Consider the following 72,089-nt stretch of genomic DNA (forward strand, 5'->3'; position numbering starts at 1 on the left):
AGCCCCGGCTGTAAATTAGAACCACGCAGTCTACTTCCCCTCCCACTCCCCAGAGGGATGGGGAGGAGAATCGAAAGAATGTAACTCCCACGGGTTGAGATGAAAACAGTCCAGTAACTCAGGTATAACACAAATCACTACTGCTGCCACCAATAATAATAATGATAAGGGAAAGAACAAGAGAAGAAAATATGATACCGCTCTCCGGAAAAGAGCCTGACCGAAAAAAGGACGTGCCCTTCCGGGTAGCTCCTAGTTACATCCCTGGGCATGACGTGCTGTGTTATGGAATACCTCTTTGGCTAGTTTGGGTCAGGCGTCCTGTCCCTGCTTCCTCCCTGGCAGAGCATGAGATTCAGAAAAGTCCTTGGTCAGTCTAAACATCAGTGTTATCAGCTGTTCCCAGGCCAAAAGTCAGAAACACAGTGCTGCAACAGCTACTAAGAAGGAGAAAAACTGACTGCTACTGCTGAACCCAGGACACACATCTAATTAAAAAGAGCTGCTGACAACAGGGAGGAACTGTAGTCAGCAATGAAGCTGAAAGCTCAGTGAAAGCAAACTATTCCTATAGCATATTCCTGAAGGCAAAAATTGATGTTGACTGCTTTTCTGATGCCCCAGATTAAAAGTGCTGTCAGGAATGTTTCTTCAAGACACCTGTGTGGAAACCCATAAATAAACAAGAAGTTATTTCCTCTCCATATGCCCTTAGTGAGCAACTCTAGGATATGCTTAGACATTTCCCTCTAGGATAGAGGGTGAGTCATTTCAGGTGCAGTGGACAATCTACATTTTTATACCTGTAGGTTGTCTGTTAGGATTGCCAAGTGTTCCAAATGTCAGCCAAGATGTAGCTAGTTTTGTGAATGCATTGTGGAGGGATGTGTATCAAGTCTGGATGTGGCAAGGTTTTTAAGGTCTGGAATAGTACTCTGGAAGTATAGAACGCATTAGCTTGGGAACAGTGGGAATAAAAGCTAAAGTTTAGAGAAATTATAATAATATTATGAATTAATGACTGAAGACCAAGATGAATTTGTCTAGATGCTGTGTTTAACACAGTCCATACTGGACAATACAATATCTAAAACATGACTTTTTTTTGGTAAGAAATAAAACTAGTTTCTGTCTTTCATTTTCCAGCAATAAAACATTATCTTTGAGCTTTAAGCCACTCTATTTCCCATGATATTGGAAATATATTAGATATTTCAATCACAGTCTTCACACTCTTAACGGTTGAATTATTAAAATGTAATTGCACTATATAACTGTTCCTACATATAAATATGAAAGAAAATTGACCAGTTATAGGCATCTGACTCTTACAGCCTTTTTCTCCTGTGGGTGTGATTTTCAAGCGACTGCAGTGTGAAAATCATGAAACAGCTGATAGTTTGCTTTAAAAACTTACCCAATTATATCTGGTTGGTTCTGCAAATACTTATATTTGACTAATGAAGTCCATCACTTGGTACAAAAGCAAAAGTAGTGTATATTGCATTGGTTCTGGCCTGCTGGATAATCCAGGTCATACAGAAATAAACACCAGTATCTTAAATATATGGAAAAAAAAATCATTAAAATGAAACTGCTAGTTCTCATCATGGTTCTAGTATCTGAGGGTGAAAATCTTGTATTTAGTTTGCTTTTAGGGTGATACAACTTAACTGATTTCACTGCAGATTTCTTTTTTTTACACTTCTGTAAACTTGTGTAAGAGAATACTTATGATTCTTCACTTTATTCCATGTATAAATTGCTTCCAATGCAAAAAAGCTGAAAATTGATCCTTAATGTTGATGTCAGTGTTTCACAATGAAAACACATCTTGTCACTTTAAAGCTTCCAGTGGTAGAATAGTGTGGGAAAGCACCTTTAAACTATGAAAACTGAAAGAATCAGAGTGCAATCTGACTGCATAAATTTCCTAATGCTTAAAAAAAAAACAACAAACAACCAAAAAAAACCATGAAAACAAACAAACAAAAAAAAACAACCACCAAAAAACCACCTGAAACACAATTAGTGGGGGGGAAAAAAAAAGAGCAGGCCAAATAAGAAAAAACAGCCTCCTAGTCACATTATTCACTTTTTAATGCATAACTTTTTATTAGTTTCACAGTGGATATTATGTCAATTATCTTGAATTCAACTGTGAGAAGACATATCTATATTTTCATTAATGGGGTTATTCGTATGCACTGGGATAATGTGGAAAAAACATTGAATTGTTGGGTTGATTGCAGAGTGTTTAACAGAAAAAGTCATTATCAGCCTACCTGAATAGGCTATTGCTACCAAACAAGAAGGTTAGACTTTACTTGCAAATGTTATAATCAGTAGTAGTGTTAGTAGTAGTAGTAGTGTCGAAGCAACACTGAAAACAACCAAAATGAAGTGCTTTAGCTAGTTTTAGTGAGGTCTTACATCACTGTCAAGAAGGACTTGAATCAATATGACTGAAATACTTTCATTTTATTTGCTAGTCAAAAATTCTGCATTTGGGAAATTTTCATGAAAAAAAAGGAGCCATAGAGTTTACTGATGTCTGATTATTTTTTTTTTTTTTCACCATCATAGCTATTCTTGTCAACAAATTTAGGAAGTTCTGCTGGAATGTTGCTACACACTTTTGAGTGTTGTTAAAACCTCAGCTTTATTATAAACACCTCACAAATTTGCAGATAAAAATGCAAAGAAGATACCCTTGAGGCTGACTAATTTTGAGGTGTCTTTGTATGTGCCTGTGTAAGCAGACCCAAAAATCTGATAGAAAAATATATGCAGAGTAACAGTAAGTACCTTATTCTAGAAAAGGTTGTACAAGTTGTTCAGCAGTGCTTGTGATTCCAGTAACCCTGCTGTGCTTCTTCATAGAATCATAGAATAGTTAGGGTTGGAAAGGACCTTAAGATCATCTAGTTCCAACCCCCCTGCCATGGGCAGGGACACCCCACACTAAACCATGCCACCCAAGGCCTCATCCAACCTGGCCTTAAACACCACCACAGATGGACCATTCTCAACCTCCCTGAGCAACCCATTCCAGTGCCTCACCACCCTCTCAGTAAAGAATTTCTTCCTTATATCCAATCTAAACTTCCGCTGTTTAAGTTTGAACCCGTTACCCCTTGTCCTATCACTACAGTCCCTAATGAATAGTCCCTCCCCAGCATCCTTGTAGGCCCCCTTCAGATACTGGAAGGCTGCTATGAGGTCTCCATGTAGCCTTCTCTTCTCCAGGCTGAACAGCTCCAACTTTCTCAGCCTATCTTTGTACGGGAGGTGCTCCAGTCCCCTGATCATCCTCGTGGCCCTCCTCTGGACTTGTTCCAACAGTTCCATGTCCTTTTTATGTTGAGGACACCAAAACTGCACACAATACTCCAAGTGAGGTCTCACAAGAGCAGAGTAGAGGGGCAGGATCACCTCCTTTGCCCTGCTGATCATGCTCCTTTTGATGCAGCCCAGGATACGGTTGGCTTTCTGGGCTGCGAGCGCACACTGAAGCTGTCTCATGTTCATTTTTAAATCGACCAGCACCCAAAAGTCCTTCTCTGCAGGGCTGCTCTGAATCTCTTCTCTGCCCAACCTGTAGCTGTGCCTGGGATTGCTCCAACCCAGGTGTAGGACCTTGCACTTGGCATGATTAAACTTCTTGTGCAATTGCTTTAGAGTTAGGTCTCTGTTCTCTGTTTATTTTAATCCAGTCTCAGGAACACTTGCTCAAATGTCCTTCTGGAAGGAGAAAGACTGCTTAGGACTAGGTCTCAGACTTTAGAGAAACACAAATAGAAAGAAATACTGAGTCCAATTATGCGGCAACAACATCCTCTGTGAAGTCAATAAGACACAGAGACAAGTAGGTTGAGGCATTTGAAAGGAAACTTTTATGAGTGTATGACGCCTTGCATTTCATCTCTCCATTGCAATTGAAACCACACTCCTTGTTCAATAACTCTTATTGCATTAGTGTCAAATGGGCTTCAAAGACAGTGTCCCACTCTTAATCAGGTTCCAAAAGTATCCTACATGCATGCAAAAGCTATGGTGTGCCACACTTCTGATGAAATAGACCTCACAGTAATTATAGTACTTACAGCATGAGGATTACAGTTATTGTGCTAGAGGAAATACAATCAAAGCCTGAAAAGCTAAGGAAAAAAAAAAAAAATGAATGGCCAGGTAGGATGGGGCTCAGTTTTTCTACTACTTTGTTCTGTGGAGTTTTACTTCATCTTCCTGGATTCCTATATTGCCAAATAAGGGAATTGCTATTTAAGATCCTCATCACCATGGTAAGGCCAAGCTAACCAGCTAGAATATTTATAGAGAACAAAAGGTCAAGTTTTCTGCTGATTTAACATGACTGACTACTGAGAGTTGGCCTTCAAAGTGCATACCCCTGTGCATTTTGTTGCAGTATTGATAGAGGATTGTGATGTAAAATTGAGGAGAGGCAATATAATGTGACCTAATTTGTCAATTATTTATTGCTGTGTGATATCCTTGACAGCAGACTGGGAATTTATGGGATTAATACAGGGAGCAGACACTCCCCTCCACAAGTTATTTTCCATGATACATTTTATTGGGATTCACATCAGAGCCATCACAATGGTAATCCATAACCCACAATGTGCTGCTCGTGAAGCCCATGCCTGAAGGCTGCATCAATAGTTTGTTATAAGAGCCTTCGTTGCTCACTTACCCTGCTAGTGTGAAAATGAGAACTGTGGGGTGAATCCTAATAGCTTCTGTCAGGCCTCTTAGGACAAGTGCTTATATGACTGCATTGGCTTCTCATTTGTCCTTGCTATCACTCCCTATTCATCTCTCTCTTGGTTTTGAAGGTGAAATGCCTTGTTCTCCTTCATCAGAGTTGGCAGCAGCACCAAAGCTTTCCATCCTGTGTTACACAGCTTTCCTTTCCAGAGCATGGAAACATTATTTCCTCAGGAAAAACATAAAACAAGAGTGACTTTTTGTCTAGTGTTTTTCAAGCTGCTAAGGTGTTTAATCCTTTGTCTTTTCTGCAGATTTGACATTGACATAAATGTTCACAATGTTTATCTAGAAAATTTATGGGAAAAGAGAAATTACTTCTGGTTGGTGGACTCTTATTTATTTAAAGTAAGAGCAAATTTTGACCATTGCATTTTTATATCTTTTTACCAAATTTGAACTTTACACATTTACAGGGACTGCTCTATTTCTAGGAAGAACTAAGTCATGTCTAACAGCCTATGGTATGCAGATGATCAGATTGCATGGAAAATGTGTTTCCCTTTTGCTCTTCAACCCTGCAACCATGTACTCCAGGAGGAACGGCTTACATCTCTGAGACACAATCTTCTTCTTGACATTCCTAGGAAAACTGGGAGTTTGAGCCATGGGACATATAGTGTAGACAATTCCCAAACTCCTCCACAGGCTGAATACTGCTTTTTGAGTTTCTCCATTGCTTTTAGTGGGGGCACAGCTAAGCAACAAATGACTTGACCTTCCTGTTCTGCATTATAATTTCTGTTAATGACAGAAAGTTATTGAAAATATGACTTAGTAACCTGGATAGTTTTATTTGTCCCACCAGAGATGCTTGCATCTAATGCAGTTGGTAAATGAGATTTATTTTAAGTGAAGGTAAAAACAAGGAAAACTGTTTTCATTTTAAGGTTTCTACAAAGTAATATCAATATATCCTCAATACTGTACAATGCAATACAATGTCAATAAAAACTTCCTAACATTTTTTTTTTTAGCACAATCAAGAAGGATGTGGAAAATCTTTATCCAAATTAAATCTTGTCATGGTTTAAACTCTGCCAGCCACGCAGTCTTGCTCGCTTACTCTCCCACCTCCTTCCCTCCCCCCCGCTTCCGGAGGTATGGGAAGGAAAATCGAAAGAATGTAACTCCCACGGGTTGAGATAAGAGCAGTCCAGTAACTAAGGTATAACACAAACCACTGCTGCTACCACCAATAATAATAATGATAGCGGAAATAACTTCTAACTATTCTATGATTCTATGATGACAAGGGAAGAGAATATGATACCATCCACCGACTGATAATACTCAGCCCCAACCGAGCAGTGGGCCAGCCCTTTTGGGTAACTACCAATTACATCCCGGGCATGACGTGCTGTGGTATGGAATACCTCTTTGGCTAGTTTGGGTCAGGTGTCCTGTCTCTGCTTCCTCCCAGCTTCCCCTCCTTCCTGGCAGAGCATGAGACTCACAAAGTCCTTGGTAAGAGTAAACATTACTGAGCAGCAACTAAAATCATTGGTGTTATCAGCGCTGTTCCCAGGCTGAAAGTCAAAAACACAGCACTGCACCAGCTACTAAGAAGGAGAAAAAATGACTGCTACTGCTGAATTCAGGACAATCTTCATAATGGTTCCACTGAAAAACTATAGGCTCATATATTTTGGATATAAACATAGCCAGCATATAATTTGTGTTAACAAATTATCAGTGGAACTGTACATGTTACTATGTTTACTATCACCAATGATGGTACACCTTACAGCAATCATGTATTCTCAGTTTACTGAGTCAGCAAAATGTTCTCATATAAAACAAGTTCATTTGGTGTAAAACCTCTAGAAGCTATTCCTAGAGAAAGAATACCCATACTGACATATATATACTATGTACTCAGAAGAATACAAAGTCAGCTATCTCTTGTATCCCTCAAAGCTCACAGTTCTTCAAAAGAAGTACCTAGATAAGCAGTCCAGTAAGAATTGACCTACAGAGTCTGAATTTCCCTACTCCAAGTCTGCAGAATTAACTGTGATGCTTTAAACAGTTGGTCCTTTACATATTCCTAACCAGGTGCACTTCATGGCTATTCATGAGACTGTGGTGATTCGAAATGTAGCAATGCTTAGAAACTAGAACTGAAAGCTTATTCCGTGGCCTTGATCATGTAAATGAGCAGAATACATGATGAAAGTTATAGCTTTTAACTTCAAAATTAGAAGAAACACAGACCATGAGTATCAGTAAGAAAATATATTTTTTAATTTTTGGATGAAAAATATTGGAATATGGACACATTTCAGTTAGCAATATTGTAACTTTAGTTGCAATCTGATGCTACTACATTTAAACAGTAAGAAATCTTTTTATCCACTACCATAACTACCATAGGAATACAAATAAAATGTTATTCAGAAAATAGTACTGAGTCACAGGATTGTAAGGTTAGAGGTAAGAAAGGCCTTATTACAGCATTTAAGACATTTTATTGCTACAGCAGGATTTTTTTTTTTCTACTTATTTTTGATGTTTAACAGAGTGCAGGACTAAAAGTCTTCTTTCTCTTTCACAAAATAGCAAGCACCATCTGGAAATAGCATTTGTTTTTCAGATTACACATTTCTTTCCTTAACTTTATCTTCTAGTAGTTCTTTATACTTGTGGATGTTAACCACTTTTTTTCTGTCCTGACTGTCAGATTATAACTATGTTTTTCTTTTGCCTTTACTTAAACACCCAAGACAGTTTAGTTTCTTAGAGGAGCTTTTGAAAGACAGATGTCCATATTCACTGATCCTCTAAAGGGATTTCAGCAGAGAGCATCCATTCTCTACGCTTAAGGCAATTCTTCCAGAACATCTAATCCATATTAAAATTTCTCACTGGACTAATTATCTTTCAGCAACATGTAATATGCAATTATAGTGATATTCCATGTTCATATAAATCATAATTATCTTCCTACCTATTATCTCCCTAGGACTACGTATTTTTACATATACTTTTCACCATTGTTATACATTTCAATATTATATATATTATATAATTAATAATACAATTAAACATTTTTTATATATTTCACATTGTTATATGTCTATTTTGATGTTGTGTCAGTGTGCACATTAGGAGTCATTTATAATTACTCCCACACAGAAGAAATTTCAGTAATAAATTTTTTAATATTTTCTCAGAAGAAAAATCACATCTGTTTTACCAGATGAACTTTTATATTAATTTACTCATTTTTTTCACCTCTCTAGACCATTGTTCTCAAACCACATTGACCTTTTCACTTTTTTGCTGTTTAGTATCAGTTGCATACTGCTAACCACCTTCTCTTCTATATATTCATATATCTATTAAACAAACTCAGATTACATTTCAGTCCTTCTGTCAGTTGCACAGTCCAGATTGGCAAACTCATTGAAGTTCTACTCCTCAATACGGCTCCTGAGATACTTGAAACTGTCCTCCAGGTAGAGTATGTACATTTAACCACTACCCGGTCAGTAGTGCCTGGATAGGCAATCTAGCCATTTTTTTCACATATCTGGTAGTCCAACCATCTAATTTATAACAGATTTGTATAAATTGCATATTAACATTCTTTACAGAGATATTGTTTGAGGTCCTGGTGAAAGTCTTGCTAAAGACAAGGGAGACAATATTCACTTCTTTCCCTTTTCCTACAGATCTAGTCATTTCGTGCTAGAAGACAATCAATATGTCAAGGAGGATTTACCCTTGATTAATCTATACTAGTTGCTCCCATTCACCTTTTTCTCCTTCAAATGATTGACTTAATGATTCTCTGCATCAGTTTCCCAAACATTACTGGCATGTTCACTAACATTTTCATAAACTAAATCCACCAGATGCTGTGGACAATCAAGTTAGCTTTTGCTACAAATAAACTTCACCTATTTCCTGAAACCTGAAATTGCTAGTTTCCAAAGTAGTTAAACTCCTGATGTTCAAACTTTCTGAGTCACAGAAACTGATCTGTAACTTTCACTTATCTGGACTTGTTATTTTTGTGTAACTAAAATTTCCCTAGGTCATATTTCACTTCTGTGTCTCATGGTAAATGTTAAGTAAATCTGAAATTACTTCTCTTTTCGTACCTCTAAAGGTTTCCTTCTTGCAAGTTGTTAAACATTTTGTTGTATGCTTGAAAAAGGAGCTGGAAATAGAACCATAATAATTAATAAATTGGAATTTTACCAGAAATTTGTTCTGCAGTATCTGAGATTTTTTGCTTTTGAGAATAGCTCTCTAATCCTCTGGCCTTTGTATTTCAATTGTTTTCTTCCTCACTCTTCTAAAAGAACCCCCTACTGCTGTGATGTGTTAATTTTTGTTCTTTGGACTTCTTCATTTTCAAAAAGTTTCTTTCCCAACCCTTCTTACAATGTAGATAAAAATGTCAGTACCTAGACTGAGGTTTGCTAAGGTACAAGTAATCCCCCACAAGGCAAGGTGGAGGTGTGGCACTGTGCATAAGGGAAACATTTGATTGCACAGCACTTACAGTTAGGGATGATGTGGTTGGCAGCCTCTAGGTGAGGATTAGGAGGATGAAAAACAGAGATGTTGCAGTGGGTGCCTACTACTGATTGCCCGGCTGGGATGCAAGTACTTGAGAGTTATTCTACAGGCAATTATGAGTAATCTCTGGATCAGTAGCCTGTGTCTTTATGGGATATTTTAACTTCCCAGACATCAGCTAGGAATATCATATTCCTGTGATGATCAGGTCTTGGAAATTCTTGAAGTTTGTAGGAGATTACTTCCTGTTACATCCAGCTAGGGAAGATGCCTTCTTGGACTTGCTATCTGTGAACAGAGAAAGGCTCATGGGGGTTATGAGGGTAGGTGGCTGTCTTGGACACAGTGGACCACCCAGGGAACTACAAAACTGTTAGTCTAAACTCAGTTCCTGGAAATAATACCAAGAAGATTATACTGTAATTATCAAGCATAGTCAACATGGGTTCATAAATAGAAAGTTCTGTTTAAGTGATTCACTATACCTCACTTTTGACTGCCTAGTGATTGTCTGTTCAATATACTTATCAACAACCTAATGAAGGAGTTGAATGCACCATGAGCATATTTGCTGATGATATCAAACTGGGAGGTGCTGTTGACATCTTCAAGGAACAACGTTGTCTTCCATGGGGATTCAGATAGGTTGGTCTAGACAGATTAGAGCACTGTTGTTAGTCCCTTCCAACTGAAATAGTCTATTCTCTTCTACAGGTAAAGTGTTTAGGGCTTAGTTTCATGATGTGATTTCCCACATTGAAACAACATTTTATGCATCATATTTCATAAGAAAATGAAAATTGTAAAATTTTCATATTCTTTATGTGGACATTAAGTTTATAGAATCATAGAATAGTTAGGGTTGGAAAGGACCTTAAGATCATCTAGTTCCAACCCCCCTGCCATGGGCAGGGACACCCCACACTAAACCATGTCACCCAAGGCCTCATCCAACCTGGCCTTCAACACCGCCAAGGATGGAGCACTCACAACCTCCCTGGGCAACCCATTCCAGTGCCTCACCACCCTCTCAGTAAAGAATTTCTTCCTTATATCCAATCTAAACTTCCGCTGTTTAAGTTTGAACCTGTTACCCCTTGTCCTATCACTACAGTCCCTGATGAATAGTCCCTCCCCAGCATCCTTGTAGGCCCCCTTCAGATACTGGAAGGCTGCTATGAGGTCTCCATGTAGCCTTCTCTTCTCCAGGCTGAACAGCTCCAACTTTCTCAGCCTATCTTTGTACGGGAGGTGCTCCAGTCCCCTGATCATCCTCGTGGCCCTCCTCTGGACTTGTTTCAACAGTTCCATGTCCTTCTTATGTTGAAGACACCAGAACTGCACACAATACTCCAAGTGAGGTCTCACGAGAGCAGAGTAGAGGGGCAGGATCACCTCCTTCAACCTGCTGGTCACGCTCCTTTTGATGCAGCCCAGGATACGGTTGGCTTTCTGGGCTGTGAGCGCACACTGAAGCTGTCTCACGTTCATTTTTAAATCGACCAGCACCCAAAAGTCCTTCTCTGCAGGGCTGCTCTGAATCTCTTCTCTGTCCAACCTGTAGCTGTGCCTGGGATTGCTCCGACCCAGGTGTAGGACCTTGCACTTGGCATGATTAAACTTCATAAGGTTGGCATCAGCCCACCTCACAAGCGTGTCGAGGTCCCTCTGGATGGCATCTCTTCCCTCCGGCGTATCAACCGAACCACACAGCTTGGTGTCATCAGCAAACTTGCTGAGGGCGCACTCAATCCCACTGTCCATGTCACTGACAAAGATGTTGAACAAGACCGGTCCCAACACCAATCCCTGTGGGACACCACTCGTTACTGGTCTCCAGCAGGACATCGAGCCATTGACCACAACTCTTTGCGTGCGGCCATTCCGCCAGTTCTTTATCCACCGAGTGGTCCACCCATCAAATTGATGTCTCTCCAACTTAGAGACAAGGATGTCATGTGGGACAGTGTCTAACGCTTTGCCCAAATCCAGGTAGATGACGTCAACTGCTCTGCCCCTGTTATATTCCTTATTCCACTGTTATCACTTCCTAGAGACTATTCATCACTCATACATGGTATATACAATAGACATACTATTAAAAAAAGCCCTCTTTCATTAATACCCATTATCTTTTGTCAGTTTTGAACGGAATATCTGCTCCATATCACCTACTTAAATGATTCTTTGAACTACTTGGTTGGATTGCACTATCCTCATTTCTAAAAAGAGCATATTCTGCCATTTAAGAATTGCCGATCTTATTATTTTGAAGCATAATATTCTTGGTGATGAGTGAATATGAATCATGAATAATTCCTTGAATTTCAAGGGTACATCTTTGACAAAACAATCTATACATCTCCAGAAGTCAACTCTTCATGTATTACAAATGATTACTATGCAGTCTTTGCCTTCTGGTTGGTTCATTTTCTTTCATAACCAGTCTATGCAGCTCTCTGCTATCCTCTGTCATATGTGGACCTTTTTAAAGTTTTTCACAATGGCTCATTTCAGAATAGGGATAGACAGTGCTTCACATGTGCTTAAAGAAAGTAATTCTGGAAAGGGATCTACCATTGTCACAGATTTTAGGTGTAGATAGAGCAGGAGCAGATGATGTAGACATTATTTATCTTATTTCTCTTCTGCCAAGCCAGAAAGATTTTCAGGCTTTTGCCTTCCAATTATAGTCCAACTGTGCCTGTATGTTTACAATTAATGGGAAAGGCCACAGTCTGCCAGAACCAGAAAACCCTCTTCTGTCACTTTGCTGATTTTTATGAAGTACACAAACAGAAGCAAATTAGTTTGTTTGACATGGCAATCCTCAGTTACCAGTGTTGACATCTTATTTCATGAATTCAAGTGTCAACTACCATATAACATCATTCAACATTCAGGATAAGCTAAGGAAGATCCAGCAGACTGACATTAGAACTTTCCTGAGAAAATAAAACAACCAAACAAAAATTTGTTTGAGTAAACCTCAAATAAATAAGCTTCCATAAAGAACTTCTCCAATGGTCAAGAGTAGACATCTTTTACTCTGAACACTTGTCGTGGTTTAAGCCCAGCTGGTAACTCAGTACCATGCAGCCAATCGCTCACTCCCCCCACTTCCTCCCTCTGCTCCTGAAGGGATGAGGAGGAGAATTGAAACAATGTAACTCTCATGGGTTGAGATAAGAACAGTCCAGTAACTAAGGTATAACACAAAACCACTACTGCCGCCACTGATAACAATAATGAGAAGGGAAGTAACAAGGGACGAGAATACAACCACTCACCACCCACAGACCAATACCCAACCCAACCCGAGCAGTGATATAACCCTTCTGGGTAACTGCCGCCAGTTTATATAGTGGGCATGACAAGCTGTGGTATGGAATACCTCTTTGGCTAGTTTGGGTCAGGTGTCCTGTCTCTGCTTCCTCCCAGCTTCCCCTCCTTCCTGACAGAGCATGAGACTCACAAAGTCCTTGGTAAGAGTAAACATTACTGAACAGCAACTAAAATCATTGGTGTTATCAGCGCTGTTCCCAGGCTGAAAGTCAAAAACACAGTGCTGCACCACCTACTAAGAAGGAGAAAAATGACTGCTACTGCTGAACCCAGGACAACATTAGTGCCAAAATTCCTCTCCATCCCCTGCCTTGTGGTGCTTTTATCAGACCATCAGGAAGAAGAATTGGAAAGTATGGCTCATCATTAGAAACCTCACTTTCTTTCTTATCATGGAAGTATCTTCCTAGATATCCTGAGACATTTTTGCAATTCCTAGAATAAGATCAATAGTATAAACATGAATAACGTTGGAGACATTTTTAAAGATGTCAGTACATCCCTGTAGTGTACAATTCTGGGCTTTTAACAAAAGTTCTAAAGACTCTATGTGAGACACCATCTTCAGCTTACTTTTAAATACGGTGCAAACACATAGGTGCAAAGTTTGTTTAGGTGGACATCAAAAGACAGCATTCCTACCTGTAAAAACAAGGTATATAGATTCATTTGATGTACACTATATATGAGAAGCCACTATACAGAGAAGATAAAACTTCCCATGGGTGGGCTATGCACAGCATGCAGTAGCTGTCAACCTGAGGTCCATCTGATGTTGCATAAAAGTGGGGTTCCCAGCATCTGAAGGGTTGGAAGATTTACTCACTATGTCTATTTCTTTTCCTATTTCTAGCTTGTTATTAAAGCAATTGTATTACCATATTTGTTGTGCTTTTGTCACTGGGATTTGAAAAGAAGTCTTCACCGCCATCCTCCCTCTACAGAATATGCTTGAAGATGTCAGGCAGAAAATTACTGGATAAAAAATATAAAATACAGTTTATGAAATCTTTCACTGTTCTTGCTGTGTACATACTGAGTGACTGCATCTGCTATGTTACTGAAGTCTGAAAAAATTTTTCATGAGGGAAAAGATGTTTTTGTTTTATGAAGTTTGTGAAAGAAAAATTATAAAAATGAAGATGAGACTGCCAATTCAAATTTAGGTGCCTAATCTTATTCTTCTACTGTCTAAATAAAAAGTAGACATATCTTCTCATTCAGGTCTTCAGGTCCCTTATAAATCGCATGAACTTCAGTAAGGTAATAGAATAGTGTTTAGCATCCTGGTCATGCTATAATAGTTAGAAATGATCAGTACTTCTGTATAGACAAAGCTGAAATAGTCTGCTTTACCAAATGAGTTATGATATCTTTTGCATAGTATGTGTACAGGGACCTTGCCTGAAATGAACTCCAATATTTCAGAATGGACTGTGATGTCTAATTCATAACATTAGGATAGTTCTCAAGTTACACAGACACAGGAGCAAAAAAGGCTAAAATCTGTTGAGTAAATAGTTCTTAAAAGGTTCATCTGACTGGAAACCTGGAAACATCTTGATTATTGAAACATTCCAAATGGGTGATTGAGGTGTCTACAGGAATAGACACCTAAAAAAATATATTGAAAATTAAATAAAAAATAAGTGAAGAATAGAATTTGCTTTTTCTGTTGGAATTTGGAGAGTATCTAATGAAGGGTACAGATATCTACCTTGATTTAGTGAAGCATTTAACAAAATACTAGATATATTGTTGGCATGAACATGGACATAAGTCCAGTTCTCATCAATGAACTTAAATTAGTGCAAGATACGGCTTACATATAAAGTTTGCAAATACTCATGAATCTATTTCTATATGAATGTTCCTAAGCAATGGAAAACCTTGCATATCAGTAATCATCAAAGTGTCAATCACTGGCAAGAGTATTAATACACACAGAAGTTTTTCTTAAAATTACTGAGAAATATAAAATTCAGGGTGAAGCATATGCTGGGTCTTTACATAAAGTCATAAACTCATTCAGAGTGTACATCCCAGCTGATCACTATTATGAAGTAAACATTGGCTTGTAAATGGTAGTGAATAAGAGCAGGAAATATTTTATTAAGAGAATATATAATGTTTACAGGGAATCAGAGAGGATAATGAATATTTAGATTAAGACAGAGCTTTACCTCCAATGTTTAACCAAGCGCATTCCTTAATCAGCAATAGAAATTAACCGCACAACTGATAGCAATAAGGTTGGGAGACTATGGCAGGTGGAAGGTTTTTTGGTGTGGTGACTGCAAACTGCCTGTGTTATTTGCTTTCACAGAGACAAATCAGTTAATATTCAACATGATTAAAGTCAGTTGTGAAACTGCAGAGTTAAGCATCCTAGAAGAAACAGGAACCATGCAGATCCAGTTAAAGTCTTCTCAGCAGCACTAGTGAAATTGAAATTTGCCTTCCCATGGTAGAGACTGTGCATTTCATACAAAAAAAAAGCAACGTCTGACAAGCACCTTGGCTGGGAAAGGGATGAGAAAGCCTTGAAGGCCTGTTCGAACTTCTGAGGTTACCTTCAATGGAATGGCATTAAAAAGCAATGGAGAATGAAGTTTCTGGGGTGCCATGTCTCCTAGCAGCACATGCAGCAGTAACAACATAGTCCCTAGCACAGATGAAGAAATCAGGACAGCCATGATGTGGAACATTGCCCTCAGGTAACTTTTGCTTGTGTCTACATTTACCATCAACTAAAGCTGTGTTAGCAGAGACCTTCTGTGGGCAGCATCCCTCACAAAATCACATTCAAAAAGTAAAAATTAATAAAAGTAAAATAAAGTCGAATAAAATAAAAAGGGTAATTATACCCCCCCATTTAAGATTTTATATTAAGCCTCAACATCTATTTAAGAGATTGTATGACAGATACAATTGAAGTACATTTCTGAATTTAAACCCAGAGGTTTGGTCTTCACAGCCCACTTTTCACTCATTTAAATAAACTGCTAGTAGAATGGGTTTTTCTAAAAGCAAATACTCTAATGCTTATTGTTGAACAAAGTCATAAATCATGGTATTTTTTAGGGTTGATAAGTAAATTTTTCTTTCTTCTCATTTTTGCCAATGAAAAGTTACTGTAAAATTATTTTGTGAATTTGTCAAATAAATATACACTCTGACATAATACCAACAGTTCCTAGTTTGTTTCACCTTTATTAAATAGCTCGCTTTCACATCACAAGGCAAAGGTGATGAGGAAGAATGTAATGGAGTTATGCTGTCATTCTGCCAAACAGAAAAGTAAGAAAGAAATTAGATTAAAAGCTATTCAAGCATTTAAGGTTCTAAAACTTTCATTGTCATTCATTTAGCTCATAACAAACAATTTAATGCAGTTTGACATGACCTGCACGTTTGTTCTTTGCTAACTCTGACCACACTAACACAGTGTGTTTGCAAGGCTGAGTAGCTCCCAGGAACATATTTCTTAAACTGAAGTAGAAATTATTTGTCTTATTTTTTTTTTTTTGTCGATTGTTTACTTATGCTCTGTTTTCTTATACTTACAGTCCAGTAATACACACCATGAATGTTGCAACATGTGAGAAAAGAGGACATATTATGTTTTTCCTTTTAACTGAAAAGATCAAAAAGCACAGTGATTCTTTCAAAACCCCAAATAAAATTTGCATAGAGTTTTGGCTTTCAGGGTTTTTTTTTTTTGTTTGTGTTTAGCTTTTTGTGTTTTGCTGTTTGCTCCTTCCCCAAACACATATAAAATAGTTGCATCCTCAGAAATTTCTTAGATACATCACCTTTGAAAGTTCATAGAATCATAGAATAGTTTTGGTTAGAAAGGATCTTTAAAGGTCCTCTAGTCCCCTTCAAGAAGCAGGGACGTCTTTAACTAGATCAGGTTGCTCAGAGACCTGTCCAGCCTAACCTTAAATGTTTCTGGGAGCGGGGCATCTACCACCTCTCTGGAAAACCTGTTACAATGTTTCATCACCCTCATTGTAAAAAATTTCTTCCTTATATCTAGTCTGAATCTGCCATTTTTTGTGTAAAACCATTACCCCTTGTCCTATCACAACAGACCCTACTAAAAAGCCTGTCCTCGTCTTCCTGGCCCCCATCAAGCCTGGCCTCGAACAATTCCAGGGATGAGGCATCCACAACTTCTCTGGGCAACTTATTCCAGTGTCTCACCACCCTCATCATGAAGAATTTTTCCTAATGTTTAATTTAAATCTACCCTCTTTCAGTTTAAAGCCATTCCCCCTTGTCCTATCCTTACATGCCCTTGTAAAAAGTCCCTCTCCAGATTTCTCATAAGTGCCCTTTAGGTACCTGAAGGCTGCTATAAGGTCTCCCCAGCTCCTTCAGCCTACCTTCGTAAGAGAGGTGCTCCAGCCTCTCTGATGGTGGCATTAACATCAGAAAGACTATTTGTAGACTGAAGTCTTATTCAGTGTCAGGAAATACATAAAAATCCAGTATCTGCAAATGGATAAGCCATAAAAATTTAATTAACAATCCTATGTTGAAGAAAATATCATAAAAATTTAAATATTAATTTTAATCACATTAGAATGAATTCTGAATAACCCGTTGAAATCAAGAGACTTAGTCTGATGACATCAATATCAGAGTAAAAATTATAGACCGTTACTTGGATTTTTCATCTTTGCCAAATGACTTTCAAATGAATTAAGCTGCTTAACATTTTAAATTGAATGATGGCTTGGTACCACAAAAAGGAATATTTGTGGAGAAATCTAGCAAGAGAATATCCCCTCATCTAGTTAAATGAAGAGAAAACAGATTAAAGTAGAAACATAGTCTTTATTTAATAATGGAGGACTAATGAAAGATCTGCCTTGGAATGTCATAGCCTGACATCCATTATGTGTGAAAAGTTAAAGAAATATAGCAGAATGACCATTTGATACTATTAGTCAGTATTAAAATAAAATTGTGCCAAAAGCAGATTAAACTAAATAATGTTTCTGTTCCAGACCAAGCAATGGCAGCTATTAAACAAAATTTAAAATTAAGCATATTGCAGTCTTTATTTGTGCTAAATTGAATATATGTAATCTTTGTGAAACTGATTTAAATTAATTTTCAGTCTCTTTCTCCTAGATGAGTGATCACTACCTTTGAGTCTAATTTTTGGGCAAAATGCTCTCATTTAACTGAGATAGATAGACTTATTTTTTCTTTAGCATAATAGGATGTTAATTTCCTCTGCATATTTAGCTTTCAATTCATGTTAGATTTTATTTTAAAATCAGAGATATCTAAAGGTGTGATATGCTTCCTATGTCTTTTATCAGAGTCTTTGATTGTAATTTAAATTAATTGAATTAATAAATGTCTATAAGCCATGTAAATTATTTAAAGTATAATTATACAATTTCTAAACATGCTTATTTCATTGAATTGAAATAGGTGATAAATTTTCTCAAATAGAAATTATTGCTGCCTTTCTTTACAAAAAAAAAAAAGAACAAGCACAGTGTATTTTAGTGGTTGGTTAAAAGCAGATTTTTCTTTATCTTTTTTTTTTTTTTCTTTTTATTTCTTTATTTCATTTTTGGCCAGTAAACAAAACAAACTTACAGAAAAATACTGGGAGGTTAATATAAACCGGAGGTTATTAACTTCCTACAGTGTGAGAAAGCTTTGTTCTTGTCATACAAGGCAGTAACTGTGACAATTATAAACAAAGGGTTAATGAAAACCACAATAGTTCAATAACTATGGAGAGAGAAAATGTGAAATTCCAGATATTGCTTGTACTCAAAGTTCCAGAAAGTCACTGCTCATTAAAATTAAACTTATGATTGAAATTACTTCAGAAACGTGAAAACTTTCACCAATTAGACCACCTAATTATCAAAAATAGTTTGTGTGAGAGGCAAATGACAGAATGCAAACTGAAGATGGAGTGCAATGCTTATCAAACAGACAATATGTTTGATTATACTGTATCACAGCATAAGAACAAAGCTATAGACATTTTTCTTTCCTGTTTCAGATATACACTTCCCCCCTTCCCACTCACCCACCCCATTTTAGAACTTTCCCAAAGAAAAGTGATACCAAAAATAGTGGGAAAATATACTACTTTTAGATATACAGTGCAATTCCCCATATGTCTTAAATTTCAGTCAGTGAGTTCACTGGAAGAAAGCATATCAACCCTAAAAGAGAAAGGCTGAGATGGTAAACTGCATAAAATTTATACCTGCAATTTGCATGTTTGTTGTGTTATAGTTGTTGCCAGCATAAAGTAGACATTCAGGTTCAATATATCATTAATTCAGATACACATGAAGTTCAAACTGGAATCTTAAACTCCATAGTTTCAGACGTATCTGACATCTACTCTTTTTTTTTTTTTTTTTTTTTTTCTTTAAGTCCAGGGTAAATGTTTACAGGAATATAAAAAGTGAGAAAAAAATACTGAACTCCAAATGTCTTCCTCTAAGATATAAATTTCACTGAAATGTCTTATAACAAAAAAAGAGAGAATAATTTAATTTGAAAAATCTTATTTAATGTATATTAAAATTTATTTCCATTACTGCTGTCCACATTTGTGTTAAAACTTCTATTTTTTATATTGTGTTTTGGTGTTGATTTTCAGAAATGCTGAGCATTAAAAACATAACATGCTGAAGCTGCAGCCTTACAATACTCAGAATAAGTGATGTCAGACATCTATAAAGCTAGCTATATAAGTAAACAAATAACGCTTCAGTGTTATACAAACTCAAGTACCATTTTCCTAATTTATTTGATGTTTGTTTTCTATTCCCCCATGACACATGTTCTCCAGGTAAGCTAAACAATGAAAACTTAATTCTGAAAACATTGCAAAAATTGAAAGCAATTACTTGTATGTCTCTCATTTAAAGCACATACAAATCTATGTAAACATATATCAGACTGGTACTGGTAAATTACCAATGTCAATATCATCAATGCCCTTGACTCACTTCATTACTCAAGAAGGATGGCCTAAATCTGATCCTAATCTCTGGTTTGAAAATCTGCGTTCCTTTTCGAGAGAGGATCTGATTTCTTTCCCTTTGTAGTCCTGTGTAACATATCATGGAACTGCAGAATAGTCTGGAAGTTGAGCAGAAAAGAAATGATGCCACCTAAGTCTCTTCTGAACATCTGAAAGGAGGATCTTATAACACCTGCAATATCACACAAGCAATTTGCAATCCATTGATCAACCAGTAATGACATTTTACAACTAACCTTTACATGCCTCCAAGAAAGTTGTGGAGAGCTGTTTAATTACCTCATAAAATATGGACTGAGCTGTAAAATTGAGAGAATACATAGGGGAAAATGAACATTAATAGTGTGAATCTCAGTCACTATATAGGAAGTTTGCAAAGTGAGCAATGTGATTTATCCCTGCTAATGCAGCAGAGATTTTGAGGAAGTAAGACTGCAACTGCTGCCGTATCTGCAGTCTCACATTAACCATTTAAATGTGGTGAATGATCCAATTCTCCAGGTATTCCTCTAAGACATGGCAACTCTTACATTTTTCATTACAGCACTCCATCTGGAAATATCCACAGGACGAAAGACTCATCAGTTTAAATATCATAATATTCCAGTCTAGAAAAAAAAGAACAGTAAGGTTTTAGTTAGTGAAAAAGATCATTATTCAGTTATTTTCAGTGCCAACATTTCAAACATACCTCTCCATCCCCTATAAGTGTTAATATTGAAGGAATCTGTGTTCCCTCCGAATTAGAGTCAATAGCTTAAAGACCATTGGAAACAAGGCTTACAAACAGAAATAATTATTAACCCTGAGATACATTTCTGCAACAAGTAACATACATGACAAATTAATGTCTGGCAGAGTTTTGGTCTCTCAGCCTCTGATTTTTATTAGAGCTAGTGCTCGCAAGTGCTCTGTCACTCAGATGTTATCCATTTTGATAGATTTATATATCTCAAAGAAAATGCTTCTTGAGTTTCTTTATTGAAAGAAAATGGAAGTCAGATAAAAGCCATTACTGTTATCAAATCTCAGGAGTTTGGCAGAAATTACATAGCTCCTCCTGAATACTAAGATCCCAGTATAAATAACACGTCAAGGTAATTCTATTTGGAGGTCTGATAGTGTCAGGAACTGAAAATTGTAATTACTCTAGCTAATGTGAATGATTAAATGAAGGTTTCTCTGGAGTCAGTTCTAAAATCTCTTAAGGCTCTGGAACAGTGGAGAAGATAATGGAGGCATATTATACATATATTTTACATATTTTTGGGTTTGCCTTCATACTTTTCCCAAGTAATACTAAGATACTTATGGGAATTTTTCCTTATGTTTTCAGAAGTCACTATAATTTATTTAATATCGATGGTCATATTGGCAACACTGGAGATACAGTTTGGAAGTTTTTACATTTGTGACATAAAGTAACATTCACTTCCATTTGCATAATGCTTGAAATGTCATTAACCTGAGGAATATTTCACTTAGTGCAGGCACAAGGCTATAGAACCTTTTTTTCTCTTTTCTTCTGGAAGAACTTCCCAAAAGTCTGATTTTATTAACTTTTGGTTGGTTGGTTGATTTTTTACAGTCCTATTCAAATCAGTAGAAATCTTTGATGAGGGAATTGGAGTCTAATTTTTTTTTTTTTTTTTTTTTTTTTTTTTTTTTTTGGTACATTAAAGACTACATTTTCTTCACCAGCCAACTCTGGAAAATTCCTGGAATTTGATAATGGTAGAAATTTAACTGTAAAATGTTAAGTAATGTAATGGATTTTTTTTTTTTCTGTCTTGGCTCAGTAAGTTTAGGCTGAGTGCTGTCATTTATTTTGAACTGGAGGTGCTCTATTTTGGGTGCCTAACTGTATTACGATTCATAGGCATCACACTCTATCCTGCTGGGCCAAGTAGTTCTCTTAGTAGACAGTAATGCTGCCTATGCATTCAATAAGGAAAATTAGGTACCTCCAGGGAGCAATTCAGAAAACATAGGCCAGTTATCAGTCTTTCTCTACTGACAGTATAGAAAAATGCAGTGATTCAATGATTCTACACTCAGAATGAAACCTCCCCAAAAGCAAAGATAGAGCCTGTAGTTCCTTACATTGTGATAGAAAAATGTATGGGGTATTCATAAGTGTTTCCAGTCTTTCAGTTTTGTTTTGCAATATATAAAGCTAAAATGATAAAATGAGGTGAAGATAGCATTTATCCTCTAGAACATACTTTTCCCAAGTGTGCTTCCTGGATAATACTCTCAAATAGTTTTAAAGAAATAAATATTTATTTAATGACCCATTGCAGATCAGTCCCTCAATTAAAACTGTTCCATATGGCATTCAGGCAAAATGTCTCTGATTCTTAGGTGACATAAAGATGATATGAAAACATGGTATTTGAGACATTCTTTACTGTCTCCACAAGCACAACGTAGGAGCTTGTGCATTTAAAATAGGCTTATAGCATAAACAGCATTTATCATGAAATCAGGTGTAACAAATAAGATTTCATATTCAGATGTTAGAGCTTTCATGAAGGTTATTGTTAGGTTAGTGATAAGAAGCTCCTCTCCACACATAAAGAGAGCAGAAAAGAAACAGTGATGGCTGAGCTGAGTCAATAGCCTGTCTTGACTACTAGGTTTATCACAGAAGCGCCACCAGGCCATCAAAGGTTCATCTCCATAAGCGCAAAGGAGCACAGAGTAGTACAACAGGCAAAGGAACACAACTGCAGACTCCTGAGAAGTGACATCTTGTCTAGGCTTCTTGCAGAGCTTTCCCAGGGCCATCAGATCCATTATTCAGGTGTGAAACTCACCCAGATGATGGGAAAAACTCTCTGAATCACTTTTTTTTTAACTGAGGGATGGTTATTGCCTATAATACAGCATGAGATGCAGGGGTGCAATTTTGGGATCACACAAGAGTTGTTATGGGATGTAATAGTGAATGAATAGTAAAAATGAGGTCAGAGAAGGGAGGGATCTAGATGATTCATGGGACGAGCAACGGTAGGAGAATTAAGGGATAACAGAATGAAAGGGTCCAGTCACATATAAACAGGGGCTAGTTGGTGCAATCTGTAAGTGCAGTTGTGTAATTTGTGTGGACACATGTATATATATGCGTATACTGCATACAGAGTAACCGCCTATCAGTAATATACTCTCAGCCTTGCTGCTGGGGAGACTGGCTATTGAAATGGGCTAGGAGGAGCTAGAGACTGACACAGATGACCCAGCAGATGTGGGCAAAGGCATCTCCTACATTCCCAAAACTTGCCAGATCAGATAGCCTTAATGGATGTTAATCAAAGTCAGAGCTGCTTCTGCATATTTTACTTTTGCAGTAGTAGCAGACTGAAAGATCCAAATTAGAGAATCCTTACCTACAAATTGACATGAAAATTTCTGAAGGAACGCTGAACTGGACTCTGGACTGTTATGCGGGCAATGCAGACTGAGCAGTCAGTCAGTTGATACTATTCCTCTGAACTTCACAAACTCTGGGAGGGAGATGCAGAACCGCTTTTTCCACTTATGGAGTATAACATCAAAAATCTCTATGGCACTATTAACACAATTTAGACTAAGAATTTTGCCTTCAGTGTTCCAGCTGCCTTTTCCCTTCTCTTGTCTAGTGCAGATCATGTGTGCATGACTGTCAATGACAAAAATGTAGGGAAGGAAATGCAGAAGTGGCAGTGCTGAGAAGGAAGAGCAAATATTAATGTAAAAGTCACTATTACAGTGGTCTGCACCTGCACAATAATTATATGGTATAGCTGATAACAGCATAATTAAAAAAATCCTAGATATATGTCATGATTTAACCTCAGCCACAAACTAAGCAGCACCCAGCTGCTAGTTCACTCCGTCCCCCCTTAGCAGGATGGGGAAGAGAAACAAAAGAGTAAAAGTAAGAAAACTTGTGGGTTGAGATAAAGACAGTTTAATAGATAAAACAAAGGCCAGACATATATGCAGAGCAAACCAAAGAATTCATTCAGTGCTTCCCATGAGCATCCCCAGGAAATCAGGGCTCCATCACATGTAACAGTTACTTGGGAAAACAAATGTCAAAACTCCAAACCTCCTTTCCTTCTTCCTGAACATATGATGTGGGATTCCTTGGTCATTTGGGGTCAGCTGTCCCAGATGGGTTCCCTCTCAACTCCTTGTGCACCCCCAGCCTACTCACTGTTTGGGCGGTGTGAGGAGCAGAAAATGCCTAGACTCAGTGTAAGCACTGCAATAACAAAAGCATCTCTGAGCTATCAACTCTGTTTTCAGCCAAAAAATCCAAGACATACCTACATACTAGCTACTGTGAAGAAAATTAACACTATTCTAGCCTAAATCAGCACAACACGAAAGCAGTCAGACTTCATTAAGCTAAGTAGACGCACTAAAGAATTAAATTTTAGGTGCAACTGCAGGAGTCCTTCATGTGCTATAGAAAGAAGAGACACAAGTCTGAGCAGCTAAATTTGGAATACTACCCAGTCACTAGATGTTTCATGCTCAGACACTGAGCTGTAGGAAGGATGGGGGGAGTCTCCAAGAGGATAAAATTGGGTCCTGGGCTGTAGACAGGGCAGGAGGAATCCTAGGGTCAGCTGGGGAGATGCCCTTTGGGCCCTTGCACTGAAGTAATATCATGACTGCTAACGTGAGTAACATGTTATGAAATGATTCATGGGTAATATAATTTATATGGATACAGAAGTGAGTGAAAATATTTTTTTCATCTAGAGGAATCTACATTTCTTCCTCATTAATTCTTTTATAATGAATAATACAACAGGAAAGATTCTAATTATAGAATGCTTTTAATTTGGATAGATTTCATACAGTTTTCCATCTTATTAACCCCAGTGCTCCTTTCTTGATGTGGGAGGATAATTTATACTCCTTCCTTTGTTTATTTTTGTCACTTACACAACAGGTGCTCTCTGTAGTAGCCCATATCATGTGCAGATCAACGTTGTATTTAAATTCTTAATCATATATACTCCTTTCTTACATTAAAATGTAGGAAATAGGAAGTCTGCCTGCAAAAAAAAAGATAGTATTTGATTATGCAATGTTTCCCTTCTTCTAGCTCATGAGTAATCTTTGATTATATAATATCTCAGGATATGCAAAAAGCTACGACTATGCCTCAAATAATAAACATGCGAACACTTTCAAAATGTCTAATCCAGAATGACAATAGCCCCTCAAAACCTTGCACCTTGCTTTCCTTGTCTTGAAAAAGTCAAGACAAACCAGACGGAAGTAACCTTTTTCTCACTATTTGGAGATGTATGATTATCTACGCTATCTCCTTTTTCTTTCTCCTGTAATGTCCAGTATATGGTATTTTAGTCAATATCTGACAGAACCTGAGTGTCTTTGTTACTGGAATATGTAACAAGCGCTCTTGTATCACTGTATTATATCAAGCAGTTGCTGAATATGCAAGTCCAGTATCAGTGCCAGAAGTTGCTACCAAGACTCAACAGAGTGGGGGTATAAGGTGGCTAGAAATGAACAGTAATCTCTTTGGTTTATGTTCACTGTAGTAATTGACAAGCATTTGGATTATCTTCATGGACTGTGGTTATAGAAGCAGACAGGGGCTGCCTCATGCTGCAAACGTTAATTTTATATTTCTATGCCGTCCTGGGTTCAGCAGTGGCAGTCAGTTTTTTTCTCCTTCTTAGTAGCTGTTGCAGCACTGTGTTTTTGACTTTTGGCCTGGGAACAAAAAAAACTGATAACACTGATGTTTAGACTGACCAAGGACTTTGTGAGTCTCATGCTCTGCAAGGGAGGAGGAGGGGCCGGGAGGAAGTGGGGACAGGACACCTGGCCCAGACTGGCCAAGGAGGTATTCCATACCACAGCACGTCATGCCAGGGGATGTAACTGGGAGCTACCCGGAAGGGCACGTCCTCTTTTCGGTCGGGCTGTCTTTTCCGGCGGGCGGTATCGTATTCTCTTCCCTTGTTATTTCTCTTGTCGTTGTTATTGTTGGTGGCGGCAGTGGTGATTTGTGTTATACCTTAGTTATTAAACTGTTCTTATCTCAACCCGTGGGAGTTGCATTCTTTTGATTCTCCTTCCCGTCCCTCCAGGAGCAGAGGGAAGAAAGGTGGGGGGGGGGGGAAGTGGACTTCGTGGTTCTGATTTACGGCCTGGGCTTAAACCACGACAGTTCTTTTTGGCGCCCAACGTGGGGCACGAAGGGTTGAGATAACGACAGATCTGACCGGAGTGTGTCTAATCGTATTTGTGATAAGCATTCAGTGTTTTGGATTGATAGTCACTTGTCACAATGCTGATTTATTGGCTCTCAAAGTTGTTGTTTTTGATCTCACAGTCTCAATATGCCGTAGGTTAGTTAGAGCCGGTATTTGCTGTGTTAGTGTTTTTCAAGTGTGGGGCTTGGGCTAAGGTTATTGTCTCACTGTATTTTATGGTAATGACTTGTAATACAATAGAAAAATTGATCATGAAACTGGTCTGGATTATGTTCCCAGTGTGGTCACCACCTTTATACTTTGGGAGGTATATAATACAAATGCTTAGCAACTATACATCTTTTTTCTCCTTCCTGGGTGGTCAACCTATGAAGGAGACATTCTTTTACCCTCCCAGTGCCCCTTCCAGACCGTTTACAGCATCGTTTGAGAGTTTTGAAGTTTTGAGTGGCCTTTTAATATTGTTGAGACCTGTTTGCTGATTGTCATGGGGGTCACCATGTTGTCACGCATACAGAGTGTGTTTTGTCCACGACCATTACGTCTGATCTCAAGAGTTAAGCAGAGTCGGGTTTGGGTCTTGTCTGGGGTTAGACGACAAAATAGGGGGACCGAGAGATTTTCCCCGAGGCTGGACAGCCATGAGTGGCAGGGTGTGTGGGATAGTATGGGCAAGTATCTAGGTCAGTGGGCCCCTCCAGTGTTTTGGAATTTCACCACCGAACAAGTGCAAAATCCAGAAGAATTAGTAAAACACTTAAATGAGGTGTGCTGTCATCCTGGTCATACCAGAGAGGGACAAATCATGTCAACGTGCTGGGGCTTGGCCTATGCTTACCGGGCCTTGTTCAACACTATCCAGCACCTTCAAAAGGAAAGAAATGTCCCTGGATCTGAGGGCGAAGCAACAGACAGCGCAGCTACTCCAGCTCCGAGCACAGCAGCTACACCACCGCCAGCGACAAGTACAGCCACTACTCAAACTTCGACTGCAACAAACAGTGCAGCTACCCCAGCGACAAGTACAGCCGCTACTCAAACTTCAACTGCAACAGACAGCGAAGCTACCCCAGCCCCAACCACAGCAGCTACACCACCCCAGCGACAAGTACTGTTGCTACTCAAACCACAGTGATGACTGCAGCTAAACCAGAGGACTAATTCGTACCAATATCGATTGCCCCTCTACGCAAGAGAAAAAGCAAAAAAGAGGCAAGAAGGGTGAAGCAAGATGAAGAAACAATGTATTCACCACCCGGGCCAGCATCTGATCAGGAGTCATCATCCCATGATGAAGAAGAAGAAGAGGTGACTTCTCGACCTCGGACCTCAACCGAGCTACGGAATATGCGAAAAGATTTTACCCGTCAACCAGGGGAGCACATCATCACCTGGTTGCTCTGATGCTGGGACAATGGGGCCGATGGTCACGAACTAGGAGGTATGGAAGCCAAGCAGCTGGGATCACTTGCTAGAGAAGGGGGAATTGACAAAGCAATTGCAAGAGAGAAAAAGTCCCTCAGTCTTTGGAGGCGGCTCTTGGCAGCTGTGAAAGAAAGGTTTCCATACAAGGATGATGTTACGAGTCGTTCGGCCAAGTGGACTACTTTAGACAAAGGCATCCAGTCTCTGAGGGAATCAGCCATCGTAGAGATGATCTATCACATCAAACCAAATAACGGAGATATACTCATAGACCCAGATGAAGTCGAATGTACACGACCCATGTGGCGAAAACTTACACGGAATGCACCATCATCATATGCCCATTCATTGGCAACAGTAACCTGGGGTGACATAGTAACACCAACAGTGGATGAAATGATTCACAAACTCCGAGAGTTCGAAGACAATCTCACCCCTTCCATCACCTCAGCTGTGGAAAAACTGTCCCAGGATGTCAAACAATTGAGGTACGATCTATCTGATTTATCCAGCTCCTCACGTGTATACGTCTCAACAACTCCTCACCAACATACGTCTCAGCTGTTAACAAAAGACGTCCTATTGTTCAAGACAGAAGATATAGAAGGCAAACACCACGGGCCACCCTATGGTTTTACCTGCGGGATCATGGAGAAGACATGACGAAGTGGGATGGAAAACCTACTTCAGCTTTGGAGGAACGGGTGCATGAATTGAAAATAGGAACAAGGGTCAAGACTAATCATCCCATGAGAGCTGCGGCTTCAGTCTCTGGTGAGCAGGTTCCCAGATGGAGCGGAAGAGCTGATTTTACTCCAGCTCCTGTGATAACGAAGAATAATCCCTTTCAACACGACTTAGGTGTCCAACGTTGTGATGACTGTTAGAGGGACCCTGCCTCCAGCCAGGTGGAGGTAGGGGACAATCGGATTTACTGGACTGTGTGGGTCAGATGGCCTGGCACATCAGTCCCGCAGAAGTATAAAGCTCTCGTAGATACCGGTGCACAGTGTACCCTGATGCCGTCAAGCTGTCAAGGGGTGGAACCCATCTATATCTCTGGAGTGACAGGAGGATCCCAAGAGTTGACTGTACTGGAGGCTGAGATCAGCCTGACTGGAAGGAAATGGCAAAAGCACCCCATTGTGACTGGTCCAGAGGCTCCATGCATCCTCGGCATAGATTACCTCAGGAGAGGGTACTTGAAAGACCCAAAAGGGTACCGATGGGCTTTTGGTATTGCTGCTTTGGAGACTGAGGAAAATGAGCAGCTGTCCACCTTGTCTGGTCTCTCAGAGGATCCCTCTGTTGTGGGGTTGCTGAAGGTCGAAGAACAACAAGTGCCAATCGCAACCACAACAGTGCACCGGCGGCAATATCGCACCAACTGAGACTCCCTGATTCCCATCCATAAACTGATCCATAGTCTGGAGAGTCAGGGAGTGATCAGCAGGACCCGCTCACCCTTTAATAGCCCCATATGGCCAGTGCGAAAGTCTAACGGAGAGTGGAGACTAACAGTAGACTATTGTGGCCTGAATGAAGTCACACCACCATTGAGTGCTGCCGTACCGGACATGCTAGAACTTCAGTATGAACTGGAGTCAAAGGCAGCCAAGTGGTATGCCACGACTGATATTGCCAATGCATTCTTCTCAATTCCTTTGGCAGCAGAGTGCAGGCCACAGTTTGCTTTTACTTGGAGGGGCGTCCAGTACACTTGGAACCGACTGCCCCAGGGGTGGAAACACAGCCCTACCATCTGCCATGGACTGATCCAGAATGCACTGGAACAGGGCAAGCTCCAGAACACCTGCAGTACATTGATGACATTATTGTGTGGGGTGATACAGCGGAAGAAGTCTTTGAGAAAGGGAGGAAAATAATCCAAATCCTGCTGAAAGCTGGTTTTGCCATAAAACGGAGTAAGGTCAAGGGACCTGCACAGGAGATTCAATTTTTGGGAATAAAATGGCAAGATGGACGTCGCCAGATCCTTACAGATGTGATCAACAAAATAACAGCAATGTCTCCACCAACTAATAAGAAAGAAACACAAGCTTTCTTGGGTGCTGTGGGGTTCTGGAGAATGCACATCCCGAATTACAGTTCGATTGTAAGCCCTCTCTATCATGTAACCCGGAAGAAGAATGATTTTAAATGGGGCCCTGAGCAACAACAAGCCTTTGAGCAAATTAAACGTGAGATAGTTCATGCAGTAGCCCTTGGACCAGTCCGGAATGGGCCAGATGTAAAAAATGTACTGTACACCGCAGCTGGGGAGAATGGTCCTACCTGGAGCCTCTGGCAGAAAGCTCCAGGGGAGACTCGAGGTCGACCCCTCGGCTTTTGGAGTCGGGGATACAAAGGATCTGAGGCCAGCTATACCCCAACTGAGAAAGAGATACTGGCAGCCTATGAAGGGGTTCGAGCTGCTTCGGAGGTGATTGGCACTGAAGCACAGCTCCTCCTGGCACCCAGGTTGCCCGTTCTGGGCTGGATGTTCAAAGGCAGGGTCTCCTCTACACATCATGCAACCGATGCGACATGGAGTAAATGGGCTGCACTAATTACACAACGAGCTCGAATAGGAAATCCCAGTCATCCAGGCATTCTAGAAGTCATCATGGACTGGCCAGAGGGCAAAGATTTTGGAATGTCACCAGAGGAGGAGGTGATGCGTGCTGAAGAGGCCCCACCATATAGTAAACTGTCAGAAAGTGAAAAGCAGTATGCCTTGTTTACTGATGGGTCCTGCCGTATTGTGGGAAAACATCGGAGATGGAAGGCAGCCGTATGGAGTCCTCAACGACAAGTTGCAGAAACTGCTGAAGGGGAGGGTGAATCGAGTCAGTTTGCCGAGGTGAAAGCCATCCAGCTGGCCCTGGACATTGCTGAACGAGAAAAGTGGCCAGTACTTTATCTCTATACTGACTCATGGATGGTGGCAAATGCCCTGTGGGGGTGGTTGCAGCAATGGAAGCAGAGCAACTGGCAACGCAGAGGTAAACCCATCTGGGCTGCTGCACTATGGCAAGATATCGCTGCCCGGGTGCAGAACCTGGTGGTGAAGGTACGCCATGTAGACGCCCATGTACCCAAGAGTCGGGCCACTGAGGAACACCAGAACAACCAACAAGTGGACAAAGCTGCTAAGATTGAAGTGGCTCAGATGGACTTAGATTGGCAACATAAAGGTGAATTATTTTTGGCCCGGTGGGCCCATGACACTTCAGGTCATCAGGGCAGAGATGCAACATAGAGATGGGCCCGAGATCGAGGGGTGGACTTAACAATGGACACTATTGCCCAGGTTATTCATGAGTGTGAAACATGTGCTGTAATTAAACAAGCCAAACGGTTAAAGCCTCTTTGGTATGGAGGACGATGGCTGGAGTATAAATATGGGGAGGCCTGGCAGATTGATTATATCACACTCCCACCAACCCGCCAAGGCAAGCGCCATGTGCTTACCATGGTGGAAGCAACCACCGGATGGCTGGAAACATACGCTGTGCCCCATGCCACTGCCCGGAACACTATCCTGGGCCTTGAGAAACAGATTTTGTGGCGACGTGGCACCCCAGAAAGAATTGAATCAGACAATGGGACTCATTTCCGGAATAACCTTATAGACACTTGGGCCAAAGAGCATGGCATTGAGTGGGTATATCACATCCCCTACCATGCACCAGCCTCTGGGAAAATCGAACGGTATAATGGGCTGTTAAAAACTACACTGAGAGCAATGGGTGGGGGAACTTTCAAGCATTGGGATACACACTTATCAAAGGCCACCTGGTTGGTCAGGACCAGAGGATCTACCAACAGGGCTGGCCCAGCCCAGTCAGAACTTTTACATATTGTAGAGGGGGACCAAGTTCCTATGGTGCACATGAATAATTTGCTGGAGAAGACAGTCTGGGTTATTCCTGCTTCTGGTAAAGGCAAACCCACTCGTGGGATTGCTTTTGCTCAGGGACCTGGATATACTTGTTGGGTAATGCGGGAAGATGGGGAAGTCCGATGCGTACCTCAAGGGGACTTGATTTTAGGGGAAAACAGCCAATGAACTCAATTGTACTCTGTTGCCTGCTATAGCCCATCAACTAGAAGTCTGCAGGGCACCAGCGACTGGCCCTGACTTCCCTCCGACCATCATCCCAACAGAGAATGAACTTTGATAGAACCAGACGAGTTCTACAGTAAAGGAATGATCAGCATCAGCAGGCAACGATCCAACACTGCACACAGCTTCTTCTGCCCTGAAAGACTGTTACAAGAGATGGAGCCCAACATCATGAACCGAATGGACTCAGTAGCTTTATAGGAATTGGTTCGTGCACTAAGATAACAGTGCACTGAGATGAGAGTGAGGGTATATGGAAAATGTGGGATCTGAGCATGACGTGAATGGTATGGAACAAGGGGTGGATACTGTCCTGGGTTCAGCAGTGGCAGTCAGTTTTTCTCCTTCTTAGTAGCTGTTGCAGCACTGTGTTTTTGACTTTTGGTCTGGGAGCAAAAAAAACTGATAACACTGATGTTTAGACTGACCAAGGACTTTGTGAGTCTCATGCTCTGCAAGGGAGGAGGAGGGGCGGGGAGGAAGCGGGAACAGGACACCTGGCCCAGACTGGCCAAGGAGGTGTTCCATACCACAGCACGTCATGCCAGGGGATGTAACTGGGAGCTACCCGGAAGGGCACGTCCTCTTTTCGGTCGGGCTGTCTTTTCTGGCGGGTGGTATCGTATTCTCTTCCCTTGTTATTTCTCTTGTCGTTGTTATTGTTGGTGGCGACAGTGGTGATTTGTGTTATACCTTAGTTATTAAACTGTTCTTATCTCAACCCGTGGGAGTTGCATTCTTTTGATTCTCCTCCCCGTCCCTCCAGGAGCAGAGGGAAGAAAGGTGGGGGAGGGGGGGGAAGTGGACTTCGTGGTTCTGATTTATGGCCTGGGCTTAAACCACGACATATGCAGAACAAAATTCGTGGAAGAAAGGTCTGCTATAAGAAGTTTCTATTCTTCTCCCTGTTCCCCTCTGTATATGGCATAGAATCATAGAATAGTCAGGATTGGAAAGTACCTTAAGATCATCTACTTTCAACCCCCCTGTCATGGGCAGGGACACCTCACACTAAACCATGCCACCCAAGGCTCTATCTAACCCAGCCTTGAACACCACCAGGGATGGAGCATTCACAGCTTCCTTGGGCAACCCATTCCAGTACCTCACCACCCTCACAGTAAAGAACTTCTTCCTTATATCTTCCAAGCTGAACAGTACCAGATCTCTTAGCCCTTCTTCATAGGACAGATGCTCCAGTCCCTTAATCATCTTCGTGGCCTATTGCTGGACTTTCCACTATGTCCTTGTCTGTCTTGTACAGATGGGCCCAGCACTGGACACAGCACTGCAGATATGGCCCCACCAGTGCTGAGAAAGGATCCTCTTGCTCAACCTGCTGAAAGTATGATGCAGCCCAGGACACCATTAGCCTTCTTTGCAAAAAGGGTCCATGGCTGCTTCATGTTCAAATTGGTGTCCACCAGGACCTCCAGGGCCTTTTTTACCAAGTTGCTTTCCAGCTGGGCTGTCTGCAGCATACATTTGGTGCATGGGGTTGCTCCTCCCCAGGTGCACGACTCTGCATTTCACTTTGTTGACCTTCATGAACTTCCTGTGAGCCCCTTTTTCCAGCCTGCCAAGGTCCCTATCATTGCATCACAACCCTCTAGCATGTCAACCACTCTTCCCATTGCCACATTGTCCAGATCATTAATGAAGATGTTAAACAGAATTGGAACTAGTATTGACTCCTGGGGTACACTGCTAGTCACTGGTCTCCAACAAGATATGGCCAACAATCAGGACCCTCTGGGCCCAGCCATTCAGACAATTTTCAACCCGCCTCACTATCTGCTCCTCCAGCCTGTGTGTCATCAGCTCCTCATACGGAAGTCGGTGTCAAAGGCCTACCAAAGTCCAAGTAGGCAATATCCACTGCTCTTCCCTCATCTACCAAGTCAGTCATTTATTCACAGAAGGTAAACAGGTGAATCCTCTTGGTGAATTCATGCTGTCTACTTCTCAACACTTTCTCATCCTTGTCCTTTTTTTTTATTTATTCTGCATAGTATTTATTCACATGTGTCTATTAGTTTTTTATTAGGACCAAGTTACACCGATTTTAAAAGATAGCACTGATTATATTACTAGGTGTAACTGAGTCTACATGATTATGCTGTCAGAAACCATGGGCTAGGTAATCCTATGTTATAACATATCCCTGCAGTACTCAGATGGGAATGTAGTGAACAAGGGGAAATGACACCTGAACAAATATTCCAGCTATGAACAAGGGGTAGAGCTTTCTCTAAAGAATCTTCCATACGATAACATAAAGGTTATCTTCATACTATCTTTGAGTGATTGTGTTTTCAACTAAAACTGAGCAGCACCATTTTTTGGAAAATAATCTTGGGTTTTGACCAGGCCTAAAAACAACCATAAAAAGTGAGTGAAACAGAAAACATTTGACTTGGAACATACAAGTGGCAATATTTGTTTTATCAACAAAATATTTTTAGGTGAAAATAAAATTTTATTAGTTTATATGCTTTTAGGTACTATCAAAAGGAGGCTTATAATTCTGGTGCATCTTATGGGAAAAATATTATTTTACTGTAGTCTTTAATTCAACACTAAATTTATTCTTATTCAAAGAAATGGTTACCAAGAGTTTTTATCAAAGTCAGTATGATAATGAAAGATAAAATAAAAGTTATTTGCAGGCAGATCTGATAGTGTTATTCTCTCTCCTTGAGTAGCCCACTGATTTCAATATCAGCATGTCCTAAAAGCACTTTAAGTTTTTAGTAGCCACAGGTCACATACTGTAAGTTAATCTAAGTTTTGTTTCAGAGTTTTGTCTATTTACTTATTGGTTCTGATGTTTCTTGTATTTTTTTTCTTCTCTTTTCCCTTATTTTAAATTTCTGCTTCATTTGCAGACTGATTTTTGAGAGGTGTACTCCAAAAGGAACATTAAATATTTCCAAGGATAAGATTAGAGAGCAAGAATGCGAAGTCAAATAGATCCTAAGAAACAAGAATTCAGCGAGGATTAGTAACACTGCCTACAGAAGAGCTTTCTGTAGTTGATTCAAGATGTAAATGGAATTTTGCCATATGATTTTACCAAATTCAGCCAAACATTCTTGAGCACAATCCTGTCTGTTAAGGCAGGTTCACAAGTTCAGATAGAATCACAGAATCATAGAATAGGGTTGGAAAGGACCTTAAGATCATCTAGTTCCAACCCCCCTGCCATGGGCAGGGACACCCCACACTAAACCATGCCACCCAAGGCCTCATCCAACCTGGCCTTAAACACCGCCAAGGATGGACCATTCTCAACCTCCCTGGGCAACCCATTCCAGTGCCTCGCCACCCTCTCAGTAAAGAATTTCTTTCTTATATCCAATCTAAACTTCACCTGTTTAAGTTTGAACCTGTTACCCCTTGTCCTGTCACTACAATCCCTCATGAATAGTCCCTCTCCAGCATCCTTGTAGGCCCCCTTCAGATACTGGAAGGCTGCTATGAGGTCTCCATGCAGCCTTCTCTTCTCCAGGCTGAACAGCTCCAACTTTCTCAGCCTATCTTTGTACGGGAGGTGCTCCAGTCCCCTGATCATCCTCGTGGCCCTCCTCTGGACTTGTTCCAACAGTTCCATGTCCTTCTTATGTTGAGGACACCAGAACTGCACACAATACTCCAAGTGAGGTCTCACGAGAGCAGTGTAGAGGGGCAGGATCACCTCCTTTGACCTGCTGGTCACGCTCCTCTTGATGCAGCCCAGCGGTCAGAGCCTTTGCCAGTGAAGACTGAGGCAAAGAAGTCACTAAGAGCCTCCGCCTTCTCCAAATCCCGTGTAGCTAGTTCTCCCAATATCTTCCGGAGAGGGCCTACATTGTCCCTAGTCTGTCTTTTATTCACTACGTACCTATAGAATCCCTATAGATTTGTTAATGGGGGCAACTGCTGAAAGCATACAACTCCAATAGTGAAAGTTACTTTTGAGGAAGAATACAAGGGGGGAAGCAAGAGAGGAAAAAGGGGGAAAAACTGGGCAAGAGCAATGCCAAGTGACTGGACTGGAAGTATAGTGACGGGGCCCAGGTGAGCATCCTCTTCTGAGGGGGGCTTTCTCCACCGCAAGAGGTGGTGAGCAGAAATGTAACAACAATAATTTCTTTGCCTTGCCTTTAGCCCTTAGCATTATATACTTTTTCTCATGACCCTTTCTAACTCCTTATTTGTTTGTGATGCTGTTCACACAGGTTGGCGCATATCAATCAGGTGCAGTCATTGCATATCAATTATATGTTAAGTTTCCATGCACGTTATTATTGGATAATGTTGGTCAAGCATTTAAAGGACTATTTTATAGGTCTATTTTGTTGTGTGCCATTTGGTTTCCTTTGTACTAGAGAAAACTGAATAGATACCCCCAAATATCTAAAAGCTGCAAAAGAAAAAGAAAGGCTAAGGGTTCAAAGAGGAGTGGTTATCATGCCAGTGGTAGCCACTTCCCATGAGAACCCACTGTCCCAACACTACTGGGGTTGGCAGGTGTAAGCACGTAAGACCAACAGCATGAGAACAACAACGTGGAAACTGAAGGAAAATAAAACCACAGAGTCTTCAGTAAAGTACTTCAACAGCAACATAGGTGTAAGGTTTGCAGGGCAAATAGCATGCCCTTAGTATTACTAAGGCTAAGTACTAGGGAAGCTCAGGCATTGTGCAGCAGTACCTGCTATTGTATAATCATATTCATGATTGCATTCTGTTGCAAAGAGATTTACTCTGTCTTGTTAGATTTTCTTTTTTAAGATAAAACCTCACACTTAGCTTTACCTATTAACACCATTACTTTGGAAGTTCTACATAATAATATGGAAGTACAGAGGAATAGCAACTATTTGTTTCAGTTAGGGAATTAATTATAATTCAATTTCAAATTTGTACAGTATGGGTATCATCTATATGTATCCAGAATACTAACTATTATTTAGGAGTAGGATTTGTAGTACTGACTTTAGCTTTTCTTTTAAATTGGCTGTGGATTAAATCAGTATATTAATCTAATGTGTTGAAATAAGTAATATAAACATGACAGCTGTTGCATTACAATGAATATTAATGCTAGAATAGTCAAAGTAACCAAACATCTTGTTCAAAGGCTTTGAAAAATGAGTTGCAAGGCAATAAATAAGGGCTAATCTGTTGCTAAGTCCAAAACAGAATACTTTGAAATGTAATGCTTGTGCAGGCAACTGTTCACTTTAAGAAATTGATTGGGATTTTTTCTTCAAGTGTGTAATGAAAAAACATCAACATTTGCAATTCAGCTGTTTGGGAAGTTAAACCACCAAACCAACAAGAGGCTACAATTCTGAAACTGTTTTGTTTGCTTGTCTTACCATACCCATTATTAAGAATTGCTCTTTAGGTTTTCATTACATCTCTGTTGATGTTTAATATGATAAGGAAAAACCTTAATTTCAATGGTCAATTCTAGGTTTTATTTTAAGTACCAATGCTAATATGCATTTTAAGCTGATCTAATGTTTCATTGAGTATGAATGTACATGAGACGAGTTGTTTTCTTAGCAGAACCATAATACTCTGAATTTTCATTCCTTATTATTCAGCCTCTCTCCATGCATCATGAGCTTTTAATTTGAAAAGTAAGATATGTATTTTTTGTTTGCAACAGACATCTGTTGCCTATTGGTCATGAGTGTTTTTATTCTGTTCAGGTATATCCTTTTTATCGGTAACAGTGGAAATATAGACCTCACCACCTTGACAGTTGTTTTCTGCAGCACATGATAATAAAATATTCTGTGAACTCTACAGAAACAGCTCTGGTCAATTTACTCCCACTTGGTGGAAGTTTCTTGGATGGCAGAGTGAGCTCAGCTATGTCAGATGTCTGTCTACCACATTGTGGTTATGGCTAAGGTCTGGGACAGGACTTAATAAGCAGTGTACTAGTCTCCCATTACATATGCATGACAAATTAGGTTTATGTGTGATTTTACTCATGCTATTTTAACTCATGTAACACATTACATGTATTCTTTTAGAGTACATAATGGGCAGGTAGACTTTATCAAAAGGTGTGTTTAAAGGCATTTTTTTGCTTTCTTTTCTTTTACCCTCAGCTTCCTATACTGACAGTCAGTATGGGGAATAATAGATGATCACTCTTATAAATCCTATTAACACATGATAAAATCCACTCCTGTACAAAAGATGTGACCAGCATAAGAGACTGCCAGAGTGAGATTTGAGTACATGATAAGCCTGATGGATGCCTTTGCCATCAGATCCAAGAATACATGATGAATTCATCATCTTATATTTTAATGGAGAGAAAAAAGATTTGTAGTCTTCAAAACAGTGAATAAAGTCTTGAAGACACCAAGCAGCAAAACTAATACAAATCGAAATTATAATTCTCAGACAGCTAACTAACTGCTCTGTTCATTGTACGATATTATTGTCATGACCTAACGGGTTACCCAGCCTGTGGGTGTTTCAAGATTGTGACCATGGGTTTGTCAGAATCTATAATACACAAGAACACAGAACCTATTGTTCTCTAAATTTCTCTATTTTAATGAAGGTTACTAAAAATGCTACACAAATCAACACTAGCAAATATATTACCACAGAAATCACCACTAGCAATATAACTATGATTACAAAAGTGAATATTTATGAAGCTATTACAAATTACTATCAGTAATCAACAATAGAAACAACCAGTTGTATAGCAACAATCAATGTAACAGCTACATAAGAGGAAATGGCCTCAAGCTACACCAGGTGAGGTTTAGACTGGATATTAGGAACAATTTCTTCCCCAGAAGGGTGGTCAGGCATTGGAATGGGCTGCCCAGGGCAGTGGTGGAGCCACCATCTTTGGAAGTGTTCCAAACTTGTGCAGATAAGTCCCTCAATGACATGGTTTAGTGGTGGCCTTGGCAGCGCTGGGGAATGGTTGGACTTGATGATCTTGAAGGTCTTTTCCAACCTAATTGGCTCTATGAGCAACTTGGATCCACGTATGTATATACTATTACAGGTTAGTAAAACTTATCACTAGTGAAGTAAGCTTATCAACAATTTAACAGTAGACATACTTCTGATATATTACTTATATGGATATATAATACCAGTAGTGAGAAAATCAGATAGATTTCAGAAAGCACCAAACCATCTGAAGGAGCAGGACAAACCAATCCTAGAGGGAGGGGACCCAACTGTCCCAGAAGTAGGAAAACAAACTGAACTAATCCCAGCAGTGTGAGCCCAGAGGGGGAGCAATAGAGTAACTGAGTCTCACTTCAAATATGATCCACATCACAGTCTTCAGAGTCAGCCACAGGTTCCTCAGCAATGTTCCAAGATGTCATAGAAAGTTTGTGCAGAGAGAGAGTTCAACACATTTGGGAATGGAAAAGTACACGCAGCATGAGAAGCACTCAGACAGAGAGGCTCCATTTTGGACAAAACTGAAGTAATTTTTACATTGTAGACATATAAGAGCATACAACACCATCACTTCAAGCAGCCAGTAGGTGCTGTTTATTTTACCTGGGGCAGCAAATAGATGATGTTTTCTCTTCTTTCAGACCAATTTTTGCTTTTGTGGACTGTTTTCATGTTCGTGCAATTAGAACAGCCCATAGAAGTTTCCAATTCTTATTTTCCCAGGATGTTTTCATCCTTTTCCAGGCTATTTTTCACCTTTTCAGATGTTAAGTTTCCATTACAGTTGTTTTTGAACTTATCGATGATATCTCAGTATATTACTGGTTTCTAAGTACAAAGCTGTACTTCAGAGATTCCAGCTGTGCTTCTAAGGGATGCTTTTGTTTCATAGGCACAATTCCCAGACTAATAGTTCCCATGCTGGCAGGCATTTTCTCTGTCAGTACTTGAGTAGATATCGTCTGCCCAGTAATCTTCCCCTTCTAACAAGGCCAGCTTCCTGGCTGCTAACATCAACTGCTAAATCCAAAGACCCTTCTTTCCTCACCGTTTTCTTTGAAAGCTCTCTGTTTAGTCTGTGATCCTTACTGCAGCCCTTGTGGTTTAGCTGGTGACAGCAGAATAGGCTTGTACCATCTCATATAGTATTCTTCAAGCTACTGTGCTTTATATAATGAAAGAGGCAATTTGACAACCAACCATTAATAGAAGTGTTTCATTCCTGCAAAGCACACCCTTTTTCTCAACCCTCCTAAACCTCGTCTCTTTCCCACAGAGGGAAGACAAGAATGGGAAAGATGGAGAAGAGACACCCTCTTCTTCCAGTTGATAAAAATGCTGAGCTAAAGGAACAGCCGTTGGCATCTTCTTTTCTGAAGACACATGATGGTGAACCTCAGAACACTCTAGGCAATGTAGCTGAATTGACCCAGTGCTGAGAAATACAACGAAGGGCACACAACAGTGTGAGAATAATCATGTCAATGTGTGTGGACAGATTTGAAAAAACAAGCTACTTTAAATCTGGAGTACAACACTGATTCAGTATCACATGGATATAACACTCTGATTGATAACAGGCTCAGAGATGAGTCTCATGGATGAGTCTGTGAACTGAAAAAACTTATTTTTCTTTCATTTTTTCCTTGCATAAAAGTAGGTCCATTACACATGTTCTCATGCGAATCAATCATCTCTCATGGTGCTTCCTTATGTGAATATAAATTTCCCATCCATATGCCTCAGCTGTCTTCAGTCTGATGCTGAAAATATGGTAAAAAATAAAATTCATGAAATATGCATGTTTTTTGCTTCTCTGTAGGCTTATAATGGCATGTACTGATTTCATTTTTGAAAATCCATTATAGAACCTTCACCTTCTACAAAGATGATTTTAAGGACTCAATGTTCTAGCATATTGTCTTTTTGGTAAGTAGCTGCTGGGCTAAAAGCCTTCCTAAAATGCTTTGAGATTTTCAAAAAAAGATGCTTTATAATGGGGAATCAGAAGTCACTGTTCCATGTGGTTTAAAGCACTTCAGTAAGGTTTTGATTGATGCCTGGAATCATGGTTGTTTTTTGATGGAATTCTGTGGCTTGTATTTCTCTATTTTGTTTCTTTGGTGGTTTTTTTTGGTTTGTTTTTTTTTTTTTACATACATTCACTTGTTTGTGCAGAAGGCTTTATTATTTATTATGTTTGCAGCTAATGTTGGTATGACGTGAAATAAAATTTTAACATTTGGCCTGTAAATTAACACTATTTATCTTACTTTAATGTTTTACAGCGTAAGCATGGACTTATGTCCTGAAAATCCATACTTTTCTGAGCACCATATCGTGAGTATCATCTTAAAGGCAATGAACATGTGAAAGTGTGAAAGACTAGAAAAATAAAGCCAGATCTTGTTCTTTTATTGAACTATTTAAAACAAGGGGAGAAAAACTCGGAGAAAATGAGAGTTTCATCTTATCAATTAGTCTGTTGAAACAGTCCACATATGCTTAGTAACATAGTTCAATTATGCTTTAACTTCTTAGTCCCAGAACTTTAATCTATTCACATTCTTTTGGCAATTTAATCCAAAACCCTCTTTTTTTATTTTAAAAATTTTAATACTGATATTTTGATCTTTTTCCATCTTTTGTCAGTGAGGAAATCAACCTGATAAACTTGGTTTTAAAAAATTTTGCATAAGAACAGTAATATTTCTTGTGAGAATCATGTATCTATCACTTAATGTTCTATTCTTTGCAGATTCTGCATCTTCCGTCAGGAAAAACAAAAGGAGCTAGTGGTAGGGAAAAACTTAAATGCATGTATTCTTCTTGGCAGGCATTACATATCAATAGCAAATAGAGAAAATGAACTAAAAAAGAAAAGCAAACAGAAGTACAAGTAACTACAAGACACAAAAAAGACCTGGTCATCCAGTCCAGCCTCCCTGCTCAAGCAGTGCCATCCAGAATCAGTTGCTCAGGACGATGTCCAGATGGCTTTTGAATATCTCCTATATAGAAATGCCACAATCTCTCTGGGCAACCTGTGCCAATTCACCCTCACAGGGAGAATGTGTTTTCTGATATTTAGAAGGAATCTCCTGTGTTTCAGTGTATGTCCAATGCCTCTGGTCCTGTCACTGGGCACCACTGAAAAAAGCCTGCCTCCATCTTTCTTTGTATCCTACCTTCAGATCCTACCTTCCTTACATCCTACCTAGCTTCTCCAGGCTGAACAGCACCAAATGTCTCAGCCTTTCCTCATAGGAGAGATGCTGCAGTCCCTTAACCATCTTCATGGCCTTTTGATAGACTCTATACAATATGCCTGTTGTCTCTCTTGTATTGAGGAAGCCCAGCACTGGACACAGTACTGGTTAGGTATGGCCCCAACCATGTTCAGCTGGGGGAAGCATTACTTCCCTCAAACTTGATGGCAGTACTTTGTCTCATGCAGCCCACGATACCATTAGCCTTCTTTGCAGCAAGGACACATCGCTGCAAACTTGGTGTCCACCAAGATCCCCAGGACTTTTCTGTCAAGTTGTCTTCCAGCCGGGTTGTCTCAGCATACACTGATGCTGTGGCATTTCATGACACGGACTCAAGTTGATGCAGAGACTCAAAGCCTCATTTATTACCAGCAAGCCCTTTTTTATCCCCTTATTCGGTACTTTCCCAACCTGCACATACTTACAACGTTCAATCTCTGTGTTCACAGTTCAAAACTGTGAAACTCTCCAGGTAAATAGTCCAATCACAATGTTGCAGACCCTCTCACAGCCCCACATCCTCTGGCTTCCAATTGAGATTCCCACCACAACTACATCCTGGCCCATCCTCCCAAGGCTTGCTTCTTTACCTTCACTGTCCTTCAATGTTCCAACTCATCGCCCCAGGGCTTGTCAAGCACCCAGGCCTCAGAGCTCATTCTGAAACTCTTTTTCATGCAAATCTTATCGACTTCACCCCCCACATGATGCTGTTCCTCCCCAGGTGCAGGACTCTGTATTTCCCCTTGAACTTCATGAGGTTCTTGTGAGGCCCTTTCTCCAGTCTGTCAAGGTCCCTCTCTATGGTGGCACAACTCCCTGGTTTCATGTCCTTTGCACATTTGGTGAGGGGATACTCCAGCCCATCACTGAGATCATTCCTGAAGATGTCAAACAGGACTGGACCCAGTACTGATCCCTTGGGTGTAACACTAGTCCGTGGCTTCTAACCAGATTTTGCTGCTGCTGACACCCTCTGAGCCCAGGACAGAAAAAGTAAAACTCGCAAAGACCAAATGAGCTCTAAATGCCTGTTAAACATGCTTTTTTTGATTGATGAATTTTCTGTAAAAAATTAAATCAGTTCATGAGCAATGCATACCTAAGGCATTTTTATGGGGTTGCTTTCCAATATACGCTTGTCTCATCACCTTCACTCCTCAATAACAGTTTGGAAAGGTATGTTGTGTATTAATCAGAAAGTTTCACTGTGAGCTTCTGTACCGTTTTGGAGGTCTCTGTTTTGCTTTTGCCTTCTTTTAAGTCCACAGTTGCTTCCTCTATACACATGTAAATTCATAGTCTGTGGACAGCGTTACTGTGCAATACACTTTTGCACAGAACTGGTGAGCAATAAATAAAGAATTTGCACCCAAAGCACGTGTTATTAATAAGGCATTACCACCATGTTGAGTTCTTCATAGTTGAAGGTGACTGTGCTGTCATGCGTCAGTTAAGCCTGGTAGACTCACAAATAGTTAGGTGAATAAACTTGGGTAACACAAAAGCTGCTTCTCTCTCAAGCCAGAGAATTTGTTTCCTTCTATGCACTAGCTCACTATGTGGTACCTAACTGATTATTCATGTCATCTAGATGTACTTTGTATCTGGCTCAGCATGGCTGGGTCTAACTAGCATTAAATCAGAAAATGTGTAATCAGCAATTTTGGTTCATGTCCTCATCCCTGGCTAATTTAACATACTACTTTAGTCAAAGCATGATACAAAAATGCCTCTAGTGGAATTCCTCCTGGCAACGGTTATGACTTCATTGTAGTGTCCAGATTTGTATGCTTTAATGAAGTCAGACTTATTTCATAAGCCTGTACAAAGTTATTAGTTCAGCTTATGGCACTGTAAATTCCCTAGTGCTTGGGTAAAAACTATATTCAAGATGTACAGATGTGTCTTATTCATACAACCCCCAGTATAGAGAGAATGCAGAAAAATCACAAGCCATAATCAGTGGATGAGCCTCTGCAGAGGTAGCCAATGTTGTTTGAAAGGACTTCTGAGGAAAAAAAATGAACCTGGAAGTGAGGCAAAGAGAAATAAAAGGAATGTGTGAAGTGAAGCCAGAGCTATGGGGTGACAAGGGTGTGTGCTTGATGAATTCTTTGTCCCCCAAAAAAACAACCATAGCTGATCATATTTAAGATTCTCATTAAAAACCATGCTTTGCTTCTTTGGCACTTCATTCCTTCAAAACTCAAAAAAGCAACCAATTTATTTTGGTTTCCATCCACTTCCTAATCATGACTACATTGCTTAATTTTCCTAATTTGAGTATTTATGGGTGTATATTTTTTATAGAACTTTTTATAGAACTTACTGAAAGCTGTGTTATTGATCTACTTCCGTTGTATAGTCTCTAAACGATACTATTAGAACATTTATAATTTCAATTATTTGTACCCATAAAGCTGTTATCTTAGAACACATAAATTGTATGTGATGTCTCATCTTTCAAGTTTGTAAATCGTTTCCTTCACAATTTCATTTGCAAAGAACATGTTATTGATAGTCCAATGAAATCTACATTAGCTTGTTCTCAATTCAATCTAAACAATAAAAAAAATTAAACTATGCTGAAAGAAATTATTAATCAGATTAATCTCAATTACTTAATTAAATCAGTGGCTGCACTAAGCAAAATGCTGTTGAAGCAAACATCAGATAATTACTAAGTCTGAAATTGATAATTGTTCAGGTTCTGCTTGTGTGGTTTTGGGTTTTTTTTTTTTGTTTGTTAGATTGTTTTGCTGGGGGAGTTTGCTTGCTGTTTGGTGGTTTGTTTGTTTTGGTTTTTTTGTTTGTTTGTTTGTTTGGTTTTTTTTTAATAATTCCTGCTTAATAGATAGTTTGTTTTCTAAAATTTAGTAAGGGTGAAAATATAGCACAGATACATGGCTCTAAAATGAGCCCTCCCTGTAAAACCTCATTGTTTTCCTTTGGTTATAGGGATTACTTGCTTTAAGTCTGTATAGGTGTTTGATGTTAGAAATATTAAATAAAATCGAAGGGAATACAGATGTATACAAAAATATACAAATACTTTGTACAGAGAGAAAATCAGATTTGTATGACCTCAAGATATTTTTGAAGTTTAAAGCTGGAAACACAGCTTTTAGCTAATACACTTTCATTTAATTCAATCTTGCCTTTATTTTCTTTAGTATCAGTCCTAGAATGACATCCTGCAACTCAGTGCTATTTAATATTTCTGCTATGCTGACACATGCGGAGGGCCCCCTTCACCACTACCTGAATTCATAAAACTGTTGTCTAACTGAATTTCTTCTCAACACTGACTAGCACGATAGTAGCTAATAAACTAATCAAGAAAGACTTCTTATCATTTATCCAATTGTTTTTTACTCCATCTTGCTTTTTGACTACATAATTTGCTGCTCAGATTTATTTATAGAAACAATGATTACATTATTCATCATTTATAGAAACAATAATTACATTATTCTTCATTTCTTTCAATGTCTCTGTGTTTCTTCTCCATTCTCTACAATTCCCTATCAGTGATACTCCTGAAAAAAAGAAATTTAGTGTTTGGAAAAAATATAATTAAAAATATATTGCTTTGATGGGCACAATTTCATTGGCCGAAAACGGTAACTGAAACAGTTATATAACAGCTATTAGAATTAAGCTATAAATATTTTTAATAATGAGCCATTAGTTAAAATTTGCACGTGCAAACTTTTTTCTCTTTCTTTATAAATGTGGACAGATATAATACGCTTGTAAGGCAATTTGGCTACTTTCTAATATGATGAAGTACTAGACAAGCACAAATGCTTTCTGAAGTTCCTAAAGATAAAGTTAATTTGCAAGATACAGAATGGCTTCTGCTAAGCTTTTTTGGTTGCTGGGTCAGCTTTTTTCCTGTACTTCAGAAAATAATCAAGGTTAGCAAAGAACTGTTTGAATCTATTGTGCTGATTTCTATTGCTTTAGTTGAACTGGTTTATACAATGGCTTATACTGGTTATACAACTGGTTTATAGCTACCATAACCACAGATACAAGTGAATTTTTTTTTTTTTTTTGGATGGGGACATAAATGAGCAATAGGCAAACAGCTAGGTAACCTGTTTAATAAGCTTTGGTAAAGCAGTAACAAGTCTTTTGAACCAAGTTTCTTTAGACTAGACCTTTTCCCTTTGGATATTGTCATGTCTGTTGGCCAGAGTTGGATATTTTAGTGACTTTGGCACTTGCAAGATTGTTTTTATCCAGCTAAAATCTACCTTTAGAAAACAGGACTAAATGGTGAAAATAAGCCATAAATAAGCAAAATTTAATGATCTTTCTAAGGTTTGACATCTCAAATGCAAAAGTGAGAACACTATTAAAAATATTAACATAAGAATATTTTTCTGTATTATTTTTAATTTAATCAAAATTATTGTAAATAGAACATATCTAACAACTACATACATTTAGTCAGTATAGAAGAAATTGCATTAGCAAAATAGGTAAATATACTCCAGTTTTCATTATTTCAGGAATTTTGAAGAGGTGTCTGGTTGTAGTTAAAGCTGTTTGTTATAATGTCAATGGATTTAAAAAAAGCACATCAACATTGGAAAAATGGCATAGGAAAAGTACAGTGTTTATGCAATAGGCTTAGTAGTCTATGTGAGATTACTGTTCAGAAACAACATTAAGTTTTTACCTTTGATCATGTAATGAGCTGCTGATCATTTAGAAAGCAAGCTCTAAAGGTACAATATGTCTTGAGAAAAATCAATAACTCTATCCTGTTTTAAAGATAAGATGGAAATTTGGATCAGTCAATGCACATTACTGTTACTAACATCTAGCAGTGGTGAATCCAAGACGTACTAAATGGCTATTTAAGTACAATAAAAAGGTTGAACTCAAACCTTCTCACCTCTTTTTACAGGCAACCATTGCAAAATAAAGACCTTACTATTTCTAAAAAGCTTGTATGTAATCATAAATGGATATACTCATAGCTACACCAAGCCTACATACTACACCCCTTAATGAAAATGCAAGTTTAATGCACAGAGGACCCAGAGCTGCATGCTGCTGCAGAGGTCAGAATTTAGAAAACGTAATGCTATTTTTAAGGTTTTCCACCTACTGGGGAAACCAGTCCACCAGCTATATGCTTTAATTAAAGTGGCATAGATTTTCAGTCAATCTCTTCAGAAGACAATTCACCATAGCCCTATACTTCTAAGTGCCTTCTGAGAACTCTCCTCTGTGACCAAAAGATATCATCATCTAACTGACTGAGAGAAGGTCAGGCAATATATGACTGTAATACATTTTCATCTATGAAATTCCTTTCCACTCTTGCTGAAAGGATTCACTTTTTCGCTTTTCTCATTTTTCACAAAAACTTTAGAAAACTATGGAAAATTCCTCAGTGCATGGTTGTCCACCACCAAAACAACAGTAAGAGAAAAACAAGATAAGATAAATTCTTGAAAGTGACAGAGGTTTTAAAGATGGAGAAAAAAATAATAAATGCCTGTGTGAGTCAATCCATTCTCTTCTCCTTGCATTTATATTATGACCTTAAAGAGTCATAAGGGGAACTACTTGGAGAAGAACTTCTATTTAAGGTGGTATGAAAAGGTAAATGTTTAGGTTAAGCTTAGTGATGACAGACTTATGCACCAGACCTTAAATATGAAGGCCCATCACAATTTAAAGGCTATGTCTATAATGCACATAACCATCCCGTACACATATCTGAGTTAACACTGTCAAAGGAGATAGTGATTATAAAGTCAGATGATAAAAACTGATGCAGCAACTTAATCCAATTCCACAAATCCAGGCATAATCACATTCTACTTAAGAAGTCTTTCTAAAAAAAGTGAACTCAACTACATGCCAACACTTTCTGAACCTTTTTTTATTCTAGGTTTTCAACAATTGCTGTTTCTAAAAAAAAAAACTAAAAAACCCCCAAAATTTCCAGGTGTCAATTGCCTGCAAAACATTATCTGAAGTGCATTTATTTGTTCATTAAAATCCTAATTAAAAAAAAAAAGGAGTTTTAAAAATTCCATAATCCATTTATTAAAGCAAAAAAACCCAGGAGTTTTAAAAATTCCATAATCCATTTATTAAAGCAAGCAGCAACTTCTGCACCATTAAAATTGTGATGTAAAGGGACCAGAATGTGATAGGACAAGGGGTAATGGGTTAAAACTTAAACACGGGAAGTTTAGATTGGGTATAAGGAAGAAGTTCTTCACTGTAAGGGTGGTGAGGCACTGGAATGGGTTGCCCAGGGAAGTTGTGAATGCTCCGTTCCTGGTGGTGTTCAAGGCCAGGTTGGACAGACCCTTGGGTGACATGGTTTAGTGTGAGGTGTCCCTGCCCATGGCAGGGGGGTTGGAACTAGATGATCTTAAGGTCCTTTTCTATGATTCTATGATTTTATATATATATGTGTGTGTATATGTGTCTTCAGGGAGGGAGAAAATATTTTTTAAAAAAGTCAAATGGGGAAGAACCCAGACTAAACCATGGAATATAGTACTGGAAATAGTACTGGATTACTGCAAAAAATTAAACTATTCAAGTTCATTGGTATGAATGTAAATAAAAATAAATTCAGTGAATGTATCTAATTGCTGACATACTATCATGACATCTTACACTTAACGTGTAGATCCTCTCAAAATTATAATCATGCGTGGTTCTGATTTATGGCCTGGGCTTAAACCACAACAATGTCCAACACCATAAGTGTCTCTTGATGCAAAATACAAGATTTATGAGCCTCCTGGGACTCATAAGAACCAGATTGGCAAATAGCTAAATAGTGACGGAAATTGACTAGAAACAGCAAAAAAAGGGTAAGTCTGAAGTTATGAATAGACTAGACTAGAACGAAATAAACTATTTCAGTTGAAAGTACCAATGACAATCATCTACTCCAACTCACTGACCAATTTGGGACTGGCCAAAAGTTAGAATGTTGATGCGCGGATAGACTCCACAACTTGTTAAAGTTGTAAAGTAGGTATGAGTTTATTCAACTGAGGCGCATGGGGGATTGCTCCTCCAAAAGCATGCGCAACCCAGTGTAGTTTTCCCTCTATATTTATTCTCTAAAGATATACATATTAATCAGGTTACACAACACGCCTATACATATTAATGATCTATCTCCGCTTCATATTATAATGAGGAAAAAGTTCTTTGCGCTTGCGCAGTGCCTCCTAGTGGTCGTGGGCGAGGGTCTCAAGATGAAGTAAACGAGTCTTCCTCGAGCCTGAACTTTTCACCTCTAGTTGTCAAGCATGCTCCCTGGTCCCTTGGTCTCGGTCCAAGCTCAGAGGCCGGTTTCAGCCAGCTTAGGGGTCCAAGGAGCAGGAACTAAGTCACGTTTCCTTCGTCTTATCAATAGCCTTGCATTCTTCCAACCTGCCTTGGCAAACACAATAAATATTAAACAAGCAGTATACATTGTTTAGCAAGTAGCTGTAGCCCCTAATAAATCATGGTAAGGCATGGTAGGTATTAAGCAAGCAATGTACTTTAAGCAATACTCCCGTGTACAAGCCCCCTGTACAATAGTCCATATCAATTCCCCCCTTTTCTATAAAATAAGTAAATTCTTTTACTTTTCAGGCAAGTTCTTCTTTTGACCAATTCTTGCGGAAGGTATCTCTTAACGCCACACCGTATACATTTGACAGAGAGGTCAGAACTATTATATGTTGTAACATTTGCCAGTTTCAAATAAACAGTCTTATAGATAATACAAAACTAACTAATATTAAAAGAATAACAATGGGGTGACTCAACGTATTTAGAATACCAGTTGCAGTTGGTGACCATCCAAAAAGTACATCACACCAATGGCGGCTTGTGTCTTGTCTTACTCTTAATAAAACTCTACTTATTTCTTCCATGTCATGATAAACAGTGTTGTTAAGGGCTTTGTCCAAAAGGTTCTTACTCCCAATGTACTCCATTAGCCATAGCCATAAGCTATGCCTACATTAGTAAATTAAACATGTTCAAGGCTGTTTTCTAGCATTGAGATTAGCCAGCACTGAATGGCCTGCTTCCACACTCTTAAATCCCCATATGCTCTAAAGCTAGATGGTTGGCTGCAAACAGCCTATATGAATAGTGTCTAACTATTTGTGAACTGTCACCAGGAAATGTTTTATTCATTCTTATTTAAAATATGCTGCACACCTTTAGGCAAGGACATTCTCCACAGTGGAAAGAACTGTGGGTTAAACTCTCTTGGATGATGATAGAGATGTAGATGTCAGCTTGAGAACTATGTGGGGCAACAGCTCCCCAAAGCTGCAGCCAGAAATGAGGACCAGAAACGGAATACAACAGAACTTGGTTTTGCTTCACTTCATGAAAAAATACATAGTTGGAATAGTCCTAAAGAATGGCAATGAAGAAGATAAGATCTATAGCAGTTATTTGCAAAAAAAAAAAAAAATAAAAAAAAATAAAAAAAAAAAATAAAAAATTTAAAATCTATTTTAGAGACTAAGGTCTAGTCTATTTTAAAAGCTAAGGTAGAAGGTGTTGCTCAGGTCAGAAGTATTAAAATTCTGGGTAACAGCAAAACCTAAAAGTAGGCTAGAGCTTTTATAAACCTTCTTTCTATTTCCATTTGTCGCAAAGCAATTCCTTAAATTTCTGTTACTTGTAGACTTCTCCAAAACCTGTGTTTATGCAGAACAGCTCTAAATAAGGTTGCACATTTCCTAAGTGCATTTCACACAGCAAATGTTTTCTTTAATCCTTTTTTTCTTTCATCTTAAAATAGAAAGTGATAACAAAATCTAGGGATTGCTAACAATTGACAGCTTTTTGCTTGTCAAAAAAAAAGTCTAAACCAGGAAAGAAACAAAAAGGAAAGAGATAAATCTCAGTAGCAACAATGAAGAGCAATATTAAAGAAAAAGATGTCAATATAAAGTGACAACATTGAAGAATCCTTTATTTTAAAATATAAGGAGATAAAGATTTTTAATAGCAGTACTATGATCTCTCTATGACACTAAAATATTGTTGGCATTTTGCTTTTTCTACTAACAAGAAAGGAATGGAGTGGAAGAAGAAAATAAATGCAGCATAAAATGCACAGCAGGTAATCTTTCTAATTAACCTATGTGCCACATTCCATGCAAAGACATGAAATCCTGTCTTAATATTTATTTCCATTTAATATGTGTTGGCTAAAACAGATTCTCAGATACAACAAACTCATCAAGAAAAAGAAGATTACACTCAGAAAGCAAGGATCTCTGTTTTAGAAACACAAATTCCATATCCTCCTGAGCTGATCTTGGCCAGAGAGTAAGTGGAAAATGTGAAATTTTGCCTGAAACACAGCTTTGGAATATTTCTCTCACAAACATACTTTTAAAGCAGAGTCAAAAAATATTTCAGATTACAAAGACTATAGAAATATTGTTTCTCTTGGAAGCAAAATTTATAAATCTCCTGACAAAGGCCAAAATAATTTCAGTGCAATATTGTACAAAACTTCTGAAATTAGTCTGGTTTTCAAAAAAATAAAACTGTAGCTCTTTGTCCATTATCTGGTCAGCAAGAGTGTGGCATACAGTTATATAAACAAGCAGATCAAAATTTAAAAACAAAAATGTAAATAATATCTACCCTTATTTCACCCATCTTCTATACAGGGTGAGATAATAGAATGGGTGACAACTTGCAGAAAAATTGAGACGTAATTGTACCTGTAAATACTTTTACTATTCAGTGATATTAAATTTCAATCCAGAGGAAATACCACTTCTTTATGTAGCAAACTCAAATTATAGAAATCTCCCTTTGAGACAATCCAAATTATATCAGTTTTGACTAGTATAGCTATCTGTATTTCTTCCATGATCCTACTACAAGTTTTTATGGCATTTTAATATCCAAACACTTCTTTAAAACTAGCAGATATTGATTAAACTAATGGATTTCTCATAATTAACCACAGTTTTATAGATTCCAGTTTGGGAACCAGCAATCCTCTGGCAAATTCTCCTTGAAAGTAGTTGTTGCAGGAGTTTATTATCTATGATCAGCTTCCAAGGTCCCAATAAGTTAAAGAAATAAGACTGCCCTAAAATTTGATATACAATAAAGATGCTCGTGCTCATAATAATAAAGGCCAAAAAGAGTATGTATACAATGATCTAAAAATAGATATCTCTGGTGTAGCTACACTGGGAACATAGAAGGTGTTTACTTGCTTATAAACCATAACAGTTGCTTAAAGACACTTTTAAGGTAGTAGATGTATTCACACAGGCATAGTGAGTCCACTTGAAAGTAATCCACACTACCTTGAAGTACCTTCTCCCCCATATTGGATCAATGGGTTGTGGCAATCCCTAACATCTTACATTCGGGGACTAAATTTTAAATCTAAGGAATCCATAATACCATTATAATAGAAGTTACACTGAAATCCACATCAGGCACGCTTAGTTAATTCATGGTTTTTTCCAAATTCTTTGTTCAGAAGGAATAATATTAGAAATTAATGCCTATCTAATTTTCACTATAGTGATCTTCAGAAAAACATCTTATAAGAATATAGTAATATAGTTATTATTGAATATATTAATATACAAATGATCTTAAGAAAATTTCCAACCTATGATTCTATGATTCTATGAATAATGTGGTGACTATGTGATTTCACTTGAACATCTGGATTTCACCTGCATAAAATAATGAATTCTAACAGATACACTTGAGTGGCTTAAGAATTTGTTTTATGTAAAATGACTATGAGACATTTCCACTGTTTTCTTTTTTATGACTTGACCCTTATGGTTTAAAAGAGTTCCATGATTGATATTTAACTCATCAGAATTTGAACTCTCTCTTTATTTTTTCACCTAATGCTCTACTGGAGAGTCTTTTTTAATTTTAGAGAGAGCAATATCCAATTTATTTCAGTGAAACACATTTTTGCAGTTAGACTGTATAAACTAAGAAAAAGATTTGACAATGGGGTGGAAAGCTCAGAGATGATTAACGTATGTTGATGTGCATGAAGATGTATTTCCAATTGTTCAGCTATACAAGGATAATGTTTCACAGACCTTTTCATAAGGAAAATCTGAGAAGTCAGAGTAATTTCTAGATAAAGAGGACAATATGCAGACTTTTATAATGTCAGTAGCTGTATACTACACCTCTACCTTTTTGCCATAGATTTGAAGGACATTTAAGGTAGAGGTGATCTTATATCTTTTGGGGGGCAGTGTGGTTTGTAGTTTTGTTTGTTTGTTTGTTTGTCTTTTTTGGTTTGTTTTTGTGTGTGTGTGTTTTGTTTGGGTTTTTTTTTTTTTGGTTGGTTTTTGTGGTGGGTTTTCTTTGGTGGTTTTTTCTTTTGCTTTTTTGTTTGTTTTTTGTTTTCTGTTTTTATGGGGTTTTGTTAAAGTAATATTTAAATAATGACTTTCTCAGGCCCTTTTTCAAAACATCAGGAGTCACCTCAAGATACTTTACCACTGCCTAGGTAGTCTGACATCCCTCCTTCAAAAGGGATGCTGTGCAGCCTGAAAATTACATATTCCAAACTTGACAAATGTCTTAAATTCAGAAAAAAAAAATAATAAAAATCTGTTTATATTCCACCTTATGTGGAAAGAAGCATCCTCTGGGTATTTATAGCAGGTTGCCAGTATTGATCATTTGATCTGAACTGCCTCTACTGACCTTTTGCACAATATTTTGTCTACAAGCAGAGTGTTGTGCGCAGTCAAAGTATCACTATTTAAAGGATGATTCTCAAATCTTGTATGTTTTTTTGTCTCCATCCCAAGAGGTTATATTGCTCAAAAACTAAGGATTTCTCAGGTTATTGCATCTGAATGTCCCACACTGCCAAAGAAATATGCATAGGAAGTAATAGACAGCTACTAAGATGAGAATAGGCTTGCTCTGTCTTGGTGGATCAGTGTTTTTATGAAGACTGTCTGCTCTGGTGTCACACATGCTGGGTGGCGTACTTCACCTGTGAAGGTTTACAGCTACGGTATGTTTCCTTCTGAAGTTTGAAAGATTGATGAGGTATGAAAATTTTATTTTTCCATCAAGTGGAAGCTGTGCCATCACCCTTCATGGATGAACCAGTCAGGGATGTCTTTTCTTTCAGGTAATATGAAAGTGTTTAATTTTTGAGTGTATGCTTTTAGAGAGTGAAAATAATGTTGGCAATGGTGAGGATTATTAAAATCATCCTCAGAATCCCATCCTGATATGTAAGTGATATATGTACTCTCTTTGCTATCTTCTTACTATACAAATGGAGATTTTGGGTGCATACTGGGTTATAGACTTCAGAATAAAATTATAAAATGCTATAATAAAACACTGCTCATTTATTTGATGTATTAGGCTATCATCAGCCACTTTTCTGAAGTCCAGAGCATTTTTTGCCAGACTTAAAAGGTAATAACCACACTGCTGATCATGTTCTCATGCTCAGTCTTTTTTTAAATCAGCCTTTTTACTCTGCCCTCAATACTTTCTGCCACTTGTATCATTTCTTGAGCAGAGCAGCAACCTTCTGTTTAACTTGAATTTCATGTTGCTAAAAAGCTTACCAAGTTTCTAGTTTCTTTCTATGCTTTTAATTTCTTCTTTTCTCTTCTTCCTCTTAAACAATTTTAAGCACTTTCAAAAAGGTAATTAATCTCAGAGGCTAAACAGTTTAATTTGATTGTTCATCCATTCACTGAGGTGGCTATGAGTCCTTGCCAGTAAGACTTGCATACATTGATGCTATATTTAGCACATTGGCCTTAAATAATACCCTAATGCACTGTATTTATGTCTTAAAACTGCAAAATTTCTTTTTTATTTTTAAGGTATTCATTACATTATAAATAAGTCTTAGTAACCCAAGAAGCCATTAGACAAAAGGAAGTTCGTATTCTACTTGGCATTTGTGAGCACAGGGATCTCTGTTCAGCTCCCCTCCTTTATTTCAAGGAAAAGCCAAACAGAAAACATTTCAGAGTCTCACATTATCCTAATTTAACGGTAAAACTCTATGTAGTTCTGTGCTATGTTTTCATTCATGGAAAGGTTTTTCAATGCATAGCAATTTTAGTAGAAGCAATACAATAAAATTTGTGTGCAAGCAAGTTTTGCAAGTACTGATCATCTAAACCTAAGACTTGCCAGTGGATCTGAAAACAAGTGCAAGTTATTCATCAAATCTGGCATCTGCAACACAACACTTTTTAAAAACCAGGTCAAGGAGCTCTGTTTGAGCCAATAGCTTCTGTTCTATAGAAACCTGATTAAGTTTTCTGAGCTGATGGAGGGCTGTTACTTAGGTTTTTCAGCAAGCTTGCACCCAGACTGCATACCTTTCTCTTCATCATGCTCCATCGGGCAGTGTAGGAATGTCAATAGCTAGCAGTGACTGGGTTAACAAACTTTTGGGAAACACACTGCTTGGTATGCATTATTAGAATCTGCTTTCTATTGTCTTTAAATGAACCCAAACAAACCAAAAACTCCTCTTTTATACAAAATTTGTTTTCCTCCCAAGTTACTTTCTCTAAATATTCCAGGTGTCCTTCTACAGCAGGTGCAGCATCTCAAAAATGTACGTTAAAGATATATATCTGTATTCACAGGTGGGAGGACACAGAAAGACAGACAGTGAGAAAGAGGCAGAAACACAGAGGGAGACCTAATAACACAAATAGAAGGATGTAGTATTTCTCTGCTACTTATGCCAAAGAAAGACATAACTCCCCTTAAACGAACAACAGTAAGGTAATGTTTACAATGACTCTGTCAAGTTTCAGAATTGTCCTGTTATCTTTGGATCACTTCTACTCATATTTTGTTACTGTTACCTCAGGAAAATACCACCATCGCTCCTCAAAACTTACCTGTTCAACAGCATATAGTGACTGTTGCAGAACATACTGCCTTTTGCAGTGCAGTGAAAAAAGCCCTGTTAAAGAGCATTTAAAAATGTAAAATCTGTACAAAATTATTCTTCATTTCTAACCATCCCAGGAGTGACTTGGAGAGCATAGGCTAAAGTCACCAAAATACAAAAGTGGAAAAAGTCAACAGATTCAAACTTAAAATTCTAAACTAATAACAGAAAATAAACCTGCTTTTTCATGGAACTCCATTGTAGTTCCATCAAAATATATTAAATACTTAATAATGCATAATGATACCCCATACACTGAATAAACACTGGCTAATCTGCCTTTGTGTCTGTTATTTTTTTATAAGTTGATTTATTGACCTAAGTAATAACTTTGCTTCCTATGACCAATATAGCCACAAACTGCCAATATGTTCGGACATTTGTTGTTTATACAAGAAGGCAGAGTAATGCAATGTACACTGTTTGTGTCTCACGATAGCTTTTTCATGACTTTTATTTCTTTTTGAAGAAAGAATCTCTCCTTAGTACCGCAGCAGATCTTCATATAAAATGAGTTAATAGAGCAATATATAAGAATATGTTGGTCTCCAGCAGACACCTGCAGGTCAGAACTGCAGTTGAAGACAATATTTACTTTTTCCCCATGACTATAAATTACTTTCCTAAAAAATAGCATATAAAAACAGGAGCACCCCCTCAAGCATAGTGTACTCTCTGAAAAAAATCTTCACCCTTCTTTTGGCTACAGATCTGACCCCAAATTTACTCCCTCTGTGCCCTTTAAGCAATTCAAAGGGTAAAGATTAAAAAAGTCATCCATGGACATACAAGTGAGAACAGTTCAATGGAAACACAAAATCTTGTGAAATAAGAGACCTCTGTACCTTTAGGTTGCAGCAAAGAGCAAGATCTATTCTTTAGATGAAAACATCCATGCTGTACATCATCTAAAGTCCAGGAAAATGTTATTTTCCTATTTGCCTCAACCACTACAGAAGTTGGATTTTGTGTGGTGAATGAGCTAGGACATTGCAGAAGAGAAAAGGAGCTTTGCCCAGATAATTCAGATGAACAGCATTCTGATGAATTTGGTTCAGGTTGATCTCTGATGTCAGGCAAATCACATAAAAGAACATTTTCACAGACACACGCTAACTGTATATTTCTCGTGTTCTGAGCAGCACCAAGAACTGAGGATCAAATTAGCAGATGTTGAATGCTTAATAGCTACAGCCATCATCTAGTAGGGCTGTTTTTTGGGTAGGGAAAGTGCCAAAAGAATCAAGTAAAAATCAGAAACCGGACATTTAAACTTAATGACCAACTTCAGTATTAATATTTTTTAGTCTTTATTCTTCATTAATTATATCTCCGTATTCATTGTGAAAGGGACCTTAGTAAATTACTATGAAGCTGTGAAATTCCATGACATCCCAGTATAGAAGTCCATGAGATAATTCTATATTTAGTATCTGAACAATATGAAATAAAATAGGCAAAGACTTACCAAGCCAAGTGTGAGGTCATACACTTGGGTAGGGGCAATCCCAGGCACATCTACGGGCTGGGTGGAGAAGAGATTCAGAGCAGCCCTACAGAGAAGGATTTGGGGGTGTTAGTTGATGAGAAACTTAACATGAGCCAACAGTGTGCACTCAAAGCCCAGAAAGCCAACCATAACCTGGGATGCATCAAAAGGACCATGACTGGCACATCAAAGGAGATCATACTGCCCATCTACTCTGCTCTCATGACACCTCACTTGAAGCATTGTGTGCAGTTCTGGTGTCTTCAACATAAAAAGGAGATGGAACTGTTGGAACAAGTCCAGAGGAGGGCCACGAGGATGATCAGGGGACTGGAGCACCTCCCGTATGGAGACAGGCTGAGAAAGCTGTGGCTGTTCAGCCTGGAGAAGAGAAGGCTGCGTGGAGACCTCATAGCAGCCTTCCAATATCTGAAAGGGACCTATAAGGATGCTGGGGAGGGACTCTTCATTAGGGACTGCAGTGACAGGACAAGGGGTAACGGGTTAAAACTTAGGGGAAGTTTAGATGTAAGGAGGAAGTTCTTTACTGTAAGAGTGGTGAGGCACTGGAATGGGTAACCCAGGGAAGCTGTGAATGCTCCATCCCTGGCAGTTTTCAAGGCCAGGTTGGACAGATCCTTGGGTGAAATGGTTTAGTGTGAGGTGTCCCTGCCCGTGGCAGGGGGGTTGGAATAGCTCCTTTGAGGAATATTTCTACAGGAATAATACAGAAGCTTTAATAAAGTAAAACCTGAAGTTAAACTTTCCTGAAAACACTTTTACTACAGTTTCATGTTTCAAATTATAAGAATTTGCCACAACAACTGGTATGAGTCCAGTTCTACATTCCACAGTAAGAGTTCTGTCCTTTTTTGTGGAGTTATGCTTCATCACACCATCGTATTGGCAATGATCAATTTAGTGTTGTCAGGCATTTTCCCTGGTTAGGATGAGTAGCTGAGAAACAGAGAACAGGAATGCTATAAGTTCATGTGCTCTGCTTCGCTGCTGTCTGTTCTAAACCGATGGAGTAGGCCCTATGGAACAAAGTAAAAATAACAATGCATGTATTCCTCTCTCCAGAGGGAGAAAAGGTATTGACTAAACTTTCTAAACTTGGAAAGTCTGTAGCCTCACAGAGTATTTCCAGTATTTTTGCATTGGCATTCCAAACTTACTAAGTTCACAATTACCTTTTAAAGCACCAGTTTTACAAAGCAGTGCAACATAAACTTTGAGTATCTTTTCTGTGTTAAATACAGCCCAAACTGTTACTTACAGTTTTATGCTGGACAGCAATGAGTCAACATTTTAAATTAGGCATACTTCTTGTTACTGGCATATTGAATACAAGAAGCAGTTCTATGTATATTTCATGTTTGTTTCTGCATGTTCTTCAAGATTACATAAAAAAAAGGATATTCTGTCAAATGCCCTGAAAAAACGTAGCTGTTGAGAGAGTTTTGATAATGCAGAGACTAATCATAACCTTGATTGCATGAGCACTGCACATTCACTCTAGAAAGACTACTAATTTCAGGATGTAATGCAAACCCTGGGTGCAAGCAGTGCTGTTGCTGAAAAGTGCTGATTAATCTTGAATAATTTTAACAGTATAGGGAAATTAACATAAATCAATGTAAACTGACACCACCACCCCCAGATTCCATCTGCAGTTTCCATAGAAATCTCAAATGTAGATTAAGAATTCTAACCTGTGTAAAAAAAACCCCAAAGAAAGTACATGTGAATTGTCTAAACTCTAATTCTTTTCAGTGGAGATACATGTTTCAGCTCAGTTGCCCCAACTGTATCTCATGTCATTTTTGATGGCCTACACAACCTTGCTAGCCTCGAACTGCTTCCCAGAAGGGAAGGACATACTTGTAAGATGCATGCTTAAAACTAAAAACTCCATGCTTCTTAAACTTATACATATAAAAAATGCATGTATAAAACTAATATGAGTGGAAGTATTTACCCTACTTGTCTAAGAAGTACATATATGAAGATATTTATACACAGTTGCCAGATGCATAAGACACCATAAATACTGCAGTCTCCACCTCTGCTGAATAACCTCCCTTTGATTCAGTTTTTTTGTTCATTTCTTCTGGAAACAACAGAACTGAATCCCTTATTCCCCGCTATTTGCTATGAAGCAGTCCTGCAGTGGTCAGACCCCTGCAAAAGGCAAATCTTCAGGAACTTGCTTTACCTGCTTTGTGATTTATATGATCAAGCATAATCCATACCAATTTTTTTTTTAAGATATCTTTTAACCTCAAACATTTCCTAGGTTGTGTACATAGAGAAGCTGGTAAATTCAGCATGAATACTGAAGCTGCAAGTTAGACAACTCATTCTGAACCTGCAGCAAGAAAATCTTTATACTGTAGAACTGCATATTCCTTAGAAAATATTCCACATATTACAAAGTAGAGCTATGCTTCAGAGTTTTTAGGAGTACTATTGGTGCTGTTCTCTGAATACAGTCATCTGTAAAACTAGTCTGCCTTGCACAAAATTTATTCACAGCTACAGGCCTCCAAGGAAGAAAAAATAAATAAATAAATTAGCTTTTCTGTACACCATGGTGTTCAAATCTCTTGAGCTGATATTTATGAATGTTGTGGGCATAGACCAAACTTGTTTGCTTCCTATTCAAGGAAAGCCTTGATGTGTCTTGTGTTAAGCCAATTGGCTGATATGGGCTTATATGATAAGGGTAGGAATAAAAAAAATAACTAGAACTGGAAAAGCAGAAATACTTGTTAAAAGCTGCACAACACTGCATCTTTTGTTTGTTTTTTTTTCTATTTCCAAGACTTGGAAAGAAGTTATGACAGTGCACCACAGGCACAAATCAATCAGTTGATTGCGATAAGGTAGGAAACCAAGAGATAAGGTTTACAGAGAGGTTTGTCATCTCCTTTCACTCTGTTTTCTTGGTAATGAGGAGAAAAATCAATTAGACAACCTGACTTTTACAAATCCATGGAGTGAGAACATGCGTGTGCATTTCAAAATTGCCATTATCTTCTCTTCACTGTTGGTGTTAATGGTGGCGATAACGTTATTTCTGCATTGTGTATGTACATAATCAAGGCAAAATTGTTCATTAAAAAAAACCCCAAAAACAAAAAAACATACATATCCAGAAATCTGTATCAAGTTCTGTGCAAGTAGCAACCAAGTAAATTATAAAGCAAAAAAAAACTGGTTAAAATTTAATCAAAATATTTAGATATCAAAAATGCTATTATATTCAGGGTAATGATTATGAGAATATCTTGAAGCAAGATTAGATACTTAGGATTTCCAGAAATTTAGGGGTTCTAGAAGCGACTAAGTGCCATGTTGTGCTAGTATGAAAACCCAGCAGCATCATGATCTTTGCTGATCTACATGTGTTATAAACTTTCATCTACAGCCATTTGCTTCTCCAAAAGAGACACCTCTGTATCAGATTTTAAGTTGCTAGGCCTAATCAGAATTAACTACAACTCATGCAGATGCTTACGGTTAAACAGTTAGGATACTGGCACCAAAAAAAATAGATAATTCCAAGGTTCCAAGTTACTAAAGTCTGGATGCTTTCCAGCTGCACTGGAAGCTTAGCGTCAGATTACAGAGAATCCTCTGGTCAATTAAATAGGCTTACACAGGCTTATAAATACCAGAGTATTTTAGGATTTTTAATTTATTTAAGAAATGCAAAACATAGCAGTATAGAAAATCAGAGTAGATATAGTCAAAATATAGAAGTGATTAAAAAGAATTTTTTTTTTTTACATGTTCCATGTGTCTTTACAGCTAAATTATGCTTTTGAATATTCCAAGATTTCAACCTCAATAACATTTATATGTAAGGATTTGTTAAATCCAGGATTAAACACAACTTTACCTGCATGAACTTAATTTTTATTGAAATGTTAATACATTTTATGAGAAGTTAAAAAGATATAATCACTAGCAAAACTATTCTTTATTAGTTTGTTAATTCATATGAAATATAAAAATATAACAAATTAGTTTAAATATCAGAGAAACTCTCACACTTAGAATCATAGAATCAAAGAATAGTTAGGTTTGGAAAGGACCTTAAGATCATCTAGTTCCAACCCCCCTGCCACGGGCAGGAGCACCTCACACTAAACCATTTCACCCAAGGATCTGTCCAACCTGGCCTTGAAAACTGCCAGGGATGGAGCATTCACAGCTTCCCTGGGTTACCCATTCCAGTGCCTCACCACTCTTACAGTAAAGAACTTCCTCCTTACATCTAATCTAAACTTCCCCTGTTTAAGTTTTAACTCGTTACCCCTTGTCCTGTCACTGCAGTCCCTAATGAAGAGTCCCTCCCCAGCATCCTTATAGGTCTCTTTCAGATATTGGAAGGCTGCTATGAGGTCTCCATGCAGTCTTCTCTTCTCCAGGCTGAACAGCTCCAACTTTCTCAGCCTGTCTCCATACGGGAGGTGCTCCAGTCCCCTGATCATCCTCGTGGCCCTCCTCTGGACTTGTTCCAACAGTTCCATGTCCTTCTTATGTTGAAGACACCAGAACTGCACACAATACTCCAAGTGAGGTCTCACGAGAGCAGAGTAGAGGGGCAGGAGCACTTCCTTCAACCTGCTGGTGTCATGGGTTCAGCAGTAGCAGTCATTTTTCTCCTTCTTAGTAGCTGGTGCAGTGTTGTGGTTTTGACTTTTGGCCTGGGAACAGCGCTGACAACACCAATGTTTTTAGTTACTGCTCAAATGTTTACTCTAACCAAGGACTTTGTGAGTCTCATGCTCTGCCAGGGAGGAGGGGAAGCCGGGAGGAAGCAGAGACAGGACACCTGACCCAAACTAGCCAAAGAAGTATTCCATACCACAGCATGTCATGCCCAGGATGTAAACTGAGAGTTACCCAGAAGGGTTAGTTCACTGCTGGGTCGGGCTAGGTATCAGTCAGCGGGTGATGAGCGGTTGTATTCTCTTCCCTTGTTATTTCTCTTATCATTACTATTATTGGTGGTAGCAGTAGTGATTTGTGTTATACCTTAGTTACTGGACTGCTCTTATCTCAACTCATGAGAGTTACATTCTTTCAATTCTCCTCTCCATCCCTCCAGGAGCGGGGGAAGGAAAGGGGTGAGGAGTGAGAGAGGATTGCGTGGCTGATTTACAACTGAATTTAAACCACGACAGCTGGTCACGCTCCTTTTGATGCACTTATCATCTCATTCCGGATTCAAACACCTAAATACAGGTGTTTACATATAGATGCCTGTTAATGAGAAAGATCTATATCCTCCCATGATGATCAGCAGAGATCTAGCAAACATAGTTAACATACTTAAAGAGGGATTCAGACAAACAGACTGCAGGGATTTGATGCAGTTTCCTAAACAAACACCTCCAGTGTAGGGATTGGTGCATGGACGGGAAGCTGCTAGGAGGGACAGGAACCAGCTGACTCTGGGGAGGTGCTTACGCGGCAGATATAAGGAATTCTAACTGCGCAATAAATCGTTGATGACCCGCATTCCGTGAATGCTCTATGTCTCAGCCCTAGTTCGGAGGGAACTAGTGCTTCCGTCCCTCACCACACGAGTAGCGAGAAACTACAAGTGGTGACCCCGACGTGATAGCGATGGATGGGAGCCACGTGGTACAGGTACTGGAGGCCCTCGTGCAGCAAGCTGGGTTGCCGAAGGCGATAAACTCGGAGCCAGCGGGCCACTGCATCCAATGGTTGCGAGGCCTGGGGGCGGTGGAGGGCCCCGTGGACGTATTAGATACCTCCTGATGGGGACAGATCTGCCAAGAGCTTTTGGAAGCGGTCTTGGCAGGGGAAAAGCAAGCAGGAGATCTAGGGGAGATGTGGGGTGCCATTGAGAAAAGTTATCTACAGGAGAGGAGCTGCTGGAGCGGCTGTGGGACACGGAGGCGCTGCGAGTGGAGGAGCCGCGGGTGCAGACCTTTGCTTGGGAGCTGTGGAGGAAGGTGCCCCAGGAGGCGCGGCCGGAGCCACCGGGCCACGCGGCTGAGCGGGCAGCGCTGGAGCTGCAGCGGGACTGCCAGAAACCGCGGCCATGGCAACAGCAACAACGGCAGCAGCAAAAAAAAGCGGGAAGTGGAGTGTGGTGAGCCCTGACAACACTCCCCTTTGTACGACAGGGCAGGGGACAGGGGGGTTCCCCACAACGAGCGACAACAACCCTCAAAGCCTACCCTGGGGGAATCCTCCCTACTAACGACATTGTCTTTATCCTTGGCTACCAGGCCAGAGTGTTCAGTTTGTTTTTGATTTTCTAGAAAAAAAAAAAAAAAAAAAAAAAAAGAGAGAAGAGGTACCCTTATAGCCTTTTGAACACGGTGTGTGAGTGCTGTGGTGGGCTGTGGACTTGGGACCCCATATACAACTCATTTGATAGTCTCTGTGATCCACATGTACTAGAAGTTGGCAAATATATATCCATGTATATCCATGTTTCTATTAGCCCTTGGAGACTTTTTATGGATATTGCTGACCACTTCTTCCCATGTAGGCTGGCCACCTGTATCGGAATGAGTGTGCATTTTGGTCAGTGTAAAAGCCCAAGGCTCATGTGATGTGGGGGAGGCAGAGCCTCTGCGGGGATGCCCGCTAAAGTTGAGCCTGCCACCTCACACTGTGATGATGCTGCTTGGAGCTGATTTTTGATTGTCTTCAGAGGGTCCTTATGCCAGGTTCTGTATGAGGGACTGTATAGTAGGAATAATGGTTGTCTAGGGTTTGTGTTTCAAATATTGTAATTGTATGGAGTGTGCTTGTGGGATCCCATGCGTGTGTGTGTGTGTGTGTGTGTGTGCTGAGGGCGGACAGTGTTCTGTGTATTTTTTATTGGGTTTGTGTAAAAGTTTTAATGGGTAGCAGATTAACATTTTGGACAAGAAAGGGTTAATGCAAAGTGCTGTTGCTGGCAGGTATTTATGGCTGCTGATAAGCAGGCAGGCAGCTGTAGCTTCACATTCCTTTCCCATCAGAATGCCTTTGAATCACTCTAACCCAGCTCCTTCTCAGGAGCTCATAGCGAGGGAGAGGGGGTATGTTTGTGTCCTCCTACCTACAGGTCCATGGCAGCTGCCTGCAAAGTTTGCCAAGCCTTGCCATAAGCTGGACAGACAAGTGGAGGAACCCAATGCCTCAGCTACAGGAGCAGAATGAGATAGAGGAGGAGAAAAATAAATGATTACAGGACATTACTTGAGGGCAACTGAAAAGTAACAACTTGAATATGTGTGCTTGTAACGTAGCTATTATTAGAGACTGTGATTTTGTGTATAAAACCACTTGTATTTACTAGCCAGTTGCTAATGAGAAACTATACCTTGTATTGTCTGGATTTGTTACTTGTAAAAGATGTTAGAGCATGTAAATTTGCAGCAGCTGCTAGAAAATGCTAAGGCAAAAGCTAGAAAGATTCTAATATGATGGTAGTGTTATAAAGCAGGTAATGGAACAAATTAAGAGGGTGGGAGAACTCCACTGGTAAGAAAGTTCTTTGGCTGGTTTCTCACTGCCATCAGTATTTTCAACATGCTGTTGTAACCTGTAATAGTTACTCTGGTAATGTAAATCTGTGTATGCTTTGCCACAGTAGCAACTTGTTACTGGATGAAGCAGGTGAAACTCTGCACTGACAACGAGGTACAAGAATTGAGGTGGCCTGCTGACACAGTCAAGGGCAAGATTGGGTTGGTGTGGATGATTTTCTGGCAAAGAACAGCCACATACCCAGATCAGCAAGTGCCTACATGGAGTTCGACATGAACCAAGGAACAACAAAAGGTGAAGGAGGATGGGAGCGAGGCACTGGGAGTGAGAATCCCAGCAAGATAAGAAGGAGCTGGAATTTACTGAGTTGATAAATTGAGGACTGTTGGAAAACTTTGAAGGTCAGGTTCTCACACCTGTGCTTAACCAATTATATGTTAGTTGTTAAGAGCCTCACAGATATGTATCCAATCACAATGTGCCAAGTTAGTGAAAACAACTTTAAGAAATAGTATATAAAGAGTTAGTTTTCTATAATAAATGGCTTTTTCTGATCACATTGATCTCCGACTGAGTCCCTTCTGTGACAGGTTGGCCTTTGTGTTTGCCACCAAGAAGAACCTGTAGCTCCGCTGTTGGCTGCAACCCAGCAGGCGTGGAGCAATGGGGACACATGCCATGCCAGATCTTGATGTGAGGGGATGGCCTCCCCTGTTATTAGAGAGATATCCAGGAGAAAAAGGGCAGACTCAGCAACCTGTGATTGACCTATGTTGAAGAAATATGGAAACATGCTAAGATCTTACACATGGTGTATGAGGATGGGCAAGCCTTTTGGCTGGACAATTTGTTAGGTGAATGGGGACTGACAGGTTGGCTGGTTGCTCTAGTAAAAGGTGGACTAATGGTGTTTATTGTCATTTTAACAATTTTGATTTTGTTGCTGTGTATTTTTAATGTATCCAACGAATGATTATGAGTGCTACAAAGCGTGTTTGGCTTGTATAAAAAGAAAAAGGCAGAGATGTGGATGACTGTCTGGCAAAGAAAGGCCATGTACCCAGATCAGCAAGTGCCTACGTGGAGTCGAACATGAACCAAGGGACAACAAAAGCTGAAGGAATCCCAGCAAGATAAGAAGGAACTGACAAATGCTACTATGCCTGCACTAAGTGGGCTCTTGACTGATGTTGATAGTGTTTGTCATGCCACCTTACAAATAGGGCAGCAATCGACTTTTTATTGTTGGCACAGGGGCAAGGTTGTGCTGAATTTGAGGGGATGTGCTGCATGAATTTGTCAGATCATTTGGAATCAATTTATAAGAGTATACAACAGTTGAAAGAGGGGGTTAAATGGCTAATGAAAGATGATGGATGGAGTAACTATATTATGTGTGTTAGTTTTATTTGTATTAGTAGCAAGTTATATGTTGCGGTGTGTGATATCTATGGTTAAGAAAAATGTAACATCCGTCTGGTTTGCTCAAAAACAAAAAGAGGGAATTGTGGAGTGGCTAAGGGACAGTGGACATTTCGTGACCAACCCAGATGTCAGCCTTAGGAGATGGTGGTTATGGAGAATATAGCTGAACAATGGACATGTGAGCAATCCCAGCTCTTTGGTCTTAGCCAAACTCTGAGTTAAGTTGCAAGGCCTGAACTCAACTTACCCAGGCTGCAAGGCCTAGCCTTAGGTTACTAAAGGACAGTTACGTGCAGTAGAATAAGGAACTTGGCATTTGCTCAAGGCTAACAAGATGTGGGAGCGGGATGGTGAAACTGCAAGTTATGTGAGAAAGGTAGCGAATGGATAATTTTAGCTAGCTTGTTATCTGCTTCAAAATGTGTGGACTGCACTTCTGAGCCAATCACAATCTATATTGGTTGCGTCTAGCCAATAGCAGTTCAATTTCTGGAAGCATATACTGTAGCTACTGTGCTACGACAGTGGTCTGCGGACCCCATTAGCCATTTGAGGCTACGATGCAGTGTACGCAAGTCCTTTTTCAGGCTTTGTCTGAGCAAGCTGCTGAAATTTGCCCAAAACACTGTAACAGTCATTCGCACATCCCTGAACTCCTAACTGAAGGTAACAATAGTGCAGACCATGTTGCACAAGGTCTGCCAGTCCCTGACTGTTGCGCTCCAGTTTTTATGCGCTATTTACATGTCACGGTTGATACCTGTAGCAGTGTCATCTTGGCTACGGCACAAAGCAAGCAAGACGCTAAGGCGGCCATTTTGCATTGGCGTGAGATCATGGCGATTTTGGGAGTCCCTAGCCAGATCAAGACCGACAACGGCCCAGCATATTCAAGTCAACTGGTGGCTTTGGTTTTACGACAGTGGGGCATTGAACATAAGACCGGTTGTCCTCATAACAGCACTGGCCAAGCTATCGTCGAACGCGCGCACCAGACTTTGAAAGCTCCCTTCGTGTGTCTTGAGGTGGGGGAGTCTGTACCCAGAGAAACTCCCGCAGTCCGTGTGCGCCGACCTTTACTTTCTGCTCTGACTAGTTTAAATCAATTCTCGCGTGGATCAAGTGAACAATCCCCAACGAGCTCACACTTTGCCCCACCTCTAGACAAACCCCCGTATCCACAGGTACGGGTGAAAGATCTGGAAAAGAGTAAGATAGGTCCATTTGCCCTACGTGCTCATGGACGAGGCTATGCCTGTGTGGAGGGGGAGACTGGGCTACGCTGGGTACCGGCAAAATGGTTATTACCGTATTTGTAGCTGTGTCTGTAAGTTTGTATTTGAGCTATATTTCACAGGTGGTGAGTGGCGCTCGGCTATATCTGGGAGAGAGTGACGGAAAGAGGTGCGAAATGACATCCCTGGCCCCTGTGTGTCCAGATGACTTCACTCACGGATCCAGTCACGATGTGCCTTACGAACTTTGTGGCCGGCTGTTGAATACGACATCGCTCAGGCCGGAAACACCTGTGTCTAGGTCCCTTTAGGCTGATGCTCTGTGTTTATTAGTATTAGGATGTTTGTTTCCTTCTTGTTTGATTATGTAATACGCACTGTGTGTGAATACTTAGTGGCACAAACCTTTCTAACTTAGTTAATTAGAGTTATAAGTTGTTATCTGGAATAGCTGTTAAAACCCTGAGTTTTCTAGTCTTGAGGTGGGGGAGATGTAGGGGTTGGTGCATGGACGGGAAGCTGCTAGGAGGGACAGGAACCAGCTGACTCTGGGGAGGTGCTTAGGTGGCAGGTATAAGGAATTCTAACTGCGCAATAAATCGTTGATGACCCGCATTCCGTGAATGCTCTATGTCTCAGCCCTAGTTCGGAGGGAACTAGTGCTTCCGTCCCTCACCACACGAGTAGCGAGAAACTACACTCCAGTATCATATACTGCTTAGCTTCTTGTTGTTGGTCTAGATGGCTACAGGTTTCTTGTGATCTCTGTCATATCCTTCAGCCCCATGAGCATCTATGTCCTGTTGTATCACAGAATAGTGCCTGTAGCCTGTATTGGGAAACTCTATCAACTAGTCTGCGTCTACTCTATGGTAAATTGCAGAGCTCTTTAGACTCCACTGGCTGCCTTGACTCAATTCTCGGTGACTGTAACAGAAAGTTTGACAATTTTTTTGTAGTTTGACCCCAAAGATACGAGGAATTGGTATATTCACAGAGGTAGAGCCATCCATCCTATGGAGGATCTCAAGATAAATGTGGCAGCTACTGAGGCAGCAGCTGATAGGCAACAGGATACTACAAAGTATCTTAAATGGCATCAGCTACCTATACTGAGACCACTGAATCAAGGCTCAGCATTTGAAGCTGTTGCAATTAAAGACCAAAATGGTAGAGCAGAGTCTGGATGGACTCAGATTCCAAAACATTTTAATCATGGGCATATTGTAATTTTGTGAACTGCATGGTGGTCCGGAAGGAAACTTGGGTGAGTTAATGCAGCAGAATGGTTCCAGCTGTGTGCCATGTGGTCCTAGGGCTGTGCTATGGGTGCTCCCATGATGGACTGGAGCTTTGGTGTGTGCTAGGCAGGTTGCACCAGTATCAGAGCTGGCTGGACTTGACTGAAACTGGCAAATGACAGGTCATGCCATCCTCCTGCACCCAGCAGTCCCCCTACCTATTCTCAAATACTTCAAGCCCTGTCTAATGCAAAAGTTGAACCTGGAAACCCCATTTGGTCACTTTTACAATATTTCTGGTTCAGGGAAATAGACTGAAGAAATAAGTGCTCATCAGTGTGAACTGAAAGAAAGTTTACCTTCTATAACATCTATGAACTTGTGCACAAATACTGTATTGCATATACAAATATACATATACATAAAATTAAAGAGCCTTATTAGAAACATCTCTGCATCTCAGGACACATGGTATCTGCAATTAAGACCTCAAGCATTTCATGTATTTATATTTTTTTTGTTCAAGTTTAATTGCAGTTGCAAAGGGAAAATAAGTCCATGTTAAGTTTTATAAATCACAATGAATCTGAAAGTTAGAGACGTGAACTATGGTTTTCCCTCTCAATTCTCATGGGTTTTTTTTATATAAACAAAAGCAAACATGATAAAAATCATAAGTAAAGGCTTCTTTTGCTGATGACCTTTTACATCAAGTAATTGCTTAGACAGGTATATAAAACAAGACAAAACTGGAATTTCTTACACAGGATTCTGCATCTACAACATTTTTCACAGTCTTTGATATTTCTGAACTGACTGCATAGAACAGATGACGTAATGAACTCCTTTCATTACAATCCATTGTTAGTTTAGGAAGTGCATCACTGAAGTGGCACCTTTATAAAGAACAATTTAAAATAATTCATGAAAGCCATATTTCTGAAATTATGAATTTTCTGTCTGTCAGAGCAGACTTCTCAGGGATCTTTGATGTTGATGTTATGTATTTATGGCAATATATGTTTGTATAGCACTTGTTATACTGGGTCATGTGGTAACTGAAACATCAAGGTCCTACTGCAATATAAAAGTGTAATATGAGAAAATACCTGCAATTATGTAAAACCCTATGACATATAAAGACTTAAAAGAAATAGGAGGTATAACTCAAAATAAGGTCAGACAGAAATAATAGTGGTTAGAACTGATCTATAACACTTCTTCACCATTTATTAAGGAGGCCTGTCCTTCAGCTGTCAGACTGGCCCTCAAGAGTCTTCAGCATGTTTTCAAATACCAGTTTGGAAGCCAGAGGCTAAAAACAGACAAGCAAGCAAACAAGCAACCATGATAAATATTATTATTTCCATCTCTCTAAGAGTGACTGTATTTGAATTTTGAAATGAAGTTGTAAATGGTAAACAGTGGAGGTATCTTTACTAGAGTGTCAAAAGGTTTACACACCTCTCCACTCCTTCAGGGCTCCAGAGCAAATTGTATGATCCACCCTAGGTACACCAGAAATAATTAATCCAATTCCTAAACTTATGTGTGAAATTCCAGTCTGCATGGTGCAGGAGCTCAGGATAGGTCATTTCATCTTCAAATTTGTTGGAATTTAGCTATGGTGAATAGTGCATCTGTAGTCAAGATACACGTGATTACTAAAATAAACTACGCTAAGGGATATAGCTTGTGGCTACCTTAGATCAGAGCATGTTGTCACTCACAGCTCAGTCCTTTCTGAGGATAGAGCACCATTCTGCTTGCTATTTCTATGGTTTTAAAATCCATACTAATCAAAAAGACAAGAGTAAAAAGATCTGAGAAGCATTAGTCTTGTAAGTCAGTAGGACAAATCTCTTCACAACAGACACACAGTATGGCTATGGACTGCAGTCTTTCAATAAGCTAAAACAACTACATTATTATAACCTCTTCATGTGGAAGTCTGGCTCAGTTTGTTAGTCTTTCCCATTTTCACCCCATTTTCTTTTCCCTTTAATTAACAAATTTTACACCCAAGTTAGGGTAATATTAGTACTTTCTCTCATTCTTTTTCTCTTTTTCCTTGGAGGAGACAGCTTAAAGAATTTGGTTTAAATTGCATTAAATTGCATTTTAGCTTTCTCTTTAACTTGTAAACTACAGCAATCTATCACTATGACTGTTTGTTGATCTTGCAATGACAATTATGCCTTTATTCAATACTCCATCTCCTCCAAACTTCATTTAAGAAAGGTCAGATAAATTTAACCAGCCTGATCCTTAGGCTAGTGACAGGACTAGCCAAAACATCTAGGCATCCATATATATTCAGATAAAAGAGACAGTGAAAGAAAGGAGACGAAGAGGGAAGAAGCCACTGAGTTTCTCTGACCTAAGCATGAGTGATGAGTCTTGCATATATTCTTTTCAGAGTGGGAGAAGACAAACTATTTATGATTCTCAGGGGTGCCACAGTCTGAGTTATAGGAGCTTCTACTGGACAGTCATATAAAACATGATATTTGTCTGTGATGCTCGGAGTCTTCTGTGCTGCTTCCTCTCACTTGTTTCCTACTCCTTAGCACGTAAATTGAAAGGATTTTCCTCAAAACTTAAACTGTTTTCTGGTTTATACAGACGATTGTGTGCCTTTTCTCCCTTAACAACAAAGAAATTATGAACCCGTCTGAAGGAAACAAAAGTGAAGGAGTCATGCATAAGTTTCCTGTTATTTCATTCCAGCAGGATTTGTTCCTTCTGACATTTTGGGAGTAGGTTTGAGAAAAAACAGAAGTTTTCAACATATAAATGTCAGCCAAAGCTATCCTGAGCTACTGTTACTCCTTGGAGTTTTCTGTGGTAAATTATAGTTAGGGTCTACCTTACCTGTCCTGGTCAAAATAACTTTAAGTGAGGCACTTCCTGCCTCAAAACAGACACAAAGGCATTGTATCTTGCAATATGTTAGCAATATATCAGAAAGAGACGGAGATGACCACTGACATTATTTCCTAGAATAATTGCTTTTCTTACTCCCAAAGAAGTACTTGGAAAAAAGATAGTCATATTGTGACAACAATTCAATAATAATAAATAGTGAACAAGATAGATACACTCCCAATATTCATTGTCAACTTCATTATTTATTTCTTAGTTTGAGGGTTCACAGTCCAGATTCAAAAGGAAGACAAACAGAATTCAGCAAATAAAGGTTCAGAAACTAGCACAGTGAAAACTGGTTAGGGATTGCCTCCTCAGTAAAAAAATCCCTTTGACTGTAATTTATTCATGAAAAGACTCAGCAGTCAGCTTTGGTCATTTCCATTTATATTTTGGTTATGAGATGCCTGTTCCATTTGATTATCTGTTCATTCAACCAAGGTACCTAAAGATGTCTGGGAGATAATTTCTGTTCAAACTCTTACATCTTGACAAAATGGGATATTTCATCCTTCCCTGAAAAT

The sequence above is a fragment of the Psittacula echo genome (genome assembly GCF_963264785.1).
Source record: "Psittacula echo genome assembly, chromosome: 3".
Taxonomy (NCBI): Eukaryota; Metazoa; Chordata; class Aves; order Psittaciformes; family Psittacidae; genus Psittacula; species Psittacula echo.